Source organism: Argiope bruennichi, chromosome X2 (assembly GCF_947563725.1).
Source record: "Argiope bruennichi chromosome X2, qqArgBrue1.1, whole genome shotgun sequence".
In the NCBI taxonomy this organism is placed as follows: Eukaryota; Metazoa; Arthropoda; class Arachnida; order Araneae; family Araneidae; genus Argiope; species Argiope bruennichi.
In genome coordinates, this window is record NC_079163.1 from 45591329 (window position 1) to 45642304 (window position 50976).

The 50976-nt window shown below is 28.2% G+C and overlaps 1 protein-coding gene across 1 annotated transcript; it reads left to right on the forward strand.

The window, feature by feature from the left end:
• Window positions 1–30162: 30162 nt before the first annotated feature.
• On the forward strand, window positions 30163–47587 carry LOC129960976 (protein seele-like). The gene is made up of 5 exons (XM_056074758.1): window positions 30163–30553; window positions 33522–33637; window positions 37081–37275; window positions 47043–47151; window positions 47424–47587. Exons 1-5 carry the CDS (start codon window positions 30463–30465, stop codon window positions 47453–47455), a joined length of 543 nt encoding a protein of 180 aa, XP_055930733.1. The 5' UTR covers window positions 30163–30462; the 3' UTR covers window positions 47456–47587.
• Window positions 47588–50976: the final 3389 nt, after the last annotated feature.

A 50976-nucleotide genomic window follows, 5' to 3' on the forward strand; every position in this document is an offset into this window, starting at 1 on the left:
TGATTCTTATGTATTGAGTTCAACTTCAAGCAAATCACTAAATTTCTCAAAAATGGAACACTCTGATATTTGTCTTGTCTTCACTAATTTAGACTGAGCCATTTTTACTCACAGCAAAGCACACAAGCGTACAAACTAACAAATCAGCTAAGTTAATCAGTTACATAATAGACGGAACGAGACTCCAACTCAATTAAACTCAGCAAAGCTACTGATTTGAAACCAGGCCTGTCCTTGTCACCGGACGCAGACCAATCTCCTCACTCCCTTAGTAACATCCTCCCCCGGCGACGACACAATGCCCCGCCAGTGCAATAGTAAAAAAAAAAAATTCGTACTTTTATTCATATGACAATGTCTGATGAAAGGCTTTTATCTCATAATCGAGGCACGCAAAAGTCCTTAAAAAGTTGCAAAGCCAAAAGTTGGTTATTTCGTAAAAAAAACTAAAATATATCAAAAATTTCAGTTTTATGAAACTGTGACGTACTTGCAGGCACCTCAAGATGTACTCAAATATTTTTTTTTATATTTATAATTTATTTTATATTTACTAAAAGTAAACTTTTCCGCACTATTACAAATTAAAGATCAAAACTGATTTTTTCGTTCCACCCTAATGCACAATAATATCCAGCATTCACACGACAATCTTCTAATTTATGTTGTTTACTTAATTTCCGTATACTTTTCTGGGGCCAGGTTCTCCATTCCTAGTTCAATGCAGCATTGATAATTTGCATCGGAGCAGTATTGAAGCTGAAATTACATATAAGGAATTTCCTAAAAGTTAAAATCTTAAGAGAAAACAAAACAACATCTAGACAATCAAGTTAAATTCAACCATTGGGAATTTTATTAGTTTAAAATATTAGTATACAGTCCATTTTCCATTTCTGTTCATTATTACTGAAAGAAATGCGTTATTTGTAGATTAGAACCAAGATGTTGCTAAAAATATGATAATTAAAAAATTAGCTTTTAAAAATTTAACCTGCAGTGACATGCGCAAACATTACTGCTTTAAAAGTATCTGTATTGAAATTCTCAGTCAATGATAAGTTATTTAATTTTTGATGCATATAGTAACTAATGTAGACAGACACCTCAATTAAAACCAACTGTTTGTTCTGTATGAGGTGGGAAAACAATCTGCCAATGGCTACTTGAACTGAGTGAATTATTTAATACTACACACTGCTTTATTAAAGTTAAGGTATATCTATCTAACTCATTACAAAATGGGTCGAAATATTCTACGATTTTATTTTTCATATCAACTATAATTAAAGTGCAGCGTGAACTTAATTTTACAGAAGTAATAAGAAAATTAAAATTTGTTGTTCCTGGAATTCAAGAAAATTGACAGATATTCTTTTGATTAAAAATCAAAAGAAATAATGAAGATTTTATAGTTCTGCAATTTTTGAATTTCCTAGTTAATACAAATTTAAATACATCAATGACTGAATCATAGAGTGAACCCTTTTTGAAATCGGAATTTTAATATTTATCTTCTTTGGCTGTAACGAATGAATCTAACGATTTCAGCATGTCAAACTAAAGAGCAATGTTATGAATAGTTAAATTTATGAAACGATCAAGATTAACACATTCAGAATTTTCAATAATATAAGATTTTCCATCTGCCTCTTGTTCAAATGAATTATTAGGTTCATTAAACAGTGCTTCATTCAATTGTTGATTCTTACTCTATTTTCTTGAACTGAATTGTAATTCTTTGAGAAGTTTCAAAAACTTAATTTGAGGATTAATATTCTGGTTAGGTGCAAAATATAATTGAGTTGTAACAGAAACTGATTTTTTTTTTTTTTAAAGATTTAATACCCCATGCATAAAAGCTCCTGAAGTATTCAAATATCTAACTAGATTATTCAATATTTCTTTAATCTGAAGAATTCTTTTTCTAATATCTTTGAATATAACTTTTTGCATTCTACCTCCTTTGAAACTGCAAATTTCAATAGTAAATAGCATGTAAGTATTTAATTTTTGATTTAAAATATCAGAAATAATTTTTGAATTATTTATTTCATTATCAAATTTATGAAAATCATTCTTTGCGTACATTTTAGTTTCAGAACCCATCAAATGTATTTTATGAATGCATTTACACAAGTTGCTGCTATCTTCGCAAGAACAGTTATAAAATGTCTACAAAGTTCCTTTCATTTAATGTTCGAACATTTAAAACAACGGTGATCCAAGGAAACACAAGCATCTGCACTTTTTCTTACTGTATACACCTTTCCTATTACAGATAGAGGTTTAATTTCTGAATGATTGTCATATTTGATGACATCTATTTTCTAAATCTTTACTCTCCTGTTCTATTAATAAGAGCATTTATAAAAATTAAAATTATGTCAATTAATCTATTTTCTAAATCTTTACTCTCCTGTTCTATTAATAAAAGCATTTATAAAAATTAAAATTATGTCAATTAAAATATACCAAATACTGATTCTTTTTATTTCTTCTAAATTATAATTTCTTTTTAAAATATCAAATAACATTTTTATAAAGAGTAATCAAATGCCTAAAAAATGCAGAACTTCAATAATTTGTCATAATTTTTATGTTTTAAAAGTTTTCTAAGCGTTTGCTGCTGGGCTCCAAAACTATTTTTCTACAAGAGATCGCTTAAAGAATTGGTTAAATGTATGTAAAATTATTTCTGTTTTTGTGATGATAATTTCAATCTGTCTTTGAGAATTAAATATCTTCCAAGTGATTCTACTACAAACATGTCCAACATTACAATTTCAAATTATGTTAAAATAACAAAATGCTATAATTAATAATGCTATAAGTTCCAACATGAATGCCTGTTAATATTTTATCACAGAATTGCAAAACCAGAGGTAATGCAGAATAAAGCAATGGACTTAGAGGCGCTCTTGTCGTTTCGGAAAATTTCCCTCTAGTTGGACAGGCACTGCAGCGCCTCTCGGATTAGAAAGTTCATTCTAAATAATTTCCTGAAGATATATATAGATTAATGCATTATCTCTAAAAATATATCTTATCAAAATAAACAAAGAATACTAAAACTTCACAATAACTTTACATGGTCTCGAATTCTTGATTAAGTTCGATCAGAAAAATGGACTGAATGGAATCGCATCGTATTAGACGCAGTTTAAGGTCAATAAATTTGAGGTATCATTTAAGAGAAAATAAAAGCAATTTAATATTTAACAATTTTTTAATAAATAGATGTTTCTGGTATAACCATACAAATCAATTACAATATTCATTCTTTTGGTAAATAAAAGGAGGGAAATGTCCGAACCGTTAGTTACACTATTTTAAAATATTTAAACTAGAAATTCTTCAGTAAAGCAAGATATTTTATCAATAGCTTCTATCTGCAAACAAATATACCACTACAAACACAATACTATTTTTATACGTGTAAAAAACTTTGTTATTTTGTTCATCGGATGCAGTGCTTGACCTTTCCGCGCTAGTGATAAAAAGGGAAGCTTAGTCCACAGAGAAGGAGATCCAGAGGTCTCTCTCATAGACACTAATGGCAACTTTTTTAAGAAGCAGATAGCGAGAGAACGATCATGTTAACGGACTCAGAAAATTTTTTTCGGGAGAAATATCCACCAGGCAGCTCTAATCGATAACATTTCGCTAAGATGTAAGATGCTTAAAAGTGCTTAATTTTTGCATCCATTTCACACTACGCACTCTGGATCAGATATAATATTATTTTAAGTTTATTATTGTATGCAGATACTTTTTAGACTATTTGTTTTATTTATTCTGTAATTTTTTTGCTTTGATTTAGATTTTTGTTTAACACTAATGTGTCATTATCTAGAATTATGCATATATATGTATAGATAGGCAAATAAATAATTTTAATTGAATTATTCTATGCAATGATTTAAATTAGAATTTTAATAATTTGAGTGATTAATTTAACAAATTTTTGAAACTGCAATTATTAAAAATAAAAATGTACACTATTATAAATATCAGCTTTGTAAAAAAGATTTTTGTTTTAATATCATTTTCTCCTATTTAATATATAATTAAAACTGTTTATGTTGCTTCAGCCATATACAATTCTTTATGGTTCTGTACTATTTTTCAATATATGCTTTATTAATCACATACTTTCACAATTACATATATCACTTTCATTGTTATTTAATTTTTGTATGTTTCTGATTAGTGCATATCCCAAAGCAATATTTTTTTTGTTCTTTTTTTTTCAATTATAACACAAGGAATATGATGATAAGGTTTCATAATTAATATAATAATCTTACATATCTGATTTTAAATTCATTTATAAATTTTACATGATTCTAGATTCTCTGTCAAGTCACTCATATATTGCTTAAACCCTTTATATTTTGCAATTTTTTAAACGTATATAATTTTAAATTTTCGTTATATTGTTGTTTGAATTTTTGTTTACTGATTACTTCGTGAAAAATAGCATTGATTTTCGATAATGACACAATGTATGTTATATTTTATGTATATTTGGTTGTAAACTTTATTTTGAACTTTCTATCTTGTCAATTTAGAGTTCTATTACTATTCTGCAATTTTTTTCCTCAAAATCTCTTCAATTATATTGTTTGAGTTTTTGTATTATTAATTAATCCAGAAGATTCAGAATTTGTTATGCTTTTTAATTTTTATAATTTGTATACAATGGCAATTATATTTATGTTGCGTGATTTTCAGATATTTTAGAGAATTAATCTTTTTTTTTTTCTTACCTTGATTTTTATCTTTTCTACCTATACATTGTAAAACCTTTGTAAATTCTACATTAAATTATACGCATAATAATTTACTTTATAATTTCAAAATTTGTTTTGTGATTTTTATATTTGAAAAATGTTTATATTTATAACTTAGTGCAGTATTCAGCTTATATTTTGTAAAGAGTAATCAGAAGCATTTTGTAGTTCTGATGTCTGTAATAAAAATTTCAAAATTGCTTATAATTCTTCTAATTTATTATTCTCATTCAGTTTTACATTTCAGTACACTTTTTCTTTCATTTAGCTTAGAAAAATGTCAAGTAAAAATATCAAAATATTAATTGCTTAAAATAAATAAAATGAATATGGTGATATAAGAAATCTCTTATAATTTTTCTATAAAAAACTAACATTTTTCAATATATGCTTTCAATATATGGCAACATAATATATCTTATCAGATTTTTATAAAAATATAAAATTATTAATATTTATAATTCATAATTTCAAACAAAAAATGGAAACTTTTATTTAAATTAAAATGTTCAGAAATCAAATTTTTAAAAACATATTTGTATTATTTAAATATACCTGAAAGAATAAGATAATATATTAAATTCTCTGAATTAAAAAAAATTGCTGAAAAATCTTGGCAGCTACACCAGTAGTCCTGGATGGACAAAAGTTGAAATAATATGAGTTATTAAGATTTTTTTTTTAAAGAAGAAATGGTTAATAGTTATTCTTGGATTATTGATTAATTTTGTTTCTGATAAATGCATATCAATCATGGTGGTGAAAACATGTAGATTTTCTATTTTATCTTGTCTAACTACAGAAAACTATTTCAGTAAGACATGACGAAGATAGTTATTCCATGATTGACTCCCTTTTGAGTATATAGGCATGTTAAATTTTATCTACATATTGTTTATTTTTAAGAATTCAAAGAATTTGGACAGGGGATCTTATTAAATTTTATTTTTGTCTCTTTTGATAAACATTTTATTATTAATTTAAACTGATGATTTTTTTCCAGTTATCTTTCTCTGATGCTACCATAGTAGAAACTTAAGTATTCATCAAAGTATATTTAGTAACAAAAAGTGTACGTGTTTTAAAAGAAAATCCTTGCCACTGAAGGGAAAAAAAAAAAAAAAAAATGTAGCTGCAGACAGGGCCGCCGCGTGGGGGTGGCAAAATTGTTCACCGCACAAGGGCGCCTGGGCCAGGGGGGCGCCAAAATTTATAGTACTTTTACAGTGTTTTAATTTAATGTTACTTATATAAAAGTTGGTAATTATAAGCTTGCAATTTTGCATGTTTTATATTTTCTAAGAAAAAAAATGAGATTCTATTTTTGTTTTAATTTTACTTTTGTTTTAGTTTCTGCGGGTTGTTTTCGTTTGTGTAAAACAAAATTTGATTGCCGTTACGAACAATAAAAACACGTTCCATGTGGAATTCGCGCTACCACACGGAACGTATTAAAAATTTAAGAATTTGTAACATATAACAACAGGAATTGGGAATGTTTTGTATTAGTATATATTTATTCTTTATGTGCTGTAAAGCTGTTGCGACTCAACGTCGTTGTTTAGTTTGCTTTTTTTGGGGGGGGGGGGGGGATTGTTGGTGGAGGCGCCACCGTCCGTATGTGCCTTTGAATTAACAGGGAATACACTTATTTTTAATCATATACGTAGTCGCTGCTCATAAAGTGCATACATTCTGTGAATTGCTTCGCAAGCAAAGTACTTTGATTAATTGTTTTCAAATAATTTTTTGTTTATAATTGCTTGAAAAAATAGGATTATTATTTAGAGATAAGTGAACAATCTAAATATATTATTAGTATTATTTCCATCGCAGTAAAGATTCATAAAAAGAAACACTTCATTAAGAACAACTTTTATCTTTCAAATTAACAAAATAATTCAAAAAGCAACTTTTTATTTATCTCTGTAAAACCCAGATAAATCTTACCCTTAATTGGGCAGAATTTGATTTATCTATTTCTGATATACAATAATACAAATAATCGAAAAAAAATTCTAAAAAAATTACTAATGATTATAGCACTTTTTCATTAAAAATTTATAATTATTATGTATCAGATTGTTTCAATATTTCAATTGCTTATAACATACTTTTTAGTAATTTGTATTAATATTGGTTTAATTTACTTAAATATTTTAAATCAGCAGAAAGAAGAAAAAATTTCAAACTAAATTCTCAAAAATAAATTTTCCGCAAAAAAAAAAAAATAAATAAATAAATAAATAAAAAAAAATGTTTCTACATTTTTAGTCAAATTAGTTTCTTTATCTGAATCTTTATTTAGTAGCAAATGGCATAAATGGCTTTTGACTTTCAAATAGCATATTGAGAGAAAATCATATGATACATTTTGTATATGGAATGAAAATTAATTTTTTTTTTTATTTAGTGCAATAAATATTTTTTCAGAAACATGTTCTCAAAAAAAAGAAAAAAAGTCTGGAGTACAAAATGGAAAAAGGAAATTGCAACGAGAGGAAGCTAATCAGAAACTGGCAGGGATCTCTAAATAAATATCTCAGAAACACAATAGGATTAGACGGACAAGCAATTGAACCAGGACCATCAACATCTGGTTTGGAATTTCATAATAAAAATTAATCTCAAAATGAAAATTCATCAAAATATGATCAAGAAGAAGCCACGATTGTACCAATAGAAAATTTAGATGTTGACGTAGAAAATTTGCCTGGTAATAATGTAATATCTCAAAACGAAGATTTTGACTTTGAATTAAACGATCCAGCTACCTGGGATGATACAATTTCTATAAAAATTAAATATTATTTAATTGAAAATGGTACTCCCCGCTTGATAACCAAACATTTTCCGAGAGATAATTATGGCGGAAAGTTTTCAGAATCGTTCTATTATAGAACATTACCGAATGGAGAAAAAGTATTTAGAAATTATTTAGTATATTCAAATTCCCGAAACACAGTTTTTTGCTTCCCATGTAAACTATTCAGTGAGAAGCATTCACAGCTTATTAAGGATGGATGTAATGATTGGGCCATTTAATCCACATTTTGAAAACACATGAAAGCAGTGCATCTCACCTTAAACATAGTTCAAAATGCAGTGAACTCAAAATGTCTTTACGTAATTTATGTACCATTGATGCAGCTCAACAAAGACTTTATGATGCAGAAAAGGTTTACTGGCAATCGGTTATTGAACGGCTTATTTATTTAATTCAATATTTAGCCTAGCAATACCTTGCATTTAGAGGTTCTTCGAAAGAGTTGTATGCCATCAAAAACATAACTTGTAAAAAAAACCAAGTCTCGCAACTCAGTTCTTCTATCGTAAAAAGTTGTGAGATCCATGTAATACCAAGTCGGTCAATTTATTCAGTCCCTACTTAAGGGTCCTTCTGTCTTAAGTTATTACGTAATTAGCTAACCTAACAACATCTTATAGTGACCATATCAATATTAAAAATCTTTTATGGTTTAAATAAATAGATTGATTTGACCATCGCATGAAAACACAATGTATCTTTACATTAAATTAGATTACATTATATTGTATTATATTGAATTAGATTGTTTAGTGCGATTGCCAAGTCAATCTATTTAAACCATAAAAGATTTTTAATATTGATATGGTCACTATAAGATGTTGTTAGGTTAGCTAATTAAGTAATAACTTAAGACAGAAGGACCCTTAAGTAGGGACTGAATAAATGGACCGACTTGGTATTACATGGATCTCACAACTTTTTACGATAGAAGAACTGAGTTGCGAGACTTGTTTTTTACAAGTTATGTTTTTGATGGCATCTCATTTCTTTTTGTAGATAGTCCTTTCCTTATTTTTGTATGTAGTCTTCCCTTTTTACTTTTCCGGTACTACTTCTTGAGATTCAGCTACAGTTTTTCTCAAAGCCCAGTCCCTGTCTCTATGGGTTTTTCTCGTAAGCTTTGATGTTACAATTTTTGACGAGTCTTGACGGTAAATGCTTCTTAGTCTGTTGTATTCACAAATTGAGGATTCCTGCGCTTTAATACTTCCAAAGTCGACATTTATTAGATGTAAGCCGTCCAGACTTGTAACTTTCGGAAGTGCCACGTAAGCTTGAACGGATGTGAATGCTGCAGAACCGATATCCATCAGTGCATTATTTAGACTTAGGTCTGACTTTTGTGTATAGTTATAGCATAGGCTATACATATGGGAAACTGTTCGCGATGAACATAAGCTCTATTAATAATTTGAAATTTAGTTTTGACCGGACTAAGCTCGTAAACATGTTCTTTATTAATTGTAATGTATATTTTCTTAATTATTTTTTGTATTTTCCGGATCAACCTTTACTCTTTGCACTATACCGATAGAACTATTAACTAAACCAAGACTCACGTCAATATTTCGCCTTAACATGACTTTTACTCCTATTTTTATAATTATGTTCTCTTCCAGGCCTGCAGTCATAGAAGCATCGTCTTCATATTTTTTATGCATTCATGAGCTCTTTTTGTTAGGTATCTGGGGAAATTTATGCTATCTACAGCTATAAGTTTTATTTTGGGATGAGGAAGAGATTTAAGCATTGCAGTATTTAATTGTTGACACATGTTTTTTGTAGATAATAAGCAAACGGTATCATCAGGAAGTTTCGAGAGGTGTTCAATTATTTCAATTAATCTGTTTTCATTTGAATTGGATTTGAGAGTTATTAATCTAGTCGAGAGTAAGTCGTGGTCTTTTTGTGTAGTCACACCTAATCTTATTCTATTTAGCATTTCAACAAAGTCAGAATCATTGAGCTGTCGCATGTTATTTATAAGTTCATCGTATATGAACAGTTCAGTCCACAGATTCGGTACACTGAGGGAACCTAACAACTTGTTAGTTTCAGCAGTTGATAGTTTTTCAAAAGGTGACTTTTCTCTTACCGGCGGACGCTGTAAAAGATATCCGAAAACTATAAGATATTTTTTTCCAAACCACCCATTCTGATCGTCTCTTGTGTCGAATATTTCAGATAAGCGTAAATGAATATATGATATATGTTAAAGTAACATTGGATATCATCGACACTTCGTCTATGATAAACAACACTACTTCTTTCAAATCTGATCTCAGAACTTGGAGCACTTCATCAGAAAGTGGTTTGTTCTTCGGTGTTGCTTGTGTTCTACAGGCAGCTGCAATAGTCTATGTATAGTCAATCTATTTTATGTATAGTCATTTATTCCTGTTGGAGCACTAACTGCCACTTTTTTTGTTTAAATACGTCTTAACCCAAATTTTCAGAGTTTTTATTAAAAAGCTCTTTCCAGTTCCACTCACAAAACAGCGTAAAACGTCAGCGTTATGATCAGTTGTGTCCATTTTATTTGTGATCATATCGAAGACTCTTTTTTGATCGATATTAAGTTTTGCAATCATACTTTGAAGATCAGTTTGCTCTTCTTCTACCAGATTGATTCTCTGAAAGTCACCCATTGCGTTTGCAGCTTCCACAGCTTCAAATTGACTTATTTCAAATTAGATATTGTTACAAACCTGTAACTTTGAGATTTAATTAATTTTTCCCAGCGAGAATAGTGTCATCATACGAAAGACCGTTTTATAGTAATCTGTATTAGATGCTGCCGGATGCCGAGCCAGTGATACCAGAGCTCGGTGACAAACTTGGCGACCATTTGGCGACTTGGCGACGAATTTGCCGACAAAATGGATAATGCTCGAAACTTATTATTACACGAATATTTTAGTTTTTCCTTGATTTATACACTAAACTCTAATTGTATTCTAAATTTGAAGCTTCTATGTCTGCTAGAAGTGCCTTAGAGTTTTGATGATCGGTCAGTCAGTCAGTCCGTCAATCAGTCAGTCAGTCAGTGACAAAATTCACAAACTTTTACTAGTTATAATTCTTAAACTACTGGTTCAAATTTAATGAAATGAGGTCAATTCATGTGACGTAAAAGTCACATGTCATGTACCTTCTTGCGCATGGCATTTAAGTTTCAGCCGCAACGCTTTCGTCGATCGGTCTGCCATTAACGTTCTCCGCCAAGTATGAAGCGGATTTTTTGTTTACATTTGAAGTTATAATTTTTGATGAATTTTGATTCCTCTTATTATGTGTTAAAAGAAGAAATACTGATGTGCTGATGGATGCATGCTTTAATGCGAAACACAAGAGTGACTGTCATGATAAAATGTTTTCTTATTTTCCTTTCAACAATCCTGACTTGGGTTCATAGCTTTGGTATAGATTTTTTCAAGCCTTCGAAGGATGTGATATGCTCCGATCATTTTGAAGAATTCATTCAGTGTGTGTCCATTTATTAAATATAGCTGTTCCAGTAATTTGTTAGAAAAACTCTTCAAAGAAAAAGAAATCGGTAAGCGATTTGCCGTCAAAAATAATCAAACAAAATCGTGAGTGCATTTTTAATTTACTTTATTCACATTTGATGAAATTTCTGATAATTTTGAATATGTTTAGAAGGTTTTAAAATGTTTACATGAATATTACATCGCATTTTTTTACAAAATCTTATCTAAATTTAATTAATGTAAGTAAACAAACTCCTGTTGCAAAAATAACAACTGCTATAATGCTAAACTTAGGTGGAAATGAATATTACTAGTTTTCTAATTACATTTGCAGATTTGTGATGGATTCAAAGTGAATTTATATCAAACAAATGTTCTATTGTTAAAAATGAAATGTCAATAGTTTATTGTATTTAAACTGAAATTGATTGTTATCATAATATCCTGTTATAACACTGTGCCCCTCAGTGATTTCTGTTTTAATAAATAAAGATCTTTTCATTAAAAATCACTTTCCATATCAGCATTTATTATATAATTTTTATTCCCAACTTCATTGGTACATGCATGTTTCACTTTTTTTTTCTATTTCTTTAACATATCAATTTTGAATTATAAAATTCTGTGAAAGCATAAAAGTGTTTCTTTCAACTCCTCTTTATATTTGAATATATATATATATAATATCATAACCTTATTCTTGTTTATTTAATTTACTGTATTCTATGTTTTTCTTTTATTTTATGATATTCATTCAATGTAATTTTTATCAGTGTAACTTTAGCATTTAAAAAAATCACAAATGTTCTGCTTTAAAAGTATATTGTTCAACTTAATAGTGATAAAATAAACTGTTCTTTAGTATCTAGGATGTTTCTGTTGAATAAAATTGATTTCATCATTTACATTGACATTCTTGTCATACTGTGTTTATATTATTTCTAAGTCTAGAAAAATAAATAGTTTTTTTTAGTTTTTTGAATCAGTGAGTATATTGAAACATACATTTGATCCTATTTTTTCAAATAATAATCACATATATTTTCTCTCTCTCTCTCTCTCTCTCTCTCTCTATATATATATATATATATATATATATATATATATATATATATATATAATTGTAATGAGTAAATAAAAATTACGAAAGCGTAATTGTTTTCTTTAATGATTTCTACAAATTAAAATGAAATTATTTATTCATAAGTTGCATAGATTTGAATCTTATGAAAAATAAAAATAAAAGTTGCATAAAAAAAGGTATCCATACCTTTTATATTTTATAATTTGAAATTGTAAACATAATTTATTCAATATATCAAATTTGAGTTTCATGTTCTTTCCTCTGTGCAAACTGAAAACATCAAAGTCTCAATATTTATAAAAGTAATTATATAAGAAAAAAAAATAATAATTTTATTAGTAAGCTTTAAAATATTAACTTATCTAAGAGTAATAATTATTTTTAAAAAGAACTAACTGGGGGAACTATATTCATGAGATTCAACATTCAATACTATTTAAATAATATGTAAAAAAGAACATATGTAATTTTTCAAATACACTGCCATAGTCATTTGTCAAAATGTATCATTCGGATAAAAAAAAAGGAGGGGAAAGGAAAGAATAAAGCGGCACAAAACGAATTAAAAAGCGATGTTAATTAATTATGCAAAAACAATAATTCCATTGAAAATACTAATTAAAATTTTAATATAAGAAATAAAATTATATAACTAAGAAAATTTGGAGAAAATAATTCAAAATAATATCTTTAAAAAAAATCAGAAGTTTTTAATAATTGATCGGCTAGCGTAATATTTACTAAATAATGGTTTAGTCAACGTTATCGGCAGACATCACGACATGCGCAGAACGGTTGAAAATTGATCAGAAGCGGTTTGTTTGGTAGCTGACACGTGACCGTGAATTGACCCCATTTGAAATATATCATGTTTATATAATGCCTGCTTGGTTACTGAAAATTGAGGCTTCTAGTTTTATCCACAACGAAGTTATAGAGGTTCGAAAATGGCCTGAACTGCTTCGAGAAAAGGATAGTACGGCCGTGCCGCTTGTTTTTGCTCGACTTGGCGGGGGCACTGCCGTGCCCCCAGATCATAGTGATAATGGAAATTTTTTGAAATCGGTTGAAACTATAGCAAAATTTGATCCAATAATCGCTGAATATCTCCACAAAATTCAAACATCTCAAAACAAGAACATTGCTCATTACTTAGGGAATCGAATTCAGAATGAAATTATAAGCATTATTTCAGAAGGAATTAAAAAGCATTTATTACATATGATTAAACCGTCAAAATATTACTCACTAATTCTGGATACTACACCTGATGTCAGTCATACAGAACAATTGACTGTTGTAATTCGATTTGTTTATAAGAACGAGGAAACCAATAAAGCTCAAATTGAAAAATATTTTGTAGGATTTCAATCTGTCGACGACACTACTGGACAGGGTCTGTTTGAATTCATAAATGGACATTTAAAATCGTTAGAACTAAATTTATCAGATTTACGAGGCCAATCTTACAATAATGGTGCTAATATGAGAGGAAAGCATAAACGATTGTAACAAAAAATTATTGAAAATAATTCGAGAGCACTCTAGAGAATAGGCAAAGCATGGGATATAAATTTAGTTGTAAATGATGCAGCTAAAATTTCCTTCGAAACAGTAAATTTCTTCGGAGTAGTGCAGGAACTTTACAACTTCTTTTCTTCATCCGTTAAACGTTGGTATATTTTGCAACAGTATGTTGAAAATCTAACTTTAAAGCAACTCTGCAACACCAGATGGGAAAGTAGAATTCAAGCTTTAAGACCGTTGAAAAACGATTTCAAGGGACTTTTGAGAGCGTTAATAAATATTCATGAAGATCAAACAAGAAGCATGAAATCAAGAACTCAAGTAAAAAATTTGATTGAGAAGATTTCCTCGTTTAAATTCATTTGTTCCATTAACTTCTGGCACGATATTTTAAATTTAGTAAATGCGTAAATAAAATAAAGCAAAATTCTAAATGTGATTTACAAATCGTGACTGACTAATTTACAAAATCTTATAACAGAACTAAATAATCTTAGATCAGATGAAGCGTATGAATATGCAAGTATCGTTGCTGATGATTTGGGGGTGGATACTGATTTTCCTCAAAGTCAAAACAGGTTAAAAAAGAAACTGTTTCAAGATGAACAAACCGACGAACCAATCAGCAATCCAAGACAAAAATTTGAGGTTGAATTTTACAATATAATATTAGACACTGCTATTTCTTCAATTACTGAAAGATTCAGTCAATTAAAAGAACATTACAATTACTACAAGGTAAGTACACTATATAGCAAATTTAAAAAACTGGAGTGACAATGAAATTTTAAAACATTGTAAAGAATTAGAACAAAACTTAGCGGATACTGAAAATGTTAATGAAAAGGACATTGATAGAAGAAATAAAATCTTTGCGATGTTTTACCAAAGAGGATATGTCACCTATTGATGTTTTAAATTATATTTATGAAAACAATCTTACCGATACATTTCGAAATATTGCAATAGCTTTACGGATTTCTTTAACCCTGCCAGTTTCGGTGGCTACTGGAGATTTTCAAAACTTAAAATTATAAAAAACTACATGTGATCTACCCTGGCGCAGGAGAGAATATCGGACATGCCAATTATATCCATAGAGAGCGAAATTTTTGATAAATTAAATGTAAAGGAATTGATACGAGCGTTTGTAGCTAGGAGAGCTAAAGCTAGGAGAATCAATATTTGAATATATTTTCTAATTTTTATATTTTACTTAAAAAATGCTTTATCATTGTTTTGTTTTTAAAATTTATGGAATAATAAAAAACAATAAGACAAACGTGTTTCAATATTATAATTTTAAAGCTTTTCAGTTCGAAAGTCAAATTTTGAATACTATAAAATAGTATTCCACATATAATTTGCCGCACTTTATATGAGTGAACAGAACCCCATAAAGGGGCGCCAAATTTCAATTTGAACAAGGGCGCCTAATACCCACGCGACGGCCCTGGCTGCAGAATAGTTCACGTTTATCACAGTTAATTTGACAAATGGCTTTTTTTCTTTGCCAGAACTGAATTTCAAAACTATAATTCATTATTATTATTTTTCAATTATTTATTAGACTGAAATAAAATTTAAGGAATATTGCAAAAATAATTCAGTGATTATTTCATTAAAAAATACATTGATTAAATGGAATTTGGATTGATTACATGGAATCTTTAAGTGGAAGATTTATTAAATTCTTAGAAAAATTAGGAAACATGATGAAAATAATCCTGTTTTTTATGAACTAGGATTACGATGATAGTTGGAATCTTTAGTATTATATATAATTATTGTATTTTCTATTCTCACTTCAAATTGCTACAAAAATAAGATTTAGAATTTGTAATTTTTTATCAGCTCATCTTTCAATTTAAAAAAAAGAAGAAATTTTTAAACTAAAATACTCAACAAAAGAAGATATAAAGAAAAAAAGCAGCTTCAATTAATATGCTGGTTGATACTTCCTTGTTGCTCAAAAGCCCTTTTTAAAATGATTTCAAATGTTATTCTCAGAAATTCCTCAAGGAAGATAAATTTCTTTAAGTTTTCTAAATTATTATATTAAATTCATAGATATGGGTATTTGATTACGAACATTTTTATAAAAAGCATTTAAAAATTTAAAAAAAAAATAAGGTTAACCTTTATTTCACTTTAAATATAAGAAAAAAAAAAACATAATCATACTTTCCTAACTTACATCCTCAATATAGTACTGAAGACACATTAATCACTGTCAATTTTCAGGAAATTTCTTTAAATATTTAAGAAACCAAAAATCAACTCTATTTTTAAAGTATGAATTATAAAACATTTTTATTTATAAAATACTTTTTTAATTAACTTTCGAAATACGTTGGAAAAAAAACACTCCTACTTTTTTTTAATAGTTGTAAATGATAAAATATTTTCAACATTTTTGATTTTCCAAACACGAAAAATTCATCTTGACATAAGCGGATAGCGAGAGAACGATCATGAACCATAGTGAATATTACTTATTTTCTCCAGTAAAATCTGAGCATACGCAGAGACACTCATTCCTGTTCAGAAAATTTCTAAGTCCGTTAACACTGTATGATCGTTCTTTCGCTATCCGCTTCTACTTTTTTAACATGACCATTCACTTAGACAGTAGCGCCGTCTCTGCTGATGCCTGCGACTTGGAACTATTGCGCGGTGGAATGACGTCATCTTTCTTTGTGACGTCATGATACGAATGTCAACAAAGCAACTGCATTTATTATATTGACTTTTCTCGGCTAAATTTCAGTCTTGGGATAATATTCCCTAATGAATTTTTATCTGAAATAATAATCTTTTTTCATTTATTTTCTCCCTTCTTATATAAAAACAAAAAATTTCATCTCTGCTTGTTGTGTACTAGTGAAATTCAGATGCATTATTGCCATATTTCAGATTAATTAAATTACACCTACACTTCACTATGAAATTCCATCAAGTTATTTAAAAAAATTCTATTCCACCAGAAATGATTTTTTAAAGTTCATATGTAAGGCAAATACTTATTTTTGGCTACCTAAAGAACAAATTTGAAATTTTACAGTAAATGAATTGCATATTATATTAAGTTCTATTATTGGTTATTAATTTTCACTTTCCATTAATTATAATATATATCAGTAGATTTCAAACTGCAATTTATAAAATATTTTATTCCAATTTGGACAACTTTTAATCAATTTTACACTGTATGTATACTAGCTTTAATCACTCATCTATCAGGTTTGGCTACTCTAATTTAATTTTATTTGAAGAGTTAAAATTAATTTCCAAAATTTTTTTACAAATTATAACAAAATTAAATATATATATTTAGTATTACAGAATAATTATGTAATAATCACAAACATCCCAAATAATGTTGTCTTATTTTATTGAAGAAAAAAATAATTGAAAACAATCCACATATTATATGGCAAAAAATATTAGTAAATATAGCATAAGCTTATTTGAAAAAGAAATTTCAATCAAAAATGAGGAGTGATTAGTTTCATAAATTTAAAATCTATGAGAAAAAGGTTCTTATGTAATATCAATGCTAATTTTACCAGATAAAAATACAATTGGCTTGAGTCACATTTTTAACATGCTTCAGATGGTAAATTAAAAAAGTGGAAAACATGAAAACAACAAACTGACATAATTATTACTAATTAATTTTCAAAAAATAAAATTAAAAAACTATACATGTAAAACTTTAATTTTTTTCGAGAATAGTAGGATTTTATTTCATCATTCATTTTTTTGATATTATGTTTAATCACCATCCGTATAAAAGAAGAAATAAAACTGCTTTTTCTTTGTGTTCTATGTGATTATTAAAACACTCTAAAGTGACTTAGTTTAAAACAGTTTTAAATTTCTGACTTTTATCATCTCTTTGGAAAAAAAGACTAAAATTACCAGAAAAACATTCATGTAATTTAGAAAAGTATTGTAATAAATATTCAGTTGGCCATTTTAATCCTGATTTACACATGTCATATTATTAAAATATAAAAAAAATTGTATGATTATATAAATTTTTTTCATCATTTTCTAGTAATTTTCTGCATTTAATACATTTATGAGAAGACAAAAACTTTTTTGCTAAAAAACCCGATACATATGATAAAATATTTTCTTCCTCTATATTTATAGTACTTATGTTCAAGTTATCCATGTCATATTGTTTCTTTCCTTCATCCAAGTCCTCAGAATTTTCATTTATTAACTCACAGAATTCTTTCTTGTTTAAAGAGGTAAAATCAATTAAAGTAGAAGCATCATCGTTCTCATTTTTTTATTTGCTGTAAAAAAATTAGTAATTATTACTTTGTGAATAGTATATCTGAATTCATAAGCATTTGGATTGTCTCGGAAGCCTCCACGTCGTGTAACAGAAGAAAATGTATTCTCTAAAGCATCTTAATTAAATCTAGTAGTAAGAATAAATTTGAATTTAGTGAATAAATTCCGAAATTCCAATAAAAGCAAATGAAGCTAAGGTCCAACCATTTTTACATGGTACAATATTCCTCTTATTGCTTTTTTAAAAAAAATCTAAAATGCTTGTTGCTATTCACTCCATCATTTCTTCCCAGAACGAAATATGGAAACTGCCCTTTGTTAATGCACATAATTCTTTCTTTTCATGATACAATGTTCTTGAATTAACAGAGTCAAATAGTTTGTCAATCTTCTAAGGAATTCTGCTGTTTCTATTCCTTTGCTCTCAATGTTATTAGCTGCAACATGTAAATTCAAAGCAGTTGCAACAGAGTGACTAAGTACCTACAAATATAAAACAAATGTTGTAGAAAACAATTCAGGCAACTTGTTTCTTTTTAAAAACATTAATATATTATACATCATTATGAAAAAGAAAGCAATTAAATAAAAGTTGAACTTCCTAGTGAATGTGAATCAAAGAAGTAGAAGTTAATCTAAAAGGTGATTTTGTATTTACTATCCATTAAGCATAAATAAATCTTCATTCTTTCAAAATAAAACTGAATATAAAGTGAAAATTTTGATCAGAAATTTTGGAAATTTTTACAGAATATAATAAGTGTGGTAGGTTAATCCGTAAATGCTTAAGTAGATGATGTAGAAAGTTTTAGAACAAGCATGCTGGAATTAATAGTAAGAAAAAAGTATTATATTAAGATTATCTCTACCTGAGCTGCCAGTTTTACATTCATTTTCTTTATTCCACACACTTACATTATTATTAAACATTCAAATTCAGAGCTTTATTACCTTAAAATTACAATAAAAGATAGGAAGCATTTTGCCATCACATCATATTTAAAGCATTAAATCCATTCAAATATATTTTAAAAAAAATTTAAGAATCAATGAAATATAACTAAAAATATTATTTTATATGATCAAATTTACGAAATATGACAATAATTCAATAACACAAATGGAAATTTCGCATGTGTTCTAAATAAAGTAATTCTAATTCGTTCAATTTATTTTCATATTCAATTTCAAAACAATTATTAAACATACCTGCTCTCATCCGAAGGAAATTTGAATAATATCATTCCAGGTGTTTCATTCTGATTTCTCCAACAAAGACAACATCTAAATTTGCTCAATTAGAATTTTCTCGATGATTTATCCGGAGTCACACAAGGTCCGGCGTTCGCGTCCATTCTAAAAACATACAAGAAACACAGTACACAAGAAAGAAAAATCTAAACATATAAAAAAAGAGAAAATGCACAAAACAAGATAAATCAAGAAAAATAAAAATTTCAAATGCAAAAAAAGAATCAAAAAAGAATCTTCAAGGTTTCAGCAACACGCTCAAAAATGGCGGCGACATCCTGTTTCGTTTCGAAAATTCGCCGCTTTCGCTTAGTTCCCGTACAAAGGCATCAACGGAGGTGGCGCTACAATCGTTTACCAAACTTCGAAGTGAGACCTCTGAATCTCTTTCTCTGTGGCTTAGTCGATGCCGTAAGTTAATTGAGCATTTCATTCTATTATTAGCGTGCCGCAAACCGTACTTTTCACAGGTAGGAGCGTTTGACCTAGGATAAGTATTGCCTTTTAAATGTTGAGCTGTATTACACGCTTGTCCTGATGTGTTGGGAGCGGAATTATGTTAGTTTTGAAAGGATATGTCGACGAATTAGCTTAAAACATATTTTTCAGTAACCTTTCTACTTATTTATTGGATATTTAATACACATTCCATTTAATCATATTTATAGAATGATTAATTAATAGAAATTCCGTTTTAGATTTTATAAGCTTTCTTTTGGGCAGTGTTTTATTACAGCGAATGCTGGAGAAAAACGGAATAGTGTTAATAGTTCAGTACAAATGAAAAATTTCAAACTGTTTATTTTTTCTAGGGGCTTTTACTTGTTTTCTACTGTTTTTTTTTTTTTTTTTTTTGCTGCTTTTAGAAGGTTCTAAATTTCCTGGTGTGAATGAATCTTGAAATTAATTGAAAGTGGTTTTTGCCTGAAGAATGTTTTCATCGATACATCTTCAAAGCTCATGATTTACTGATTTTGAAAAAAAATTTAATAGCAATTCAGTAGCGCCCTGTGGTTGGTTACAGGCGCTGGGTTAAATAAAGAGGCTTAATCGATTGTTGTATTTTTTATTAGAGTTTCAATCGCCCATTGGGGTCAATTCACAGTCACGTGTGAGGTACCCAGCAAACCGCTTCTATTCAATTTTCAACCGTTCTGCGCATGTCGGGATATCTGCCGATAACGTTGATGAAACCATTGTTTAGTAAATGTTATGCTATCCGATCAATTATTAAAAGCTTCCGATTTTTTTTTAAAGATAGTATTTTGAATTATTTTCTCCAAATTTTCGTAGTTATATAATTTTATTTCTTGTATTAAAATTTTAATTTGTATTTTCAATGCAATTATTGTTTTTGAATAATTAAATAACATCGCTTTTTAATTCGTTTGGTGCCGTTTTATTCTTTAGTTTCCCATATAATTTTTTCTCCTTTTTTTTTTCCAAAGGAAACATTTTGACAAATGGCAGTGTTTTTGAAAATTACATATGTTCTTTTTTACATATTATTGAATGGTGAATCTTATGAATATAGTTCTTTTTAAAAATAATTATTACTCTTAGATAAGTTAATATTTTAAAGCTTACTAGTAAAATGATTACATTTTTTTTTCGTATGTACTGATTTTTATTAATATTGAGATTTTGATGTTTTCAGTTTGCTCAGAGGAAAGAACATAAAACTCAAATTAGTATATATTGAAAAAATTATGTTTACAATTTCAAATTATGAAATATAAAAGGTATAGATAACTTTTATTAAATCTATGCAACTTATGAATCAGTTATTTCATTTTAATTTGTAGAAATCATTAAAGGAAAACAAAGAAAATTACGCTTTCATATTTTTTATTTACACATTACAAAAAAAATATATAGATAAAATATATATGATAATTATTTGAAATGATCAAATGGATGTTTCACTGTACTCAATTTTTCAAAAAAACTACAAAACTATTTACTATTTATCAACATTTATTTTTCTAGACACTTAGAAAATATATAAACACAGTAGGACAAGAATGTCAATGTAAATGATAAAATCAATTTTATTCAACAGAAACATTCTAGATACTAAACAGCAGTTTTTTTTAAATCACCAATAAAAACATAATGTTGAACAATATACTTTTAAAGCAGAACATTTATGAATTTTTTTTAATGCTAAATGGACATTGATAAAAATTACATTGAATGAATATCATAAAATAAAACAAAAACATACAATACAGAAAATTTAATAAACAAGAATAAGGTCATGATATATATATATATATATATATATATATATATATATATAGAGAGAGAGAGAGAGAGAGAAGTTAAATAGGATATAAAAAGGAGTTGGAAGAAACACTTTTATGTTTTTACAGAATTTTATAATTCAAAATTGATATGTTAAAGAAATAGAAAAAAAAAAAGTGAAATATGCATGTAGCAATGAAGTTGGGAATAAAAATTATATAATGAATGCTTGTATGGAAATTGATTTACAATGAAAAGACCTATATTTATTAAAACAGAAATCACCGAGGTGCACAATGGTATAACATGATAATATGATAACAGTCAATTTCAGTGTAAATACAATAAATTATTGACATTTCATTTTTAACAATAGAAAAGTTGTTTGATGTAAATTCAGTTTGAATTCATCACAAATCTGCAAATGCAATTAGAAATAATGCTTTCTGGAGCCATCAATTTTGCTCTTTTGTTATTAGACATGATTAACTAGCAATAACTGAATAACATGAATTACTAAAAGATAAAGAAAACTTTAAGGTTCATAATAAAAAAGTAAAACCTCATAATGCATTTTATTATAATGCCAAAAACTAAAAATCAAATGCAAAAAACTGTTGTTACAAAATTAAAATATCTTGAAAATGTAGAATCTGAAATTTCAAACAGAACAGATAAAAATTCATTTGAAATTCCTGTCCTTAATTTTACAAAGAGCACAACATATAAATCAATTGGATGCTTCGACAAATTTAATTTTTGATCTGCATCAGAATTCAAAAAAAGAACATATATAGACAAAAAACTTTCTTTAATGAAATCTGTCAATGCCCTCATTTTCATATCATTAACAATATTTTCTGGAATGAATCTCTTTCTTTCTTGCAGAATCCTGAAGTTCTTGTAGCTCATTTTGCAAATTGGTGATCCTGTCGATTATTTCAGAAAAAGTAATAATCTGGGAAGAAGCAGAGTACATTCCACTGACATCAGAATTCATATAATTTTGCTTAGTAATCAATTCTCTTACATTTATGTACTTAACTAAATGACATGTGTTTTCAAAACTTAAATATATATATATATATATATATATATATATATAGCATTCAATTTATCAAATTAAGAGCACTTTTAATAAAATATATCAATTATATATAAATTATAACAGTCAATAAGAAAATTGGATTTTCAGTAGTTAGTAAAGGATTAAATAATTAAAAAAACCTTTAAGAAATTTATTCACTTCCACCTAAGTTCAGCATTATAGCAGTTGTTATTTTTGCAGCAGGAGTTTGTTTGCTTACATTAATTAAATTTAGATAAGATTTTGTACAAAATGCAATGTAATATTCATGTAAACATTTTAAAACCTTCTACGCATATTCAAAATTATCAGAAATTTCATCAAATGTAAATAAAGTAAATTAGAAATGCACTCACGATCTTGTTTGATTGTTTTTGTTGGCAAATCGCTTACCGAATTCTTTTTTTCGAAGACGTTTTCTAAAAAATTACTGGAACAGCTGTATTTAATAAATGGACACACATCGAATGAATTCTTCAAAATGATCGGAGCATATCACCGACTTCGAAGGCTTGAAAAAATCTATACCAAAGGTAACAACCCAAGTCAGGATTGTTGAAAGGAAAATAAGAAAACATTTTATCATGACAATCATTCTTGTGTTTCGCATTAAAGCATCCATCAGCACACCAGTATTTCCTGTTTTAACACATAATAAGAGGAAAGAAAATGACTCAAAAATTATAACTTCAAATGTAAGCAAAAAATCCGCTTCATACTTGGCGGAGAACGTTAATGGCAGACTAATCGACGAAAACGATGCGGATGAAACTCATCTAATCAGCACAAAAATGTATCTAACTTTCAAAATGAGAAATTGCATTCAGACAGATGAAATGCTAGCAGTAGCACTGAGACAAGAAAATACCTTTTGAAATGTATAACTTGGAGAGTTAAATTCACTGGGTAAAATGAATGGATTACTTACAATTATTTTTTAGATTGTTATCAAGTTTTGAAGGTAACTTTGTTTATTGATGCATTTCCATAAAAACATAAAAATATTAATAGATCTTTAGATACGTTTTATACACATAAATATACAATTGAAAATTAATATACAATTAATATTATATTATGTAATTAATATCACCATTCAATTGTGCTAATGGGTATTGCCGACAGTAAATACCGTCTCATTTGTGTGCATATTGCCATCAATGCAAAAGGCTTACTCGTCGATTTTTGGGTAAATTCAGCTGTGGAAATCAATAGTAGGTGAAGTACTTGTCAGTCTCAGAATGTTCAAAAGTTCCAGACTTTTGAACATGCAGCATTTGGGCTGCATAAAAATTTGCTAAGGCCTTATGCTGGAACACATTTGACAATCGAAAAAAGAATCTTCAACTATCGATTTGTCGAGCCAGAAGTAGAATATGCTTTTGGTATTATCAACAATAAATAGAGATTACAGGCTTTAACAAATTATATTGTTAAAGCGTGTATTATTCCTCGTATTTATGTTAGGGATAGAGATGGATGCATGATTGAGGATACAATGCCAATTATAGAATTGGAAGATAATCAAGGAGAGAATATTACAAGAGGATGCCTCAAAGCAAACAATGTGAGAAACATTCTCTGTAGATCTAATTAAATTACTCAGTTTTTATCATTTAACTTTGCTCGATTTTTCGCTTACTTTTTTTTTATCAAGGGGAAAAAATGTATTTGCAAGTATATTGATATACTTATAATCAATATACTTGCAAGTATTTGCAAGTATATTGATTTTACCTCACGATCATGTATTACACACAGCAGAAATTTCTTTATTTTGAGTTGAAAACCTCGAGAAATTATAAAAATGATATTGCTGAAATGTTCAGAAATATTTACTAAAAAATCAACTTAATGTTATAATCACTATTTTATTTAAAGTCATGAATTTATTGAATTTCATTTTATTCTGTGAGTTGATTCTGGCAATGTTTCATTAAAATATATTTTGAATAACGGCTGAAATGAGCCATTGAACTTGAAAAACAGTCTTTTCAAGAAAGTTGAAGAAGTGTGTGGCAACCTTGAAAACTATTGTTTAGCTTCTCTCTAAAGTTTAAGCAAACGATCGCAGTGCCTCTACAGTAGAAAATTGAATCAAACCTCATGGAGTGTCATTTCCCACATTTATTATACCATGGTGGAGCTGTAGCGCGAAAATTTTATAGTTAAATGAAATGGATTCAAGGCTGCTTTTATTGCAATTAATAGACTTCATTACTACATTTTTCTTCAATATGTATTCCAATTAATTTTAAGTTATTTTGATGAGGCTGATTCTTAACGATAAATGCCATTGAGTATGAACTGTTCATGGAGCACCAGAGCTCTCAGTTCACAATCTCCAACACTGAAATAATTTTTAAAAACTGCCGAATAAATTAGCAGCAGCTTTTTATTTTCTGTATTTTAACGTTTATATATAAAATACAGAAATATTAATATTTTGCAAATTTTATAATAGTGATAAAAAAAAGTTATAGTTGGAGATACTTCCCTTACTGTGGACAGTCAGGATTTCGCCAATTTTGTTTACCTTTCGTATCACCAAATCTAATTGCTGCTAATCTCCGCACGGCACTCTCTGATAACCCCTTTGGGAAGTGGTATGCGCAATAATATATTCTTTATGGCTTACTAATACATGCATTTGTTATGGGATGCATCACTACGCATTATGGATAAGCAGATGATTCTCACCTTAAAAGTTTTTTCGCTTCTGTTGCTGAAACCAACTCTAAAAAGGCATTTTTAAAATTTCGAAACGGTGTAAAATTCATATTTGACCGATTATCGTTTCGAAAGCTATCGCGGGGAACTCAAAATTTAGCTTTTTTTTAAGTATTTAAAATTTTAATTAAAATTTCAAAAGAAATTGCTCCAAGCTGCTCATTTGCGTCCTCCAATGTTTTATATGTACCAAATTTGGTTATTGTGTTTTGATCGATCTGACCTGCAGAGCACTAAAACGCACACATTCATCTTTATTATTAGTACAGACTACATAAGAAATATTCATAACTTAATATTATACTGAGACACTGATAATATACCATGTTGAAATTATAGATATTTAAATGTGCAATTCATTTTTCTTGTATGTAGAATGAAAATTGTCACATTTATATTAATAAAATTTCTTATAAATTGGTATACATTTGGCACTTCTCGAATTACTTCTAAGTTAAAGTCAAATATTGATTAGCAATTTTTGAATATTATATCTTTGAATGAAATTAATAACTATTTTAATGAATGTATTCGGAATTTTTTCCCCTGATCATTTTATTATTTCTGTTGATGCTTCGAAAACATACCAGCATACTCAATTGTTGGTTTTTCCAAGAAGTGAGCAGTAATATGTTTGATTCATTAGTCTTAGGTGGGTGTTGTGCCTTCATCTTGGCTAAGGAAAAATATAGCTGAAGAAATGGCCCAATAAATGTACTATTAATGCCATAATAAGGTACGTAATAGAGAGCAAATTACTTGAAGGGCAGTGGAGTATCATCGTTCTAGAGTTCTGGGTTTTGTCATTAAGTGATTGTTCTGTGTTCACTTCCTGTGTTTCCTTTTAGATTAAGTGTTTATACGTTATAAAATTATAAATTAAAGTGTGTTTTTTTCCCTTCTAATTTTCCGGTAGTGCAAATCATAAAGCTACAGTAGTCTAGGATATTTCAAATTCTTCTCAATCAGGAGCCGAAAAAATTAGTAGAAAAAGAGTGAAGTCCCAAAGCTTTGGCTTTTCAAATTCATTATCAACAGATGATGAATTTGAAATGCTAAAGGGTGGGAGCAAAAGGGAATGCTCCATATACAACATTCTCCTTCATTAAGAGACCTGCATTTAAAAAACGTAAAGTTTTTTAAATAAATATATACTTTCAAGATTACCTCATTATTAAGAATTTTTTCACAGGAATACATCTATCCATTATAATGGCCCCAGATGAAAGCCAGGAAACTCTGATATGTGCAATTAAATATTATTGATATTTGAACAAATGCATTAAAGTATAAAAAGGTCTTTTGTTGTTATTTTCTGATAAAAATCAATTTAATTGTTTGTATAATTACATTAAAGTATTATATAACTTATAATAATATTATTTATTAAATTTCAAATATTATCAGGAAAATTAAAAGCAGTCTACCTAAGAGGCGGCAGAGATTTGCTGACAGCGGGACAGGACAAATCCGAAAGATGTAGAAGCGCAATTTCTCTAATTTGGCTTAAGAAAATTAAGTATTAGTTAGCTTCTTTCTTATTCAGATGCTGACCCTTTCTTTCATTGTTAAAAATTTACAAAGATATTTGTTAAAAAAAAAATCTCAGGTTCTTTTACTGACCATCAAATGATTGCCAATATTTGTGTCTATTTTTTAATAAAATTCTTGAGATTTAATTTCTCTGAGATCTAATTTTAGAAAAAATATGGCTATATTTCATTCTAGATTTTAGTATATAGATAGAAACATGAATGATGTGTCTTGTTAAATGAACAAATATAAGCTCTTATCATGGAAGCTATATGAAATGAATGTAGAAACTAAATTCTAAAAGCTTTATAAAAGAAAGTTTTTAGAAATCCAGAATAATAAATAAAAAAAAATATTCGATGTGTTCACCAAAAAACAATTTTTTTAGCATAGTCCGTTAGCATAGAACGTTAATGGCAGACTGATCGACGAAAGCGGTGCGGATGAAACTTAAATGCCGTGAGCAAGAAATACATGACATGTGACTTTTACGTCACATGAATTGACCCTATTGAAAAAAACAATGAAAAAGACAGTAAAAAAATATGTTCCCCGATTCATAATTATAATACTGAATACAGAATCTGAGGAATTTAGGTAGTAATTTACTTAAGAAATTTAATTAAGAGTTAACTTTAATAAACTCTTTTAGTGTATCTAAAAAGTTACCATATCACATATATTTATTTTTTGTCGTCAGTTGCAGTCGGTAATATTTCTTTAGTATAATCATTGCAGCGTGATAAATTAGATTGTACTAAACAGATATTTTACTTTAAATTAAATTAATTTACTTACTTCAGGGATTTATAATGAATTCACATAGTTTTGCTACAGCAAAGTAAATCTTCTTAGCACGCAAATTGCATAATTGTGTCTAGAGAGAAGAGTGTTTTTTAAATTTGTTTTAACCATTAATAAAATTTTTAGTCACAGAATTCTCACAGTGAAACAATTAAAATAAATTTACCAATTCGTTATCGAAGAAGTAACAATGAGATAAATAAAATAACATTTAATTTTAGAACTACCATTCATTGAATTCTGAATTAGGGAAAACAACTTTATCGTCCTATTCATGTATAATATAAAAATATATTCACATAACTCCACTTGCATGTAATCGAAATACTCGATGAAAACAATTTTTTTCTCTTAACCTATAATAACATATTAACTGAAAGACAAAGATTAGTCGACGAAAAGGAGATATCTTATTCACTTGCAAGCTTATTGATTATTCTGCTAAATATAGTGCAAATTATAAACTAAATGAATGATATTTAAATCAGATGTCTGAAAATGTGCGGACTTAACATCGTCGGTCTCCATCACATTTTCTGCGTCGACCGACCAAAAGTTTTTGGCAAAATGCGATATGTTATTCACTTGTTATCTTATTGGTTATGCTTCAAAACGTAGTGCAAAATATAAACTGAAATAACCCATTTGAATCAAATGTCTGAAAATCTACTGATTTCCATCGTATATAGTTCATAGTCAGTCGTCGAGAAATTGTCGGCAGAATGCGATATCTTATTCACCTTGTCGGATATATTGTCAAAAGTAATGAAAATTATAAGTTTATGAACGACATTTCAATCGAAGGCCGGAAAATCTGCAGATTTTTTTTCCTACGTCCATTAGGGATGACGAATATTTTCAGAGCGGTTATTACGTAACCAATATCGAAAAGTCACAAATACAAGTGATCAATACTTTTCAAAGAGGGGTGTGATTCAAATCCTTCATACGATCTTACTGATGATATTTCGATTACAAGTTTTGGATCACGATAGAAACTAACAATCGATACGATATCACTGAAATTTGCCGGAGCGGTGACGATACGATCTGTCCAATGGAAGCTCTCGAAAGAAATCTGTGATTGGATTGAAAAGTGAACGGACCGGTTATTGGAATTATCGTATCGTATCATTGAATTGCATATCACTGAAATTTATCGCAGCGGTGATTTCACCGGAAAGTGCGAGGCTTCACTGGAAAGTGCGAAGTCACCGATATTCGTATTTGATGATGCACTATTCCATACAGATCATTTTTTATTGCTCGTGACATGATTGACTTTGATTACATGTACTCTGTTTACTGCTGGCGCCATCTATTGGTAGAATATAGGACTAAAGTAAACATTTTAAAGAAATGACATACATTTTTAACTCATCTTTTCCAGAAAATGGTTCACTCTAATAAATAAATAAATTAAATAAATAGTTTTGAGAAAAAAAAATTTAAGAAGTAAGCTGAAACAGATAAATTAATTCAATCACACGTTAATTAAATTAGTAAATTAATTATTAATTACAATTAATAAATTTTATATTTAATATTAAGTAATAATTTTTAATTAATAATATGATTGAAATAACAGATATTTGGAACGCATATTTAAAAATAACAATAGCAATATTATTTGTTATTCAAAAAATCGTGGATTATGCATCTCTAACGTCCATCGCATTGTGTTCATATCCGGCCGCTTAAAAGTTATCCACGAAATTCGGCAACTTATTGACCTGTCACCTTATCAATTATTTTGCCAAATATAGACAAACCGCTTTAACCGTTACTTGGATTTTTAACTGTTTACAATATATTAACTTTAAAGGTAGTTTTTAAATTATCATATTCGAGAATACGCAGCTCTCCAGTCATGAAGACTTTTGCCGCCGAAACTCTCAATCTCTCCCGACGGGGGGGGGGGGCAAGCGGTTGCCGACAGGGGGCAATTGCCCCCCCCCCCGTTAACCCCGCTCTGTAGTCAAAGGCTTCAGAAGACTCTAGCATTATTAACTACATGTAAATGCAATTTCTAACTTCGCCTTCATTGTTCATTCGATTCCGTGGTATTGATGGAATCTCTTGAGATACATCACTCATTCAAATACAATCTTATTGGAAATAACTGTTGTATAAATTATAATGATTAAGAATATGCATTTTTTTATATCAGTGGTAATTATTTTAATACTAGGCTTAATTTTAATTTTAATATTAGGCTTTTGCGGGAAATAAATTTAAAAAAAAATCCAGTCATGTGCTATTTTTGAATCACAACTTTTGACGCTTAGCGTGATTTGATAGAGCAAATTTTAATTTTTTCAATTCACTCTATTGTCTATGCCTACAATCGGAACATTTTTCGGATTTTATATGAATAATATCTGTTCCAAAGAATTTTCAATTTAATTTTTTCGCAAGTGTAACGTAAGCGTACGACTTAGTTTCAGCCAATGAAAACGCGGCGCACTTCGACTGCAAATAATCTAAGGACACGTTTTTGGTGTGTGTTTACGAAATATTTCAAGCTGGTCGCTTTATGACAGTTCTCTCTCGTACCGGCTTATTGAAGTTTCGATTTACTAGTTTAAACATTTTTTATTACATAGATTTTATAATTTTATCGGGTAATTTGTAAAGGTACCAAGCATATTCTCCAATACCTATTTTTAAAATAAGGTTTTAAAAGTACTTCTCAAAATAATTTCAAGTACATAAAAACGTACTCTTTGTTGCATGCTTATTTGAGAAATTTAGTTTTTTGTGAAATCAAGATGAGAATGAAAGTATCCTTTTTAAGTTTAGTGAGTGTTTTTGTGACATTCTTTCAAATGTCAGTTCAACAGTCTGTTTTAAAATGCTTAGGTAATGCATTCATTTTTTCCTATTATTTCAAATTTATACATATTTTCTTTAATTTTCATTGTAATTTTTGTGTTTGATTACTTTACTTATCCCGAAGCAGTAATTATGTATTTATGAGAAAGTTGAAACAGTTATATTAATAATTTATATACAGATTGTTATTGCAAGCACTTAATTTTCTGAATAAACTGATATTTCTTATTTTGTATTATTCTAATGTTAGAATTATAATTGAATCATTGCATTATTTGAATATTATATATGCTGGAGGGAAATATACCATTTCAAATGCAGATTTGATTTGTATGTCTTGGAAATACTGGATTATTTTGATTATGCTTTGAATGTTTTGATATATTTCAATTTTTTCTCTGAAAGTATTTTTAATGTTACTAGTAAAAGCATTATAGGCATAAAAGCATTTTGCCATTTCACCAAAAATGTATTCAGTCAGAAGAATTCAGTCATTTCAGATATTGGTGACAAATCATCTCAAAATGTTTCAATTTTATCGACCATATATTAATTTTAAATCTAACCATATCGTTATGACTAACCATATAATTATAACATACGTCTTTATTATTTTTATGTAAAAATCTTGCTATATCATAATATTTTTCAAATTTATTGAAATTTTTGAGAAGCTTGTGGTCGTGGTTTCTGATAAAGAAAGAAAAATAATAGTAAAAAAAAAAAAAAAAGAAAGATGTTGCATAAAAATAGAATATTTGAATGTAATGACATATTTCCTTTCACTCATATGGAATACTGATTTTATTTAAATTTCATTCAGCCAAGATTAAAATATATTTTTTGCTATCGTATTTATATGTATTAGTAAAATACTTTATTAGAAGATAGAACTAATCTGAAGGTTGCTGTGTTTCAAAGTAATTAATAAATATATGTTTACTAGTTTTTTTTTAAAGTATTATATTGAATATTTTGTGATGGATTTAAAAATTCTAGAATATTTTGGGAAATAATTTGTTTTAGAAAATGGGAATTTCAATTTTTTAAAGATTAAATGTATATCTTCTATTTCTGTATAGTAAGTGCTATTAAGTATTTAATTTTATTTGTTATTTTGTGTAATTAATTTTTTTTCTTACTTTAGAAGAATATTTAAAGTGTGGAAATTTATAATCTTACTCATTAAAAGCAAGATGGAAATTTGTATTCTTTAAAAAGCAAGATAGTCAACCTCATCCAATTTGTATTTTTATTTTTCAGTGTTTAGGAACTGGGAGGGAACAAATAATACAAATGTTTTTATTTCTATTTTTCTTCCAATTTAAAAATTATTCACTAAGCAAAGGTATTGCGATTTTCTGTAAAATGTAAACTCCATTATTTATATGTAATTTTGCTGTAAAATAATAGATTCTTAATTAAAAAGCACACACCAGGATTTGAGTTTATAAAGAATGAATATGTATTAAAGAGAAATACATATAGTACTAAGAAATCTAAAAATAAAAAAAAATAAAAATAAAAAAAGTTTATTTAAACATTTTATTTTTGTTTTAAGCATGTGTATTGAAGAAGCAAGATTTCAAGCATTGTAAAATTTTTACAGATTGCAATTTCTAATCTTCTTATTTATCTATAAATATATTGACTACTCTATATATCATTCACATGCTTTTTTCAATATAGTTTTTTCTTTATAGTTTATAGAATACGATATAATATAAACCTATCCTTTTAAAACATAGATGTCTGTGAATTTGTACATGACATATATTAAATACCCATTAATTATTTTTCAAACATGATACTTTTATCATGTTTGATAATATAATTAAAATGAAAACCAAATGATGAATAATGATATTTAAAACAATTTGTTAATCAAAAATAAAATAATTTCATTTTTTAAAATTTCATCATTCATTGATTTTAGACATTAATTTAATGTAGTAATTTAACTTTTATGTATAATTATAGCTTTAAATTTTTATCATTCAAGGGGCTGGGAAGATAATTTGCTTAAAGACTCTAGGCTAAGTTTGAAATTCTTTACTTTGCATGATATATGTATTCCTAAAAATATGCTTTTTCTATTAAAAGTAACTTTGTTTAAAACTACTTTGGAGTATTTGAATTTAATTTTTATTGACATGAGAATGATTGATAAATTTGCTGATATTATATATATATATATTACTGTAATAATAAGCAAATCTCGGGAAATGCAGTAGTGATTGATAAAATAAAAATATATTACTGAAAGCATATTATATTGCATCCTTACTGATATTATTCTAAATTGAAAATTGTAGCCAGCAAATATCATTTGCGTTGTTTTTTTTCTCTTGTCAAAATGTGGGTTTTTTAAGATAAATTTGGAAATTGTCAGATTGATTGGTTAACATTAGTTACAAGCTTTACAAGCTAAAGATATTTAAATTTTATTCCATAAGGCTGATGTAGAGTAATAGGGAATAGTTTCTTATTTTTTTAGTTAATATTCTTGATTTTAGAAATTTCAAGGTTTTTATGTGCTTGAAAAAATTTATGAAAGTGTTTAAAAGTACTTTTTCTTAAATGCATATTGTTATTTAAAAATCCTAAAATTCTGAAATAATTTGATTTATTCTGTGCAAATATAGGTGGTATTTAAGCTGAAATTGTAAATTTTTACTAATAGAACTTCATGTGTAGAATAATTTTATGAAAATGATGAAATTTTGTGAAAACAGAGTAGTTTCCTTATAAGGGAATTCTCAGTATCTGTTGAAAGTTAATTTTACTGTGTAATATGTATGGGAGGAGAAATATTTCATTATGATTTCTTGAATTCTTAGTTGATATTTTTTAGAAATAGCCATATGTTTAGTTAATATCGGATGAGAAATGAAGATTTTTTTTCCTAGCTTGATTTTGAAATCTACAAATATTTGTCTCATTTTGATATAACTTGCATTGTATCGAAGGAATATTAAATGTATTTTGTTTTTAGTTTGTAAGCAAGTTGTCCATGAAATAAATTCTGCTGTTTCTAATGAAGACCCTAAGAAAACAATACAAGTTGGCAGCTTTCGAATTCAGCCTGATGGTACACAAAAGCAATCTCAAGTATGCTTGAAATTCACCAAGCTTTTATATATTAACTGCATTTTATATGTTTAACTATGTATTTATTAATTTATGGTATTCTTTTATAGCTATATTAAATGATTTGAAATTTCCTTTCTGTTTTTATATATAATATTGCTTGTTTATTAAAATATGTATTATTTCAAATCGCTATATTATATGTGGGCTGAAAATCAAAACTTTCATTAATTAGAAAAATTAGTTTTCATCTCTCCTCCATCCTAGCCATTGAGATTTCAATACTATGCCTAGTGTAAAATAACTGAAGCTGCTTAAATATTTTATGTTGTTTTCAAATTGTAAATATGTATTTGGAGAACTTTTTAAATCTTGAGCTGGAATTCTGTACTTTTGGTTGATTTTTGATCTGAAATGATAGTTTCTACAAATTATGATGTAATTGACAGTTGATGGTATGATTGAATGTCTTTAAAAATCCTTGTATAAATTTGTTCCGATTATTAGCGGAAAAGTAAATTTGTATGCTGATTGGTTTTCAATCAATTGGGATGATAGCGTAAACACAATTAGACAGTCTTTATATTTCTTGAAGGATTTATATTTTTCTATACGAGTTCTGTTATTCATGTTAGTTCTAAAAATTGTATATTTTCATTTTTTCTTGAAAAACTTAAAAGATGGATTCTCAAGAGTTTAACTGGAAAGAGATTTTATATATAAAAGTGGAATTTTTATCTTAAACTTGTATGAAATCTGTAATTTAGTTAATGCATTATTCTTTCATTCATTATTATTCTTGTATTATTTCATGTTGTTTCATTATCTATTGCTTTAATCTGAGAGAGGCAGGTGTGCACAGTCATACTGTTAAATCTATTGCTGTACAATAATGACAAAATGATTTTTTTTTTGAAAACTAGAATAATGAATTTTATTTAACTCTTAATGATGCTACCTATTTGCATGTCATATTCAATTGCTTTATAGTGACAGCTTGTTCACTAGAACTATAAAAACCTATGCATGTTTATTTAAAAATATTCCTTCCCCCTTATAACATTTGCTTTTTCCTTTCTGAGATTATTTAAAGATAACATTTGTTAATTGCTTGTGGGAAAAATTATTTAGTCTCAAAGGTTAAAGACAAATATAAACTGTAAGTGCAGGTTGCACCACTGGGATGTAACTTAATAAACTGTTTTAAAAGAGAACACCTGAAACTGTAGTTGTGATCTTAAATGGGGATGAGCAGAATAACATTAGGTGTGACAAGAGATTTCAAAGTGTCTTTATCTTTTCAGATATGAAAATTTTCATCAAAAATTGGCATAAAAACAGTTATCACACCAACCTATCAATAAAAGTTGTTGAATAATTATTTCAATTGAATTTTATTTCTCTTATCTAACTAATGTTTCTTTTCCAATTTTAGGAGCGTGAAAGAACTTTTGGACAATAATGAAATTGTGTAACAATATTTTCTTTCTGAAGTTGGATTTTAAGCAAGAAATTAAATAAGCTCTGCTATAAATAATTAAAAATAATGAATAATGTGAAAAATGGTATTTTATGTTTTGGAGTCTGTCAGCTTAGTAATCCACCCCTTAGAGGGAAAAAAATGATAAATGCTCTTCCAGTCTTATTCTAGCTTTTGTTTGGCCTATTTCCTAAATGTTTTCCTTTACATTGATTTTTCTAAAAAATATTTGATCTTAATAATTGTATGAAAGAAATACTTTGTCTCCTGAAGAATATTAAAATTTTAATTTATTTTGTTCTAAATCAAATATTCAGATAAAGACAAATCATGATTCATTATGGAGATATAATATCTGTCGGGAATGTACTTTTAGACCAGAAATCCAGGGTTACTTTGGAATGGGACAAATGGCGCTATGAATTTGATAGAAAACGTACCATTTGACATTAAAGGCAAATTCTGATTTAATAGTGCTAAAAAGCTTTTTTGTGAATGTGTATGCTTGAGAGGGAAGTTGTATTTTAGTTAAGAAATCTTGTTTTGAGTTGTTAAACCATCACTGGTACTTTATAATAAGATAGAATTTGCCAAAAAAATGGCAATTTTAAAACTATTAATAGGTTTACCATAAATCTATGTATCTGTTTGGCCATGATGAATAAAATGCATAATATTTTGTTATTTTTGGTTCGATAGGGATAAGAAATATGTTCAATTTGATATTGTTTCCTAATTCAAATCTTTATTTTTGAGGTCAGTTATGTTTAAAGCATTGCCTTTTTTTCTGTGTTTTTTCATAATTGTTAAAAACAGAAGTGAATCATGACATTTCTTTTAGATTCTTTGTATTCTTATACTGTCGATGTTAATTTGGTCTTTATGAACTTTTTAAAATATAAACAATACATTACGAGACTGCAAAGTTGGTATTTATATACTGTTATTATCTGTCTGTAGCAATACTGTGGGGACATATTTAAATTATTGTTATAGATCATTTGAACATATAAACTTTAAACTTTTTATAAGAACATCAAAAAGAAAATTTTACTCATATATAAGTAAACAATATTAAATGCTTATGCCTCATCTTTATCTTTACATTTGGTACTGTTGCAAGAAATCTTGAAGAGTGTTAATTAGGGATATGACATCCACCGAAGAATTTTTGAGTTATTTTTATACCAGTTATACTAGTCAGCTGCCACTTTACACATCACTCTGACCATCTGGAATCAATCCTGCTAAAATATCACCATCATTTGGGCCACTAAATCTTCCATCTAACAGTCACTCAGTCCTCTGTCTAAAGCAAGTTGAACAATAGTTATTTGTAGACTGTTAAGCTCTGTGCATTACAAAGATCTGCATTACAATGGCGATTCTTATTCAACAGAATTCCCTGAAACAACTCAGATTAGTATTGATCTATGCAATTGATCGGTCTCAGAGCTATGTAATTGAAGTGATGAAGTGGGTTGTAAAAACAGGAGAAACTAGAAACAAATAGTATTTTAAGGACTGTAATCTCTGGTTTGTATGTTGTTCATTCCGTTGGCAATGCTTGTTCCAATCACTATCCTCGTTTCTACAGATTTTCACCTATTATTATAATATTATAAAAGGCACAAAACAATCATAGTCAACACTAGGGCATGGAGGCAACTGTTATTTTGTCATCTCGCATTTCAGGTGATGGGGGGGGGGTGTCGTTTTCCAAGGGAGGATAAATGAGTTGTATATACCATCAGCTTTCTATGAAGGATGAATTATCGTTACAAACAGGTGCAACTAAAAAGTAATTATTGCTGCTCCAAAATTCAAAATACATAGAATAAACTGGAATTTCACCAGGAACAAATGGAAATATCATTATAGATATCATAAGATTATACATCTTATGGATTTGTTTTCGTAAAATTATTTGAATTTGTGTATTTTATTTAAAATTGCAAGTTAACTTATTTTTCCCCTATTATAGATAAAATATGCTGGCTCTGAACTTCATCTCAATGAAATTATGGAGACAGTGTGCAATTCCCTGGATGATTATGCGCAGGCAAAAAATAAAGACACTGGAGAATTAGCCTTATTGAATCTTTCAAAAGATATAGAAAAGTTGAGCACCCATGAATTAGTGCAAGATCCTGATCTTAATCGTAGCCTTAAATATTACGTAAGTTTATTTTCCCTTGAATTATGTATAAAGTGTTTTCACACAAAAATGGAAGCAAACATATAAGTGAGAACATTATAGTTTTTAAAAGAAATTCATTTATTTGAATGAACATGTACTTGCTATTTAAGATGTAAGGAGTAAAATTGCCCTTTTTTTTTTTTTTTTTTTTTTTTTTTTGCATTTAAAAATATCGAAATATTCTATTCTTCTAGTAATTTACATTGCATGTAGATAGAGTATTGTTTTTTTAATCTTTCAGATACTACTTTTATATACAGAAAATAATATAAAAACAGAAGAAAAATATTAGTAAAGATATGAAAATAAAAATGAATATCAAAAGTAAATTAGGCTAAAAAAGGAAAGTGTTTAATACAAGGGAAAAGAGGGGAGAAAAAAGATATAAAATACATATAAAACGAATGATCAAAGTGCTACAATGCAATTCAAGAAACGTTGTAGAAATTAATTGTAAATCTAAATTAAAGGTGGAAATAAAATACAAAACAAAATTTGTTACAGGGCGATTGATGCATTGATTATTCATCAGGGATGAAATTAATATAAACTGCAAAGGAAATTATTGCATTTTTTGCAAACATTATCAAATGATTATTAACATTATTAGATTAAACCTCAAATGTATCTATTTTCTATAATTTTAGTGCCCCATATGATCATACTTTTCTTCCTTACTTTTTTCCAATCACCTTTTTTACTAAAAGATTAACTTCTTTCTATTTTACACTTTTCATTTAAAATATATTTCTTCTATCATTATCTTCATCGTCCACACCAAGAGCTTTTAGCCTTCACCTAGCAGTCCTTACAAATGATGCCAGTCTTGTTTCTTGATACCCATAAACATCTAGCTTTTCGCCTACACGGAAAAAATGTCTTCATAATGCTCTTTTTTCTTTGCCATATATTTTTTCTTTTAATAAATTTTTTTTTTCCATTTGCAGTATTTTTTATTGTTTTATCTTGAACTGTTATGTACTTTTAAATTTATTTTGTATCTCGGGCTTTGCATTGTTTGTCTATTTTTCAAAATTGGTCTACAATAACATTTGGGGGTGAAGACAGTGTATGTAATTCTTCGATACTGTTTGCAGTAAATATTATAATTTCTTTTTCGGTTCACATTAATTTCCTAACCCGATCAGTAATTAATGCATCTATTGCCTTATTTCTACTTTTTATTATTATGTATATATAATATACTATTATAAGTATGTGATGATATTTTAAAATCTAATTTAAACTTAATTATTTTTTAATTTTTAGCTCAATTCAGTACATATTAATTTTATTCTAAAATATTCTCTTATTTTCTGATCCCATTCCACTTTTTCTGTTTAAGGCAACAGAAAACTTTGTAGAAATGCTTTCGTTAACGGTTCCCACACTCCGAGTCAAGGGATAAAAAATTGCTGACCTAAACAAATTCTTTTAAAAGCTCCCTATAATTCCCTTACCTAAATTCGACACATATAGGAAATCCCTACCAAAATCTCACAGTATATATTCACGGGGATAAAATTTTCATTAGCCTTTTCCTCATTTTGGCTCTGTGTCATTCTGTGTTGATGTGCTCATCGCTTATGCTTGTACATAAATCCTGCATCCCAGGATGAAATAAAACGAAATTGAAAATTCAGAGTGTCTTCACTGTATTCGGCCATGACTCTGCTTCAAAAATTATATGTTTACATGTATGTATAACATGTATGCGTATTTGAATAGTTTATTTCCTCAAGAGGAGTTTTATTATCTTCTGCTTGCAAACTAATTTTCATCTCAATTTGTTGCAACATCAAAATAAAGTTTTGCAATACCTATTTGTTAGGCCCTGAAACAGATATTATGACATATCTCCTTAATTTATTTTTTCAAAGAATGTAGTCCAGAGATATTAATGCTTTGCACCAAAAAATATTCTATTTCTTGCTAATTTTTATTTTTTTTTCATTTATAATGTATTGGATTTTTTATATTGAAAATCTGTATGTATATAACTTTTTTTCTGGAATCATTAATTTTCAGTCGGAAAAAATAGGCAATAAAAAATATAAATTTGATTCAAAAAGCAATCACTGACTTCAATCGTGGGAAAAAAAAAATTACGTGAAAAATTGAACTCTTTTATTGATTCTTTCTGCTGTAAAGTCTCGAAGGACTAAAAGTCGTTTGCGTAAAGCAACAAAATCATGTAAATCTTAGCTTCTGTTCTAAGAATCTTGAGCAAAATTTTTACTATGGTATAATTCCAGATTTCCTTTAATGAGTATGGTTCCTAAACAAAATTCTTAAGTGTGAAAGAAAAGTTTAGTTTGATAAGACATAAAAAACAAAAAGAAAATATAGCTAAAGCGTAATAGACTGAAATGTCGACAAGTGCTGTATCAACAATTTTGAAAAATTATTTCTATTATGCTTTTTAAAATAAAATTCTTTGATAATTTCATTTTTCCTTTAGCTCTGAATTATTAAACATGCACAATTGTTTTTACTGAGTGACTTAACGAGTGAAGCTTTTATCGCTACACTAAAAAGATTTTTTGAAAGCAGAGGCAAATCATCCAAAATTTATTCGGATAATGCTCACATTTTTATTGGAGCAAATAGAGAAAGTAAGAGATTACTTGAGATTGCAATTGATCAAGATAAAATTCTTGCTGAGTATTGAATCTCAGAGGAAGTTGAATGGAAATTCATTCCACCCCATTCACCCAATTTTGATGGACTTTGGGGAGGCCGGAGTGAAGTCCATTAAGTACCAAACGTGTAGTAGGTAAAGGTAGGTCAACTTCTGAGGAATTTTTGACGTTTACAAATCAAATAGAAGGAATCCTAAATTCCAGACCATTATCACCATTGTCAAGGTTTTGACCCCGGCACATTTTTTAATAGGCAGGCTTATCAATGCAATAATTGAACCAGATATTACGAGTATAGACACTAATAGGTTAAAATTGTGGCAAAGAGTAACAAAAATTGTCCAACTTATTTGGAAACGTTGGCATATTACCTATTTTAACCATTTACAAAATCGCAAGAAATGGCAAATAATTAAAACCTATGTCAAGATAGGTGATTTGGTGCTGTTGAAAGAGGAAAATTTACCGAGTACCAAATGGGCCATTGGTCGTATTTTCAATATTTACCACAATAAGGATGGTAACGTAAGAGTTTGTGCTGTGAAACCACAGAATGGTGTTTACAAAAGAGCTATTTCAAAATTGTGTAAATTACCTATCTATACTTATAATAAAGCTCAATGTGTGTGTGTGTGTGTGTTGATGCTCTACAGGCCAGGTCATTTGACATACAACTATCAAATTTGGTACATGTATACCTTAGAGGTCGGGAATGTGCACCTGGGGTCCCTTTTTTTGAAATTTTAATTATTAATTAAAAACTAACTTTCCCGCCAAAAAAATCTTCCATTTTCCCCACCGCCAACTTTTCCGCAAAAAAAATCTTCCATTTCCTCCACCGCCAAATGAGTAAGGCTTTCGTTTTTTTTTTTCTCCCAACAGTAATGAGGCTAGGGTTAGTATTTTTCAGCGGATTATTTCAAACGATTCTCTTTATTTTCTTAATGTTTGATGCATTTAAAATTAAACATTGTTAATGGATCGATCCTTCAGATTCATTCTGAAGTACTTTTGAATTAAAATAAAACAGAATAAAGAAAATTAAAAATTTCTAATCCGCATAGCGTTACCCCAACTGGCGTAGAAAAAAAATCACGTATTTGCGTTACGTAACTGGCGTTGAAAATTCACACATGCGCTTTGTATTCTGAATTCCGCATTGTGTTGACAAATTATTATCAACGGATACGGACTGGATTTAAATTTTTTTTTAGGTTCGTTGCATGCTTTTGTAATTAAAATGTATTTATGTTAGTTATATATTTTTTGTATATGCTTATAGTTTTAAGTGCATCGCTTTTTAAGTAGTTTTTTTAAAACCTGTTTTAAACCGTCTATTTTAAACGATTCGTTTCATTTTCTTAGTGTTTGATGCATTTAAAAGTAAACATTGTTAATTAATCGATCTGCTCATAATGAATCTAAGAAAATTTTGTTGACAAATTCTTGAGATAATACGTAAATTGAAGAAGATATTCTTTAGTGCAAATAAAGTTTAAACGCTGAGTGACTCTATTTTCATTAATCAGATTATAAAAAAATTCTTTGTTTCAGTAAAAAATATTATTATATTAATTGCAGATTAATTCTTTCCACTTTAATTTAAAGCATAAATTCTACGGGTGCTAACAAAAAATTAGAGAGATACATATTACGTTATGACTGAAGGCCTTTATAATATTATGAGCGAATTATATGACTATCAAAATTTGAAGTTTTAAAATATTTTGATGAAGAAGCTATTAAAGCAGGAATTGCATAAAATATTTAAATATAAAAATTTTAGCGAACATTAAGATTGGCGAACCGGCTGGTCGACAAATTCTTGAGATATTACATAAATTAAGAAAGATATTTTTTAGTTCCCATAAGGTTTAAATGCTCAGTGACTCTGTTTTCGTTAATCATGTTATTAAAAAAATTAACATTTATTGACGAACACGAACACACTGATATTCACCGTTACTCTGATTAGATGTTATAAAATCTGAATAGATAAACATAAACGTGTAAACAGCTGTGCGCCGGTTCCTATGGCAACACAGCTGGAAAGGGAAAAGAAGTTTCTAAGACAGAACATCTGCTTTACACAATTTTATAGAATAGTTTTTTTCCCCTCTTCGCTTGCTTTAAAAAAACATCTATACTTATATATAAAGTTCAATGAGTGTGTGTGTGTGTGTGTGTTGGCGCTCCACAGAAAAGACCATTTGACCTACAGCTACCAAATTTGGTACATGTATACCTTAGAGGTCGGGAATGTGCACCTGGGGTCCCTTTTTTTGAATTTTTAATTAGAATTTTAATTATTAATTAAAAGCTAACTTTCTCGACAAAAATTATTCATTTTCCCTACCACCAAATGAGTAAGAGTTCAGTTTTTTTTCCCAACAGTAATGAGGCTAGGCTTAAGATTTTTCGGCTGATTATTTCAAAGGATTCTGTTTATTTTCGTAATGTTTGATGCATTTAAAATTAAACATTGTTAATTAATCGATCTTTCAGATTAATTCTGAAATACTTTTGAATTAAAATAAAACAGAATAAAGGAAATAAAAATTTCTAATCTGCATAGCGTTACCCCAACTGGCTTAGAAAAACTCACGCATTTGCGTTACCGTAACTAGCGTTGTAAATTCACGCATGCGCATTGTGTTCTGATTGTTGACATGACAACCAATATCAACGGACGATTTAAATTATTTTTAGATTAGTTGCATGCTTTTGTAATTAAAGTGTATTTATGTTAGTTATATATTTTTTGTGTATGCTTATAGTTTTAAGACCATCGTCTTTTAAGTAGTTTTTTTTTAACCTGTTTTCAACCGATTATTTTAAACGATTCGTTTTATTTTTTTTTTAGTGTTTGATGCATTTAAAATTAAACATTGTTAATGAATCAATCTGGTCATGATGAATCTGAGAAAATTTTGTTGACAAATTTTTGAAATATTACATAAATTAAGAAAGATATTCCTTAGTGCCCATAAAGTTTAAACACTCAGTGACTGTTTTCAATAATCATATTACAAAAAAAAAAAAAACCTTTGTTTCAGTAAAAACTATTATTATATTAATTGCAGATTAATCCTTTCCACTTTAATTTAAAGTATGAATTCTATGGGAGCCAACAGAAAATGAGAGAGATACATATTACGTTATGACTGAAGGCGTTTATAATATTATGAGTGAATTATATGCCTATCAAAATTTGAAGTTTTAAAATATTTTGATGAAGAAGCTATTAAAGTAGGAATTGCATAAAATATTTAATTATGAAAATTTTAACGAACATTAAGATTGGCGAACCGGCTGGTCGCCAAAGGCGGCTAGTAGATAATAGAATTTAATCAGTGTAATATTGTATAGTTATTAATGTAATTTGTATTATATTATAATTTTTTGGTGTGATATATTTTGTATTGGTGTTTAGTGTTATTATTTTGAAATATAATATTTTAAGACGGGTGGTATTTTCTGACGCCAACGCCATCTTGTGAGTTTCTGTAGCTATCGGTGTAGCTAGAGAGAGTGTTTAATAAAGCAGTGATCGTTGAGCAGTGAGAAAACACGAAGTCCGGTATACCGGTATTATTATATATATTATATTGCAATCCGGTATACCGGGATTGCAATACCGGATATCAAATACCGTTATTTTGAGCCATTTGTACAATTTTGTAATACCGGTATTCGCAAGTTTAAATGCCGTTTTTTCGGTATTTACCAAAAATTTTTAAAATTGTCTCCACTATATATTCAGGGATCGCCTACATAGCAAAATAATGTACTTTTTTGTTTTTATGTCTCCCTAACAGGCCAAAATTATTATCTAATTAATTGCTTAAGTCTAAATTAGCGAAACATGGATTATCCCTGAAAGAAAATATTGTATCCATAACGACTGATGGAGCAACAATTATGAAAAAAGTTGGAAAGTTGATTGGCGCAAATCAGCAATTGTGCTATGCTCATGGAATTCAATTAGGAGTAATAGATGTATTATACCAAAAAAATAAAGAACAGAAAAATCCAAATACTGTGGATATAGAAACTAACTAATTCCTACTTTGAAGAGAGCAATAGTGAGAGTGATATTGACAATGAAGACAATGACATCGTAATTGTTGAAGAAGATATTGCTAATGAGGATGAAATATTAACCCATCAAGAATTGCTTCCTATAATTTATAAAGTTCGAAATTTTTGTAAGATATTTAAATGTTTCACTATAAAAAATGCCATATTACAAAAATATATACTTACTGAAAATAAAACAGAATATATGTTAATATTAGATTCCAAAACACGTTGGAACAGTTTACTCCTAATGATGGAACGATTTTTAAAACTGACAAATCCAATCCAAAAAGCAATAATTGACTTAAACCTGTAAATTAATTTTTCAGATAGTGAATTCGACTTAATATCCAGAACTGTATCAGCTCTACTTCCAGTAAAACTGACTATTGAGGCATTATGTCAGAGAGATTCTAATTTATTAACAGCTAATGCAACAATAAATTTCATGTTGCAGTCAGTGAAAGAACAGCACACATCACTATTTGAAGAACTATATATTACTTTGAAAAATCGCACAGAAGAAAGGCATACCGAAATAGAAAATGTCTTATGGTATTTACATAATTATAATGATTTTGAAAATGAAAAAGAAAAGAAAGTAACCAATTCAAATCTGATCAAGTTTATAGTAAATTTTCTTAAAATTTTTTACCCACAAACCTATCCACATTCAGAAGAATTCGGTTCAGTTATCGAAGATTATGCTGATACTAATGTCGATAGTGAAAAGGAACTGTCTCTTTAACAAAAATTAGAATTAGCGATAAATAAAAAAATTTCAACGAACCAAAATACAATACAGAAATCAGCTATATCCAAAACCATCCGACGAGAAATCGATTTAATTGAAGATGAGGGATTTAGAGGTAAATACTTGGAAAAAGTATATCGCGTATTGCTAACAGTACCACCAAGTAGCGTAGATGCCGAAAGTGCGTTTTCGACAGCTGGTAATTTTTGCACAAATTACTTTTCAGGCTTATTGACAGTACAATTGATGCATTATGTTTTTTAGATCACTTTTGAAAAATTTGTAATAGTACCACTGACTGAATAGTGATATTTACACTTTTTTATGATTTAAATAAATAAAATGTTCCTTTACTTTTTTGTGATTATATAGTGTTATAATTTATAGGTTACAAATTATTTTTTGAGATATTTACTCTCTCTAATAAAACTGGCAAATAAAACAAAGAACACTTGTGTTTTCTTTCTTTTTCTAAAATTTCTAATACCGGTATTAAAACCGGTAACCCAGTATTAGGATCTAAAAAATACTGAATACCGGTATTGTAATTTTTGCAATCCCTAGTCGTGACTCATTTAAACAAACCACGGTTTTCCAGTTATCTGGGGTCAAACCGATATGGTCACGAACCCAGGAGAGGCACTACAGGCTTCTGCTGCTATAGTCTCTTAATCCAAATTTCGCCACACCGTTTTAATGATCTCACATTGATCCATGCTGTTATTTCACGTAGTGTTGCTTGTATGTTGACGACGACAATTTTATGTACGCATCGCTGGTCTGGGTCATTGTCAGCCACAGGAATATTCATGATGGGAGGTTATGCCTGGAATTAGTTATTCTCGGTAGGTATGACTTAAGGAGGTATCAATTAGGTATTCTCCACTCTTGACACTATCTATCTCGGAATGTTGATTACCCTTGCCTTTTCCGAGATGGAATGCCCCATGTTTCTAGATCCAACTATCTTTCCGCGTTCAGTTTGTTCATTTCCGCCATGCGGCCGTAATCACGTTAGAAAACTTCATATTAATCACTTGAATACAAATCAAAAAACCTGCCAATGCGTTGCACATTTATACATTTTTTAGGCTATGCTACTGCTATATCTGTATATTCTAATGATAATATGTGCTGTATATTTGCATATTGCTATCGCATGATTTTTGTCACCTCAGTGTAAAATATCTGTACGTTTTGAAAATTAAGCTTATATTTAATGCTTAAAACCGAGATTTTGTGATTTTTAATTGATAAATATTAGTTTAAAAGATGAAATTTTGAAGTTTATGACTTTAGAAGACAGAATTTCGACTTTTGAATTTAAGTGAAATGCTTTCTTGTTTAACGATATTCCTGATCAATTTTATGATACGATTTAAAATGTCACTTCTAAAACTCATACATGATATATTTGTAATGTAAGAAAAGAATCATTTAAATTATGTAGTTTTGTGGTAAATATTTGATATGCACAAACCAAAAATTGATCATATAAATTCTTTAACAGTTATGAAAAGGATCAATACGAGTTCATTATAAAAAGTTTGTACTTATATTGATTCCTTTTATATTTGAAATTTCCGTATTGTACAAGAAGTTTTCCTTCAGTACTATTCAAATGTCCTACGAGGAAATAGACTGAATTAGATTTAACCTTATACTGACATTACAAATGCAACTTTAAGAAATTTTATTTATTTAATAACAAGAATTGAATCTTTCTCATTTACGGTAAAAATATTTTACTGTATTATAAAAGATGCGTATAAATTTTACTGCAATTTTTGTGTGATTATTTTTTTTTAAAGTTTGGTCTTATTTTTGAATAGGTTGCAGAACGTTTATTTTAACTTTGTATCTCCTCATGAGTAGCTTGGGTTGGTGAAGATATTTCCAAATTCTCAAAAATCAGTTTGCTTTTCAATCTCATGCACTATCTCTTGTGTTACTTTATCTAATGTTTGTTTTAATTGGTTCATGTTTTATTAATTGTGAATTATTTTATCAATAATTAACTCATTATCATTAGCAAATCCCGAAACTTCACTAAATTTATTTTGCTTTATCTACCATTTAATCTTATGATCTTTTAAATTTATTGAAAATAAATCTTTGTTTTTCAGTCCAAGTGCTAATATACATTCTTATGACAGTAGAGATGCTTTAAGTAATGAGGTAGATTCTAATTATTTTATCCCAATCTTTTGTGCAATAAATTTGAAAGTTTTGTATACTTTTACAAAATTATTAAAATTTTCTTTTAACAGTGCGAGAGCTTCATTGAAGATTTTGAAGATGATATTTTGCAAGTCTTTAAAGCGGCTGAAGATTTGCCATTAGATGATGTATCTAGGAAACTATGTAGCGATTCAGCTGGTAAGAAATTGAAATTGCATTAAACAGCTAATTTATTTTTTCTATTAGTGAATATATTGATATAAATATCCACAATTGTAGCATTACACTGTCTCTTTTAATACTTGGGAAATCTTTGAAGGAAATTAAATTTGAAAGTTTTGAAACTTATAAATATTAGTAAACAATAGTAAAATAATAATTCATTATGAATTTTTTTCATTATTTTTTCCAAATGCTGTAATTATATTTAATTTTATGGCATTTTCCTGATTCTGTTCTCTTTTTTTTAGGTTACTGCATAGCTGCACACACTGAATTATAAAAATGGGGAGCTCTAAGTTATTGAATGAATACTCATTATAAAATGTTTTTCACTTGTAAACCATGTATTTTCAAGTTTTCATTAAAATATTTTTATGCTTAAATTATTTATTAAAACTATATAATGGCTAAATTGATTTGTGTTATTTTTATTCCAGTAGTTCTTTAATGTGTAATGAAATGTTAGAAAGAAAAAAACTTTTTTCGAGTGAAGATATACATAATTTAAGACCATAGGTATTTCTTTGCCCTAAATTAAACGAATTAATATCTATTTCAAAATATTTCCGATCCAAATATTATACCTGTTTTTTGTGGAGAGAAAATGTTTTGCCATATATTCGCAAAAATCTATTGTATGTTTTTGTTGAATAAAGATGCATTACATTTCAATTTCATAGATTCACATGGTGAAAAGTTCTGAACATCATTTAATTGTAAATTTTTAGTTTTGTAGATTTAAATTTAATTTAAATGTGAAATGCTGTTAAAGTATTCTTAAAAATATCTTAATTATCCCTATTTGCAATATATTGGCATTAATAATTAACAATATTTGTAATTCATTAAGAATAATGCATTTTGGTACAATATTCAAAGCAACTTTGAAATATTGCATGTATATTGATTTTCTATGGACTTTTTTCAATATATTTGAGTACTACATGCCTGTTTTATAATAAAGTTTAATTGCTCTGATTATTAAGAGACGACTATAGATTAAGGCATTGACAATTACTATCTTTTTAATGCTGAAAATAATTTGATTATGTAGTTAAATGCATAAAAGCAATCGATTACGTATTTTAATATTGCATTGGATATTTTTCTAAATAGTAAACCATCTATTTGTTCAAAAGATAGTTAATTGTGACATTAAGGATTATATTTGGATTGTAACTCTTTTAAGATTGCATATTATTTAACATCGGATATTATATTAATGTCATACATAAATATACATGAACAGCTATCAAGGTAGTCACAAATATTGGGTTATCCATGAATGGAAGTTAGAGCGTATTTCTAAATTTATAAATCTTTTAATCATCAGAATTCATTGAGCAGCTTCCATATATATATATATATATATATATATATATATATATATATATATATATATATATATATATTATATTATATTATATTATATTATAAAGCCTGTGTTACCATGAAAAGGATGTTTGAAATTTCTCTTTTTTGCTATCTGATCATGGCATTGGCTTCCATTGACATATGAAAACATTTCTTAGAATAATTTTAACCAATTCAATCTGTCTGATACTGTTTTTGCCATTATTTAGCTTCAAAATTTTGTCATGTTGCATAGAATAATTGAAAACCTATTTTCGATGAAGATTCAAGTATCGTTATTTACAAATATTTTGTGCTGTTCATAGAATATTGATTTCTCAGAGTTAGCTTGTCCTATTTTGATATAAATGGACATGTCCACTTATTTAAAGATTATGAATAAGTTTTTTTCTTTACACAATCCGAAGAATTTTATTTCCACACTAATCTCACTATATTATCTCAGTGAAAAATATTTTTATTGTATTTCTGAAGTAAGTTTCTAAATAGAATCAACTCAGTTACATAATAGTTGATTCATAATAGTTTTCTCAATGTATTTAACTCGCATTGAAGCAATACATGTATTAATTTGTGTCTTGTATTTATTTATTGCAGCACTTTAGATGTTTTATGGTAGTAAAAAAATCCACACAAAGTGGTAAATTGTTAAAAAAAAAAAAAAAAAAAAAAAAAAAAAAAAAAAAACATGAGTCAAAATCCGAGACCTTCCGTTAAAATTTTTGTTTTAGAATATGTTACTGTGAAGGAATACTTCAAGCTTTTTTTTGAAGCCTCAAGTTTCAAAACAAAAAGTTTAGAGCATGATTGTTTTGAAAATATGACTGAATAAATTCATGCTTTAACTATATATTAATGTCAAAAACTAGTTTCAAAACCAGGATTCATTATTTTCTGATAATAATATCGTAAAGGATTCGATTTCATAAAATTAAAAGTATTTTAAACTTTGGGAGGAACGTAAATTTTGTAGCTTTATTAGAATTGTTTTGTTTCTATCTTAGTAAAGTGTGTGTCAAATGAAATGCAATTCATAACATCAAACATATTTCCCAACATTTTTAAGTCCTTCATTTACTAGAAATCAATGGGATTTTATGAAATTTTAACATTTTAAATTCCTTAAAACACAGACCTTTTATTTACTTTTGAAGTTGAAATCAAAAACCAAAAATAACAAAGAAAAGCATTCCTAGGTAAGAGCATTCATTTGACATTTATTTCACACAATCAAACCATTTGAATTGATGCATTTTCGATTTTAAAAATTTTTTTATGAAATAATTTTGAAAAAATTTCAGAATTTATGAGAATAAATTGTAATCATTACATCATTCAACTTCATGCATAAATAGTTGTCATACCTTTATATTGTAATGAACGCAAAGAGAGAATTTAGCGCTTGGCGAGGTTTTGCCGAGAAATTAAGTGACAGCCCGGATGATGTGGCGAAAGGAAGGTTCGATGATAATCGCGCCGGTTCCTGAGGCGCCTAGTGTTTTCCCCCTTCTCTATATAAACCGTAGGGCTACCTCGTCGGGCGTTGAATCGCGTATCTGTTGCGGCGTACGTTTACTTGTCTTTACGGACTGTGTTTACTGTGCACAAATCTGTATTTGCGCTGGTAGTAGTCGCTGACTGCTGGATTGATTTCTTTGAAGTTTTCCTTCGTAAACTCCTCCTGTAAATACCTATATATAACAGTTAATAAATTTGTTTGTGCTGTCCCTGTAAAAAGTCCATTCAATCTGAACGCACTACTGTAAAAAGTTAACAGTATTATAGCATAAGTTCTTTCAAAGTTGTAAAAAAAAAATCTTTTGTTTATTTCGATTTTTATAAACTTAAATGCCGTTACATAGAAGTCCTGTAGATTATTATTGATATGCAAAACATTTACAATAGTCATCACTCGGCTCCATTAGTTATCCTTGGAATTCCTAGAATGTCAAATCAACGGTAAATAGGTGATGCATATATTTAACTCGAAAACCATTTTTAAAGTAAAATAATAATAATAAATATTTAAAGTTTGAAACTAAATCCTAGCTGTCTCATTCTGAAATTAGAAAGATGTTTTCCGTAACATCCTGTCATAGAAATATTGCTTTACACATAAAATACATTTAAAAGTGGAAATTGCACTCAATCTCCTACTGTTAAATATAAACTCATATTGTTCAAATTGTTCTTTCAGGGCCGTAACTACCAATGGGGTGTGAATGAGAAGAAAAATTATATATATATATTGGAAATTTCATTTTAACTCATTATTGTATTGTGTATCCATTTAACTACAGGTTTTATTTCCATTTATAAGTTGATTCAGATTGAATCAAGATATAATATTAAGAAATAAATTAGACCAGTGAATGTATACAGTAAGGTGCATCACCAAAACCATTTTTTTTTTTTTTTCATATTTAA

Excerpts from the sequence above, each read along its gene's own strand:
- LOC129960976 (XM_056074758.1), top strand. The coding sequence starts at position 30,463 with ATGAGAATGAAAGTATCCTTTTTAAGTTTAGTGAGTGTTTTTGTGACA. Across the intron at positions 33,638-37,080 it reads GTACACAAAAGCAATCTCAA|ATAAAATATGCTGGCTCTGA; the intron begins GTATGCTTGAAA and ends CCCCTATTATAG. Across the intron at positions 37,276-47,042 it reads ATCGTAGCCTTAAATATTAC|TGCGAGAGCTTCATTGAAGA; the intron begins GTAAGTTTATTT and ends TTCTTTTAACAG.